Consider the following 72,089-nt stretch of genomic DNA (forward strand, 5'->3'; position numbering starts at 1 on the left):
GTTAAAATTTGATGAATTGAGATTAATTTAAATCAGCACAAATGAGGGGAAAAAAAGGGGAAAGAAGTGCGAAGTTGGGATTTTAACACTTTCTTTGATAGTGAGGGCAACTTAGGATTAATTTTGGCTTAACAAATTATTTAGGGATATTTAGATAAATAATATACATATATACATATATATGCCAAATTGCCATGAATATTTGCCCTGTTGGTTGCTACTAGAAATATCGTACCGGTTCCCCTGTACAAAAATTTTGTACAAGTCCTGAACCTTTCCTAACAAGCTATTGTGTTCTTTAGAAATTAAATTTGGAATCACAAATAGAACTTAACATTATTGATTCCAAATTTAACTTATCTGTTCTTAAAGGTTTAGACTTGGATCGCAAATGATACTTAACATTATAGATCCAAATCCACCCATGTTACAAATTCAATTAAATATTTATTTCAGAGATCGGCTCCCAAGTTATACATGGCGAGACACTTGGCTTTCTTGAGTATGGGAACATCCACCACTGCCTCAACAAAGCCTCTCAACGAAATTCAATATTTAATTTCCTTTTAGTAACCCTAGGTTTAACCAAAAAGAACAATCGAATCACAAGATCGGAAAACAAAAGAAACACAACTTCGAATCACAAATCTGAACATCTAGAATCACTAGCCTCTTGTGTTTGGTATTTCAAAATCCATACAAAGAAAACTAGTATGATGCGGAATAGAATTACTAGTTATACCTTTCTTTGTAAGCAACAACCTCTTGATCTTTTATCATATTCCTCTTCTTCTCTCGGATGTTATGTGTGTTGGGACCAAATATGTAGCTAGAGGGGGGGGGTCAATATCTCGGCGCGCTCCTCATGCTCTTCGTTGCTTGTTTCTTTAAAGATATGCAGCGGAAAACAAACAAGAAACAAAATACAACGCTAACAAGAGGATTTACTTGGTATCTACCTCTACAAGAGGTGACTAATCCAAGGATCCACACACTCACGCACCCTCCACTATGAAAAACACTCCTTTTCGGTAACTACCAAAGGCGGAGAAGCCCTATAAGCTCTCAGTACAAGAAGAAAGGGAAGGGAAACAAAAATACAATGATATCTTACAAGTTTTCACAAGAAACCCTAACCCTAGCTTCTTCCTCGCCTCTTGACTTGGACGTGCACCAGCACAAGCCTCCAAGAACCTTCAAGATCTGGCGTGAGAGCTGTGGAGAAGTTGTTGTGTCACTGTGGAGAAAGAATCGAAGCCGTGGAAGAAGTTCTGCCGAGAGAAACGCTCGCCAACAGCTATATCCTGTGCCAACGGTCAAATCCCAATCGATCGGATTGCTCCCAATCGATTGGGGAGGCTTTGGATCGATCGATCCAGAGCGCCTCTGTGCTCTCGGGAATAGCCTGGATCGATCGGCCGATCGATCCAGAGCTTATCGTGTAAAATCGCAGTTCCCAATCGATCAGTCGATCGATTGGAGGCTCACAATCGATCGGTCGATCGATTAGGAGGCTTTCTGTGCGATCGGTGATTTTCTCCAATTGATCCACTGATCGATCGAGAGAAGGCTTGTCGCAGGGACTCGCCCAATCGATCAGCCGATCGATTGGGCATGAGCCAATCGATTGTCTGATCGATCCAGCTCTTGTTTTTGCCCAAAAACAAGTCCAAAGTCTCCTAGACCAACATCCGGTCAACCATGACCTGTTGATACATCATGCCTAGCATCTGGTCACCCTTGACTTGCTAGAATTCCCTCACCAAGTGTCCAGTCAATCCCTTTGACCCACTTGGATTTTTCTCCTCGTGCCAAGTGTCCGGTCATCCTTGACCCACTTGGACTTATCTCCACCAGGTGTTTGATCAACCTTGATCCACATGGATTTCCCGTGCCAAGTATCCGGTCAATCCCTTTGACCTACTTGGACTTTCCAACATCAGATGTCTGATCAAACTTGATCCATTTGGATTTCCTGTGCCTGGCTTCACTCACCAGGACTTTCACCTAGCTTCACTCACTAGGATTTTCTTCTACCTAGCTTCACTCACTAGGTCTTTCACATGACTTCACTCACCAGGATTTTCCAGCTGCCCGACTTCACTCACCGGGACTTTCACCTAGCTTCACTCACTAGGATTTTCTTCTGCCTAGCTTCACTCACTAGGTCTTTCACCTGGCTTCACTCACCAGGATTTTCCAGCTGCCCGACTTCACTCACCGGGATTTTCACCTACCTTCACTCACTAGGACTTTCACCTGGCTTCACTCACCAAGATTTTCCAGCTGCCCGGCTTCACTCACCTGGACTTTCACCTAGCTTCGCTCACTAGGATTTCCCATCTGCCTGGCTTCACTCACCAGGACTTTCCAGTCAAGTATCCAGTCAACCTTGACCTACTTAACTCTCCTTCACAATCTCCCCACATGAACAATCGCACCTGCAATCTCCATGTGTTGTTTACATGTATTGTCAAACATCGAAACCCAAACATCAAGACTCGAGCTTGACCTAATTCAAGCTCAGTCAACCAAGTCAACCTTGACCCAGGGAATATTGCACCAATAGTCTCTCCCTTTTTGATGTTTGACAATACCTCCTTTAAGTTAGGCTAATCCATAGCCTCAACTCTCCTTCATGCCAATGTAAGAATGATGGTTTCCTTCATTCTTCTCCTTTTCTAGAGGGCAAACTCCCTCTTAGGTAATGAAGGCCTAACTTAATCACACATTCTCCCCCTATTGGCACACATCAACAACTCTCCCCCTGAAGAGTTACCAAACGTTGTTTACAACTTCACTCGTTGTTCACAACATAATAACGAAGGTCCTATACTCTTCATTATTCTTAACGCTCATCCTTGAGTATATACCACTTGGTATATTCACACACGATTCAAATGAAGATCCTATACCCTTCATTGTCATCAAATGCTCATCCATGAGCATACACCACTTGAATAATGAAGATATCCACTCTCCATTAAATTCAAATGCTCAACCTTGAGCATATTCACTAAAGAAGGTTAACCACCTTCCAAGGTGTATGAAACATAAATTTTCATGTCTTCAAAAAGTAGCTCCCCCTAAAGACATGCACGGAACTTCTGTCATTGCACCAACAATGACTTGGAATCCCTAAACCTTTAGGAAACCCAAATTTTGAAGTTTTGAGGTTTAAAAAATTTAATATTGAAACAAAACCTCAACCTAAACCTCTACTTAGTCTTCCTTGACCAATCCATCATTGTTTTCATCATGAAAACTCCCCCTAAATGTATACAAATGTATTTTGAGGGGTTAGGAATGGTTACCTAGACTAAAAGTGGTTCAAAATGCTAAAAATTAGCTTTCTCAGCTAAAATCAACATCCCCAATCGATTGGAGTTGGATCCCAATCGATTGAACCTGCTTGAATCGATCCACTGATCGATTCAGCTAGTGTGGATCGATCGGCTGATTGATCCAGCGAGCTTCTGCTCACGGGAAATGCCTTCTCAATCGATCGCCCGATTGATTGAGGCACTCCAATCGATCGGGTGATCGATTGAAGCTCTGAAATTGCTGAAATTTCATTTCAGTCAACTTCAGAAACTCCCCAAAAATTCTACAAAATTCTAAAAATCATGAAAATTCATGTAGACACTACTTAGGGGATATACTATCAAGGAAAAATAGTTTTCTATGAGAATACTTTCTATTTTCCAAGATTGACATAAACTTGAAAACTTATAAAAACTTTAGTGTTTTCTTCTAGTTTGTGTCTAACATTTCAATGATGATTACTATCAAAAGATACTCTTCATCAAGGTTTTCTAAAAGCATTTTAAAATAATTTTCAAAACCAATATCCAACCATGTTCTTTGGGCTCAATGCACATGACTTGTATATTAGTTTTCCCAATAATTGGAAAACACATAACTATGTGTTTTGATGAATTTAAAACTCAAAAGAATGCACTAAATCAACATCTTGAGTTTTGTTCATCATCCTAACATCTCACTTGTATTTAATGTGTATAAAACCACATACAAGTCACTTTATAGTTCTTAGTGAGATGTAAACTTGGTTTTGCCCTAATCTAGGAATCATGCATACCTATCTAGGCATTTTGAAATATAAACATCCACCAAGGATGTTACTTATTAGTAAATGTCATTTGGTCCTTAATTGGAAGGAATTAAAATAATGCATGATGCGTTATGACATACATCCAAGATAAATAATTTTCAAAAGAAAATTTCCTATGACTACATGATGTATGTATGACATGACATGGTATTTTTGTGTTTCTCATAATAAAGCATGAATGCATAAGCATGATGTCATGACATATGATGGGCAAACAAAGCATGGCAAATTAGCATAAATAAAATTCCTAAAGTAACTATTTAAGTATCCTTAATCCTTAGCTAAATAAAAAAAAAAATTAAAACCTAGATTGCCCACTATTTTCCAAAAAAAAAAATGCCAAAACCCAATTTTGACATTTCCTTTGCTTTTCTTACATTGTGCCAATTTAAATTAAGCATAATCCTCAAATCTTGACACATATTACTTGTTTAAAGAGTAGCAAATTAAAATAAGGCTTAGATTTGCCTTTAACTTCCCAATGAAATGTCAAAATCCCAACTTGGCATTTCTTTAGACATGATTTCTTGTGCCAATTATAATTATATCCAAATACTCAAATTATAGCACCTCTTACTCTTTCCAAGAGTAACTCATTAATTCTTATCATTTTCAAGGGTTAACAATAACCTTGAAAATGCTCTCAGAGTGTCAACTTCATTATGATTGGGTTAACTACCCTTTCAATTAGAGTTGACACTCTCTAACTCATCTAAGGGGTAGAGAAAATGCTCCTAGGAACCCAAAACCTATTGGTGCTCCTTGGATGCTCTAAGTATTCACTAGGGATAACTTCCCTAGATACCTTCCTAGTGACCTTGTTAGGCTTCTTAGAAGCCTTGGTCACACTTTCTAGGTCAACCCTAGGGATTTCTTCCCTTGTGACATTCTTAGAGACTTTCTTAGACTTCTTAGAAGTCTTAGTCACTTTTGTTGCAAAAATACTCTTAGGAATAACCTTCCTAGTATTTTTGAGTTGACTATTTGACCTAGGGTTAGTTCCATAGCTATATGGAACCCTATGGTAAGAAATTGCATCCTTCTTAGCCTTAGGTGTGTATCCCAAACCTTTACGACCATAGGATGACCCTTGTTTCTCTAAACCTAGGTTTTGACCCTTAAATCCTTGTGTATCATTTGTGATCTTTCTAAGGGTCCTTTCCATTTTGTCAAGTCTTGACCTCAAGACTTGATTTTCCTTCCATAATTCCTCAACCTTAGATTTTTCACTAAAATCTTGATTTTTCTTTTTCTTAGGTAAATACCTAAAATCCTTAGGATTACTTCCTAGTTGGTTATCTACCTTCTTAGCCCTAGATTTAGTGGTTTTAGCATGAAGAGTCATATGTTTTTCGTTAATGTCATCATGCTCCCTATTTTTATGGTAAATAGCATTAAAATGATAAAAATTAGAATTAGCATGCTTTTTACCATTATTTAAGGGGATAGGCTCAATAAATGATACCTTTCGTTTTACCTTGAAGGCTCCCCCTTGATCCATGCTTCCTCCTTTAGCTTTGACCGCTTTCTTCCCCTTAGGACATTGGCTCCGGTAATGTCCCTTTTGATTGCAAGAGAAGCACACAATATACTCCTTACTCTTCTTTGTTGTGGAGACGATCTCCTTGGGCTTCTCCTTGCCCTTTAGTGCCACTTGGCTCTTCTTCTTGGCCAATTTTGGACACTTGCTTTTGTAGTGCCCATGTTCCCTACACTCAAAACATATAATGTGATTTTTATTTTTAATTAAAATATTTATACCTTCATGTGTAGGGATGGCACATGATCCTCCATTTGATGTTTCTTGATTTTTGGAGGATACATCATCTTCTTCTCCACTTGACCCGGACATAGAGGCCTCTTCTTGCTCCGGTGTCAATGACCTACACTCCCCCTCAATCCTAGAGGTGGAGGGTTGATCTTCTTCTTCATCCTCTTGTACAAGAAACAAGGAATATGCTCCTTCCTTGCTCTTTCGGTTGCAATCCTTTGAGGATGAAGCTTCTTGGACCTCTTCTTCCGATGTTGAGCATCTCTACCTCGGAATTCTCCTCCTCTTGGACTTGATCCACCGAGTCGCCCTCTTTGGATTCTTCATTATTTTGTACAGTGGAGGGAACTTCATTAAGTAATGCTAATTTGCTCCATAGCTCTTTGGCATCCTCAAACTCTCCAATTTTCTCCAAGATGTTGCTCGGCAATAGATTGACCAAAAGCTTGGTCACTTTGTCATTAGCCTCACACCTTTGGATTTGTTCTTGGCTCCACTTGCTCCTCTTGAGGATCTTGCCCTTTGAATTTCTTGGAGCCTTGAAACCTTCCATTAGAGCAAACCATTGCTCTAACTCCATCATCAAGAAATTTTTGATTCTTGATCTCCAAAAATCGAAGCTTGTCATTGTGAATGATGGAGGCACCCTTGTATCGAATCCAAGTCCATCTTGGAATTCCATCTTGAAGTTGAGCCTTTTTGAATTCTTTGACTTTGATGAATTTGCTTCAACTTCTTCACCCTCTAGCTTTGTTGCCCCTTCCGGCGATGATTCAGATGAAGAGCGACCTCGCTCTGATACCACTTGTTGGGACCAAATATGTAGCTAGAGGGGGGGGTGAATATCTCGGCGCGCTCCTCGTGCTCTTCGTTGCTTGTTTCTTCAAAGATATGCAGCGGAAAACAAACAAGAAACAAAATACAACGCTAACAAGAGGATTTACTTGGTATCCACCTCTACAAGAGGTGACTAATCAAAGGATCCGCACACTCACGCACCCTCCACTATGAAAAACACTCCTTTTCGGTAACTACCGAAGGTGGAGAAGCCCTACAAGCTCTCAGTATAAGAAGAAAGGGAAGGGAAACAAAAATACAATGATATCTTACAAGTTTCACAAGAAACCCTAACCCTAGCTTCTTCCTCGCCTCTTGACTTGGACATGCACCAACACAAGCCTCCAAGAACCTTCAAGATCTGGCGTGAGAGCTGTGGAGAAGTTGTTGTGTCGCTGTGGAGAAAGAATTGAAGCCGTGGAAGAAGTTCTGCCGAGAGAAACGCTCGCCGACAACTATATCCTGCGCCAACGGTCAAATCCCAATCGATCGGATTGCTCCCAATCGATTGGGGAGGCTTTGGATCGATCGGCTGATCGATCCAGAGTGCCTCTGTGCTCTCGGGAATAGCTTGGATTGATCGGCCGATCGATCTAGAGCTTATCGTGCAAAATCGCAGCTCCCAATCGATCGGTCGATCGATTGGAGGCTCCCAATCGATCGGCCGATCGATTGGGAGGCTTTCTGTGCTATCGGTGATTTTCCCCAATCGATTCACTGATTGATTGGGAGAAGGCTTGTCGCAGGGACTCACCCAATCGATCAGCCGATCGATTGGGCATGAGCCAATCGATTGGTTGATTAATCCAGCTCTTATTTTTGCCCAAAAATAAGTTCAAAGCCCCCTAGACTAACATCCGGTCAACCATGACCTGTTGGTACATCATGCCTAGCATCTGGTCACCCTTGACGTGCTAGAACTCCCTCACCAAGTGTCCGATCAATCCCTTTGACCCACTTTGACTTTTCTTCTCGTGCCAAGTGTCCGGTCATCCTTGACCCACTTGGACTTATCTCCACCAGGTGTTTGATCAACCTTGATCCACCTAGATTTCCCGTGCCAAGTATCTGGTCAATCCCTTTGACCTACTTGGGCTTTCCAACATCAGATGTCTGATCAAACTTGATCCATCTGGATATCTTGTATCTGGCTTCACTTACTAGGACTTTCACCTAGCTTCACTCACTAAGTCTTTCACCTGGCTTCACTCACCAGGATTTTTCAGCTGCCCGACTTCACTCACCGGGACTTTCACCTAGCTTCACTCACTAGGATTTTCTTCTGCCTAGCTTCACTCACTAGGTCTTTCACCTGGCTTCACTCACCAAGATTTTCCAGCTGCCCAACTTCACTCACCGGAACTTTCACTTACCTTCACTCACTAGGACTTTCACCTGCCTTCACTCACAAGGATTTTTCAACTGCGCAGCTTCACTCACCGGGACTTTTACCTAGCTTCACTCACTAGGATTTTCCATCTGCCTGGCTTCACTCACCAGGACTTTCCAGTCAAGTATTCAGTCAACCTTGACCTACTTGACTCTCCTTCACAATCTTCCCACATGAACAATCGCACCTGCAATCTCCATGTGTTGTTTACATGTATTGTCAAATATCGAAACCCAAACATCAAGACTCGAGCTTGACCCATTTCAAGCTCAGTCAACCAGGTCAACCTTGACCCAGGGAATATTACACCAACAGTGTGGGCAACGATCTACTGAGATGAGAACCACCAAGACACCTTCCTTCTTGCAGCACCTTCTCGTCCCTCGAAAATGCCGCGAGCTTCCATCTCATCCGCCACCGTACTCTTTCTCAGCACCTCGTCCCTCGGACGCACCGAGCCCATCGAGTCACTCCCGTGCTATCTTTCTCGCTAACTGCATCTTTCGCTCGACCTCTTGTGCTCCTAAGTTCCTGCACACTTAGACACAAGGACATCAAAACATAACAGGACCTAACTTGACTTGGTTGACCACATCAAAACTATCATGGGGTACATCCAATCTCTCCCTTTTTTATGTAAGCAAATCCAAGTTAAATTAGGATAAACCAAAAATAAATAATATAAAACTATCAAGTACATATTTTGTATTTAAGAAAAAAAAATATACAAAAATCAAGTTGTACACCCCCCCCCCCCTTTTTGATCACATTAGAAGTAGGGGTTAGTTTAAATTGACTTGGAAATAAATATAAAACTAAGTCTAAGGGATAAAAAGTTAGTGACTATCATCTAGAAAAATTATCAAGTTTGATTTTTAAAAATCTAAATTTTTATAATTTATAGAAAATTTTCATAAAAAATAATATTAGAATTATGTTTAATTGTTCAAAAATTTTAAAATTTCTTAATAGTGAAGTGGAGGTATCAAAAGCTATAAGAAAAAAAAATCATGAAATTATGAAATTGAATTAATTAGTAATAAATCATTTTCTTAAAAAAAAATAAATTTTTGAAAAAAAATGTTTAAAAATACTTTCAGGCTCAAAAAATTGGGAAAAATTTTCTAAAGATGTAATAGAGAAAGTATTTTTGCAAAAAAAATTATTTTTCAAAAATTAAACGAAAATAGAATTTTTAATATTTAAAATACAATTTTTGTAAGAAAAATCATAGAAAAATAATGCAATGGTAAAAAAAAATTTGAAATTTCTTTTATAGATGAGTAATGAAATTTTATTTCTTGGAAAAATTTAATTTTAATTAATTTCTAACAAAAATTATGCAGAACAATTTATTTGATAATTCTAAGTAAGAATATGAAATCAAATTTAAAAAAAATGTGCATAATGATTTTTCAATTTAAGCATGATTTTGGAACCCAATATAGATTCCTTCCAACTGGATTAATCAAAAAATTTTTAGGAACATATTTTCTTGATAAATTTTCTAATTTTCCCCTTATGGTATCTAAAATACAATTAAGCATTCATGATATTTAAATTTTTTTTGGGGTCATGTGAAAGATTTGAGCATGAATTATTTTTTTCTAGCATTTCAATTTTATCTTTCAATTTTGTATTTTTATCTATTAGTTTATCAATTTCTTCTTTTAAGCATGCATATTATTTCTTTGATTTTACTTAGATCTGGTTTTGCACAAAGATCTACTTATCATTTTAATGCATTCAGACAATTGATTTGGAGGAAGTTTACATACCTGACTTACTATATCATTTTCGTCGGTAAATGCTCCCCCTTCATGGCTGCTTTCTTTTGAAGATTCTCCCCCTTCATCGATGCTCATCTCGGATGAGCTTTCATTATCTTTAGGTAGGTATTCAGCTATAAGAGTTGTTCTGGCAATTTCCTCGGTCTAGGATTCTTTTGACGACGATTCAGTGTCCATCGAGGAGTTGGATTCGACTTCTTTTGGTTCTTCATAGAGCTTTAAGAACTTTTCCCAAAGTTCTTTTGCACTTTTGTATTTGTCGATTCTGTCGAGATCCTGGGTAGGCAGAACACTCAAAAGGTGGAACTCAGCCTTACCATTTGCTATGAAATCGTTGCATTGCTTCTCAATCCATTGATGCTCCTCAAGTTCTTTTCCTTCTCTACTTTTGGGCATATCAAAACCGTACTTAATCATTAGTAAAATATTGAAATCGATTTTAAAATCTACCTCCATTCGACATCTCCAAAATGTAGACCCCCCCCCCTCGAATACTGGTGAGCAGATGCTAGCTCCGGCCATTTCTTGTGCTTCGGTCAACAGTTAATCCTCTTGAAGCGTCTTGGCTCTGATACCACTTGTAGGTCCCGTTCGACCAGCTAGAGGAGGGTGAATAGCCTGCACAATAAATTCAAACAAAACCTTTCTTGACTTTACAGCTTGATTAACACTTACATAAAAAGTAATAAGTAGTAAACTAAAGACAGAGACACTAAAGGAGTTACCTGGTTTGCAATCAGATGATTGCTATGTTAGTATTAGCCCTAGTACCAATTATGAGATGATTATAAAGGGCTTATTTTTATATCATATTTTATTATTAATAAAAAGACAAAGTTGGTTATTATATTTATTTCAGATCAGTGTCGATTGAATAAGTATAATAATGTCTTTGGGTAGTAGATTCATATCTACAACATATCAATTAGTTAAATTGATAGTGAGATATTGTAGATATACATAGAACACTACTCTTAACTATTCCTAGTCAAGCATTAATATACAAGGACAATATTAATACGTTGACACTAGCATGTAGGTCAACGGATAACTTAATCTCAGAAGTCATGGATATGAGATATCATGTTGACACATGGGTATATATTAGAGAATCTATACTGAATGGCCCGCCATGAGAATGTTTCATGCATCATTATATGAGTATCATCAACATTCTCATGTGACTATTGGTATGAATAATCCTTAGACCTGAAGTCACTACGGTTCCCTACATAAGGAATTGTGTACTTTGGTATCGACAAACGTCACCTGTAACAAGTTGGACAATAAAGTTGATCACTGGATATACAATGAATTATGCGGAGGGATGTGAGTGATGTAGATGAGATCTATCCCTTCCATATGATGGAAGCAATATCTATGGGCCCCTTGATTAGTAGGACACAAGAAAGCATGATCATGCTCAAATAAGTCAATATGAGATATTGAGCTTATTTGATTGAGTGTGTCTATTTAGAGATCAAGAAACACAAAGGTTGATAAGAGGATGACATAATCTATGCCTCATTGATTAATCTATATATCAAGGATAGAGGGACCAAGTTATACAAGATAATAGCCACAGACAGGTTAGGTTAGATCTTGACTTTCTCGTCACTTGGGTAGGAATGATGCCTTACTAGATGTCACTCATTGCTTATGTATCTTAATGTTGATTTGGGTACATTGCCAACATTATGAGAACCTATTGGGTCACACACAAAGAATAAGTAGATTTGGAGATGGATTCATATGATGAATCATTGGATTAAGTCTAATCTAAATTGGACTTATTGAGTTAGACTCAATTGGATCTAATTATTGGATTAAGTCCAATTTAAACTAGACTCAAGGAGTCAATTCAAATTAATGAAATATGATTCATTGAATTTGAAATTGCATGAGATTAATTGAGTAAGACTTGAGTTAGACTCAAGTGAATTAGACTTGAGTTAGACTCAAGTGAGGATTAATGGAGATATTCATTGAATTTCGAAATTCAATGAATCATTTCATTCAATTTTTGAAATTGAATTTAAAATGAGGAGTTTCAAGTGTGGTCTTTAATGAAGTGTAAATGCTCATTAAGGCTCATTAATTGAATTAATATTCATTAAGTATTTTCATTGGATGAAAATATTAAGCATTTTTCTCTTCATTTTTGGGCAATATCTTCATTCTCTCCTTCCTCTCCTCTCCTCTTGGCCGAACCCCCTTCTCTAGGTTGTTTGGGCAATATCTTCATTCTCTCCTTCCTCTCCTCTCCTCTTGGATGAACCCCCTTCTCTAGGTTGCTAGCACAACCTTAGGTGGTTTCCTTCTCCTACTTGTGAGTTTATGAGACAAACGAAGGCAAGGCTTGTTCGTGTGGATACCATAGAGGCGCGAACGTGTGATCGTGCTGTGATCCAAGCTATCTGGAGTCCGTGTGCACACACCAAAGGTATAACCTTTTTCATGCTCTTTTAGAAAACTTAGTATATTTTTCTTTTCCCTTCGCATGGATCTTCTGGAGGAACTAGATGGTTTCCACTGTACATAAGCGTGTTTAGCGCTCTAGTTCCTTACATGCTAATCCAAGACATTAAAACTCTCACTAAAGTCTCCTTCAGGAGGAGAAACCTCTTACAACAGTCAAAGCTCACAACTATAAAGTTAAACTTAATTAGGATCGATTACAAGTGTTGTTTTTAGTTTCAGGGATCAGGGTTGTATTTATAGCCCTGATCGGGGTGCTTGAAAGGGTTCCAGGCGCCTAGAGGGGGATAAAATATTATTCCCATAGCAACGAATCACGACAGCTAGCATTTCGATAAAGTTTCTGGTCCAGGCGCCCGAATCGAGTTGTTCCAGCTCGACCAAGGTGCGCCCCTGGGGCACCCAGAGTTGGGGAATCAGGAGTACAATCACCCTCCGGTTGACTTTTCCTCCGGGTCTTCCACTCCGGCTCCGCTCACTTGGGTGATTTCGGCCATCCGGAATAGGGCTCACCCAAAATCATTTTCCTTCCTTCTCGAGCAACCTTCCACTCCAACTTCTCATCCCTCGGAAATGTCATGTGCTTCCTTCTCGTCTGTCAGCGTACTCTTCTGCAACACCTCATCCCTCAGACGCACCTAGCCCATCGACTCACTCTCGTGTCGTCCTTCTCGCTAGCAATGTTTTTCGCTTGACCTCTTCTGCTCCTAAGTTCCTGCACACTTAGACACAAGGACATCAAAATATAATAGGACTTAACTTGACTTGGTTGATCACATGGGGTACTTACACACACAAGCGCATATCAAATACAACAATAACTTAACTTAAATTTTTGCCCAAACACCAAAACCTAGGGTCACACCGATTATTCTAACAACAAAGACTATAAAGAACATTTAATTCATACGTCAAGGAAAATGGTTTGTGCGACAGCAAGCACAGTGAGCAATTACAGCTTAAAAAAGTTGTTACATTTAACATAGTTGCTCTGTAGAACAAATACGAGACATCAATAACTTGTCTTTACTTCAGATTAAATCTTTTACATTATTATGAACATATCTAATCTTTCATAATAACTATAATGTTGAGAGCATGTTCAACATCTCCAATTAAAATAATTATTCATAATTACATTTTATATACTTAATAAAAAAATATAATTGGTACTAGTGAATAAATGACAAAGATGTAAATCAATCTTAATATTCTTTTTTAGTTGAAATCTATTTATTTTAATCAATCACTTTCCTAATTTTGCTCCATAGACCAAATCATCCATAGCCAATAGGAAACATGCTAAAGTAGCAGATACTGATTATAACTTCAAGTAGATAACTAAATAGTCACTTAGAATAAGATTGAGATTAATTTATAATCTCAAGTGTCTCATATAGTAAAGAAGCAAGGATCCATTGTCTTACTACTCTTATTATCTCCATAGCACATGTGATATGAATCACATGCTACGATATCTTCTCTTTACCAAAAAGGGTGCATGCTTTTTTATTTAAAATTTAACATCGTACAGATTTTGATCTAGATATACCTAATGTTTAATCCTGAATTCAACATATAGATTCCAATATGACCTTAAGCAGATTTAATAAATAGTGGGTTTATTTACTCTGATCATTATATAAATAATCTCATCTTGACATAATTATTAAGGCAACCTTAATTTATGAGTATTTCTCTATTCATAGTTACATAAGTTATCCCATAAGTAACAGTCTTACCTCTATTTGTACTTAACAAATAGAGATAATTGTCTATATGAGTGGACCAATCTCAATCTACTAATATGCTTATCGAAACTTTATTCAAATGTAACAAAGACATATACATTGAATAGATCATGACATTTTCATATATCTAATTATCTTTACAATATGTTATATTTTTTGAAGTCCTAAAGACTTCACATGTCCTTGATATTGTTGGTGCAATTGACCTCTAGGGTTTCGATATTTGACAATATGACCAAGGGTTGAACCAAACAGGACTTGATGTTTGGGAGAGAGAAGTCTAGTCAGGACTAGATGACTAGCAAAGGTAAGTCCTAACTAAAGGTTAGGCAAAGTGGAAGTCCCGGTGAGTGAAGTCGGACCCTAGTGAGTGAAGCTAAGTGGTGGAAGTCCCGGTGAGTGAAGCTGGGCCCTAGTGAGTGAAGCTAGGTGGTGGAAGTCCCGGTGAGTGAAGTCGGGCCCTAATGAGTGAAGCTAGGTGAAGAAAGTCCTGGTGAGTGAAGCCAGACCCTAGTGAGTGAAGCTAAGTGGAGGAAGTCCTGGTGAGTGAAGCCAGGCAATGGAAGTCCTAGTGAGTGAAGCTAGGCAACCCTAGGAGGTAACCCTAGGTTATACTTGAATTCTGTTAATACTGTGCTAACTCAGTGTTACAGGGAAGCTCAGCTAGGTCGACGGGCTGACCAGGTAGCTGACATGAAGTCCAGACGGGTCGAAGAGCTGACCGGACGTCTGGCAAGTAAGTGAAGGTAAGTCATTGGAGGAGAGTGACTGTGAGGATGCGTTCTCGGAAAGGAAACATTAGGCGTCGATCCAACTTAGATCCATTTCGGATATCTAAGTCGAGATCGTGACTAGATTCTGGTCTCGAGGAGACGGAATCTAATTAATATTCTGCTTAATTTTAAACTGTGCTAATACTCTGGTTTGCAGGATATATCTTATATTTACCTCTGGACTAACGTTTTCTTGCAAGAAGGAATCTGCTAGAAAATGAGGGTACGGGCGCCCGGGATGGTTCCGGGTGCTCGGAGGTCCGAGCGCCCGGAGGTGAACTTTTATCCACAACGTCATCTCACCACACGGAGCGCCCTGGTTGGCTCCGCTATGTCATATTCAAGGTGCCCTGGAGGTTCCAGGTGCCCCGAACCTCCTATATAAGGAGGGTCAAGGCTGAAGCTCCAACAACAACTCATGATCTGCTCTTCTATGCTCCTGCGACGCTGCGAAGGCTCTCTGACAAATTGTTAATTTGTTTGTATTCTTTCTTATTGTCGGTTGTTTTATTTTCTAATAATTCATATACTTCTTTTGTAATCCATATTTTGAATTATTAGTGATTACCCATCGAAAACACCCTTGTGTACGGGCCTTGGAGTAGGAGTTGATACAGGCTCCGAACCAAGTAAAAAATTACTTGTGTCATTCTTTTTTCTTTACTCTTTCCGCTGCGTATTTACTCACTTGAATATTTTTAATCGATATTCACCCTCCCCCCCCCCTCTATCGAATGCTTCGATCCAACAGATATGACTCTTTAGTCAATGACTTAGTAAAAGGATCTGCAAGCATAACACGTGTAGGGATATACTCAAGAATTATCTTTTTCTTGTCTACAATATCCCTTACAAAATTATACTTAATATTTATGTGCTTACCTTTGTTGTGATATTTGGAATCCTTAGAAAAGGCTATAGAAGCTTGACTGTTATAGTACACTGTAACAGAACTCCCACTGTCCTCAGTAATTTTCAGATGCTTTAGAAAACTTCTCAGCTAAACAACTTCTTGCATAGCTGTTGCGAAAACTACATACTTAGCTTCCATTATTGACAGTGCTACACAAGCATGTTTCTTGCTATTCTATGAGATGATGCCACCATTTAGCAAGAAGGTATAACCAAATATAGATTTTTCTATCATCAAGGTCTCCCACCCAATCTGCATCTGTGTAGACTCTCAGGCTCATGTTTAATCCTTAGAAATAGAGATGATAATCTGCTATTGATTTAAGATATATAAATATCATCTTCACTGCTTTTCAGTGTCTTGATCTTGGATTTGACTAGAAACGACTAACTAAGCCAACAACATAGTTTATTTCAGGATGAATACACAATATAGTATACATTTTACTACTAATGACACTGGCATATGAATTTTTTCTTCATGTTAGCTATTTCTTCAGGAGTTTTGGGATACATATTTTTGCTCAAAATAGTACCTTTCACTATGGATATTTGTTCAATGTTACAATTTGACATATTAAAGTGTTATAGCATCTTAGTGATATAAGCCTCTTGAGACAAATCCAAAAGTATTTTTGATCGATTTCTAATGATCTTCACTCCTAAGATATACTTAGCTTCTCTCATATCTATTATTTCAAATTGTAATGAAACTCACGATTTGACTTCTATCACACACTTTATGTCACTTTCAGTTATTAGCATATCATCAACATATAATGATAAAATGATAAACTTTCCTTTTTTTTCCTTTCTTAGATAAATACAATAATACTCATCAATCATTTCGAACCTATAAGATAAAGTGACTTCATTGGCATTTAGCAATATAACCTTCTAGCTGTGCCATATAGATTTTCTCGTCAAGATTACTATTAAGGAAAGTCATTTTTACATCCATCTGATGCAATTCCATGTCAAAATGTGTTATTATAGTTAGGATGACACGTATTGATATAAACTTCACAAGTAGGGAGAATGTCTCTTTAAAATCAATATCCTCCATTTAGGTATAACCTTTTGCAACTAAACGAGATTTGTATCAATTAATCGATCTATATGCTTTCCTCTTAATTTTAAGAATCCACTTATTCCCAATAGCCCTTCATCCCGGAGGAAGATCGGCTAAATCGCAAACTTGATTCTTTCTTATAAACTCTATTTCCCCATCAATTATAATTTCTATTCTTCTCTAACTGAACATCTCAAAGCTTCCTCAACCGTTCAAGGTGTTGGACCCCGTGGTTGTTTTGATGTGATCAACTAAGTTAGGTTGGGTCCTATTTTATTTTAATCCCTGTGTCTAAGTGTGCAGGAGCTTAGGAGCACAAGAAGTCGAGCGAAAGATGCAGCTAGCGAGAAGGATGGCACGGTGATGTGCGTAGATTATATACTCTTTTATGCATGTTTTTATGCACATTTACATACTTTGAGCATGCTTGATCTATGCACTTTTATACTTCCAGCTTTCCTTTTAGCATATTTACTCTTTTGGTTCGGAGATCTGCTTTTTGTGCATTTTCTGTACACAGGAGTCGAAATTGGTGAAGATTATGCGTCCTCGGGCAAGCTTGGAAGGAATTGAAGGGAGAGAGCATCAGGTCGTGTACTACACACGGCCGTGTAGTTTTAACAGGAAGGGAAGAGGACATGGCCGTGTGAATCTCACACGGTCGTGTCTTGATTTGAAGAAATTAGAGCAGATGCCTTACATGGCCGTGTAGATCTACACGGCCGTGTGAGGTTTCCAGAGGCCAAGCAGGTGGTGGTCGTGTGCACCACACTGCCGTGCAGCAGAGAGCAGAAGGGTCCCGGCCGTGTGGAGTCACACGACTGTGCAGCTTTGGCAGAGATGGGCCGTGTGAATCTCACACTGCCGTGTCAGGGCCGTGTGGCGCCCGATTTCCTCCTCTATTTAAACTCTCCTTCATGAATTGAAAGATCTCTCCCTTTGGGAGAAGGCAAGATTTGGTGGTTTCCTCCCATTCTTGGGAGGATTTCGGCGATTCAAGGGAGTTCTTGACGATTTCGACTCCGGAGCGAGGATTGGATCCGAAGACGAGGCTTCTTCGTAGATAAGTTTTCTCTTTCCCCTTTTCTTGGTTTCTTGGATTGGGGATTTAAGAAATGCTTGTAATCTTTATTTCTTCGGGTATTCTTCCTCGATTCATGGAGTAGATCTTGTATTCTAGGATTAAGGGAGTATTTGTATGATGGATTGATGTAATCTCTTATGGATTTGCCAATTTCTTGTTTCAATGACATTGTCTTGCTTGTATCAATTAGATCTTGAATGATTAATGGTGATTTGTGCTTAATTCTCATTCTTGATTGATTGTTTGGATTTCTTGTGGACTTTGTAAAGATAAACTCTCACTCGATCATCCGAGGGATCCACGTGACAGGTGCAAGCCCGTGTAAGGACGTTTGAGAGATAATCTTGAAGAGGAAATAGGAATATTCAAGAGAGTAGGATGGATCTTGTGATTAGTTTCTTGTATCTTGATAGATTAATAAGTTGTGGGCTTCTATGTTGATATCCGAGGAAGGCATAGTAATAGGTGCGCTTCTGTGTAAGGACAACGTAGGTTCACGTCTAATTGATCATATTTAGATACATTTCTCAGTCCTTAGCCGGTTATCTATTGCAAGAGAAAACCGGCAACTTTCTACAAGTGTTTGGCAATTGAGGGATAAGAATTGGTGAACCATTTACATTCAAGAAATCTTACAAAGAAACCGAAACTCCTAGAATCTCCCTTTATCATAACCCAAAACACTAAACTCTTGTTTGTTGATCTTTAATATTAGATTTGTTTACCTTCACTTTGCATTTGAAACAATTGGATAGTTGTTTAGCTAATTCGCATTGAGACATTTCTAGTGCTTATTCCAGTCCCTGTGGATACGATAATCTTTTATATTACTTGCGACATTTCCGTACACTTGCGGAGCGTAACACACGGGAAGGGAGTCGACGGGCTCGGTGCATCCAAGGGATGAAAGGGTTGCAGAAGAGTACACCGGTGGACATGAAGAACATATGCAGCGTTCGAGGGACAAGAAGCCGGAGTGGAAACTTGGTCGAGGAGAAGGCCAAAAATTAGGTTCGGGTGAGCCCTATTCCAGTGGTTGAAATCACCCAGGAGATCGCAGCAGCAAAGGAGCGAAATGGAGCTGCAAGTGCTACTAGAGGTGCCTTCAAAGGCTATTGAAGGCACCTCCGCAGCTTCTGTGGAAGGCACCTTCAATGAACAGTGCGAAGGCACCTTCTAAGACTATAAATGGCGCCTTCAGCCACTCAAACTAGTCATTTGCAAATGGATAAAGCTTTATCCACTTGCCACGCTGGAGGCGCCTTCCAAGCCCTTTAGAGGCGCCTTCAAGTTTTAGATAAGATTTCTCAAGGGCTATAAAAAGACCCCTGGACCTAGGAACTTAACTACAACTTGAGAACAACTACTATAATCATTTCCTAGAGATTTTCTTAGCTTTTCAAAGAGTGTAAGAGGCTTCTCCGCCTACACGAAGGAGATATTTCTAGTAAAGCTTTGCAACCGTCTTGAATTAACAGCTACCTAGGTTGTAACCAAGTCAAATTTGTTTGCCTCTTTTATTTCTAAGTAGTTGTTCATTTCAGTTTATTATAATTGTGATATTGCTACTAATCTTAGTTGGAAAAACAGAGAAAGATTTTTATTTTTTGTCTACAGACGCTGCGCCCTCTTACCGGCCCCGCTGCGCCAACAAGTGGTATCAGAGTCCAACCGTCTCAGAAGGACTAACCGCCGACTGAAGCATCAAGATCAAGATGATGGCCGGTACAAGCATTCACCCATCAAAGTTTGAGGGAGACTTCGCATAATGGAAACGCCGGATGAAGATATTCTTCAAAACATATTTTGAAATTCTTTTAATAATAAAATATGATTTTACAGTTCCAAAAGACAGAAGAATATAAGTGGACGAAAAAAGAACAAGCCGACTTCGTGGCGAATGGTAAAGCAGAATTCCATCTGCTCAACGTTCTTCCACCCCATGAAGTAAATCGAATCGGAGATTACAAATCAACAAAGGAACTTTGAGAGAAGTTCCTAGAACTGCATGAAGGAACTTCTAAAACAAAGCTTGCGAGATGGGACGTGCTTCGGAATCAACTGACGAACCTCCGGATGGAAGAATGAGAGTCAGTAGCACAACTACATGGAAGAATCAAGGAGTTGATCACCGGACTAACAAACCTTGGAGAAACGGTAACGAAACGGGATACACAAAGGTATACTTTAAATGTGTTCCCAAGAACACCCAAATGGACAACTATAGTAGACTCCTACTATATATCCAAGGATCTCGAGGTAAGTACTTTAGAAAGTTCTTTCTCTACTTTCAAATTACACGAATCTCAGTGCACAGGACAAAGAAAAGGACCGAATGTTGCCCTGAAGGCAATAACCAACGATTCAAGCTCCGAAGAATCAATTGATGAAAATGAAGCAGCGCTAATGGTAAGGAAGTTCAATAAATTTATTAAATCTAATAAATTTAAATCACAGATGAAAAAGCAGTATCGAAACTAAAGGACCGTCCGATGCTACAATTGTAACAAAGAAGGGCACATCAAAGATGACTACCCGAAACTGAAGAACAAAGGAAAGGAAAAGAATAAGAAGCCAGCTCTGCCCAAACATAATCTCAAAGCCACGTGGGATGAGTCGTCATCCTCAGAATCTGAGATCGAAGCATACACTGGACTAGCCCTAACATAAATCCATCAAGAAGAAGATGAGACTAGCTCAGAGATGAGCATAGAAAAAGGGGGAGGATCATCAGAAGAAAGCAACGATGAAGGGGGAGCATCAAAAATTGAGGTAAGTAAGGTGTGTGCTCTATCTCCTAAAAAGGAAAGCCGGACGATTCACCCTGATTGGAGACCAGCTTTATAAGAGATTTTTTTCAAGGTCGTTGCTCAAATGTGTGGGCTCGGAAGACATGAAGTATATATTCCAAGAAGTATATCATGGCTCCTGTGGAAGCCATCCGGGTGACTGTTCGCTGGTCCAAAAGATTCTCCTGGTCAGATATTTTTGGCCCACGCTCCAAGAGGATGTCGCTCAGATAGTAGCCAATTTTCTGTCCTGCTAAAGGTATCACAACATCCCACACCGATCGACTGAGCAGATGAAGGCGTCTACGATATCTTACCCATTCGACCAATGGGGCATGGACATCGTTGGACCGTTTCCTATGGCGACCGGTCAATGGAGGTTCCTGCTCGTTGCGGTGGACTACTTCTCAAAGTGGGTGGAGGTCGAACCACTGACAAAGATAAGTGAGCATATGGTCATCAAATTCCTATGGTAGAAAATTTTGTGTCGATTTGGCATCCCCCATAGACTCGTCTCGGATAACGGAAGGTAATTCACCGATCGAAGGCTCAAAGAGTGGTGTGAAGGCTACGGCATCCAACAAGCTTTCACCTCAGTGGTCTACGAACTCGGCTCGACCACATAGGAAGAAGTTGGGACAACGAGCTCCCAAGTGTCCTGTGGGCACTTCGAACGATTCCGAAAGAGGCGACCGACATAACACCATTCCAGCTAGTGTATGGAGGCGAAGGAGTAGTCCCCATTGAAGTTGGAGTGGAGTCCGACCAGGTACAGTTCTACGATGGGGGAACGTCGAGCCGAGGCTAATAGAGCTCAACTTGGTTGACGAGGCACGGGATAAGGTTGTCGTTCGGCTAACGTCATACCGGCAGAGGATGAGTTAAAACTACAACTAAATGGTGATCCCGAGGTCCTTTCAAGTTGGTGATCTGGTTTGGAAAAAAATAAAACTGGTCGGAGATGTCACCAAGTTTGAAACTCCCTGGAGAGGTCCCTTTAAAGTAGTGCAAAAGCTCCGCTCGGGATCATACTACTTGCAGGACGAAAATGACAGACAACTCAAGCGTCCTTGGAGCGCGAACCACCTTCAACCTTATAGAGTCGGGTGAGAGGTGTGTGAATGAGTCCCAATGTAAATGCATTAGTGTGACTTGTGAATACAGGAAAACTACGAATTTCATTAGAGTATTCAAGACACTTATGCCGATCAGACTGGTATTCATCAACGGTCGAGAGGATTCCTTAAACCCATGTCTACATCATTCAACAGTCGAGCAGCAACCTTAAATCCATGTCTACACCATTCAACGATTGAGCAACGACCTTAAACTCTTATCTTCATCAACGATCGAATGGCGACCTTAAACCCATGTCTACGCTATTCAACGGTCGAGCAACGACCTTAAACACATGTCTATGTCATTCAACGGTCGAGCGGCGACCTAAAACTCTTGTCTTTATCTACGGTCGAGCGGCGACCTTAAACTCTTGTCTTTATCAAAGGTCGAGCAGCGACATTAAACTCTTGTCTTCATCAATGGTCGAGCGACTACCTTAAACTCTTGTCTTCATCAATGGTTGAGCGACTACCTTAAACTCTTGTCTTCATCAATGGTCGAGCGACAACCTTAAACCCGAGTCTCAATCAACAGCTGAGCGATGGCTATAAACCAGAGATTGGCGAAAAACGGCTTGTCCAAGCAAGTAATACGACGTTGATCGGTGGGTCACGGAGCCGCACTATAAAGTTTTTTCGTTTTAGGGTAAGCGGTTCGTAGTCCTGCTTGACCTTGAGCGGCAGCGTAGTGGAACAAATCGTAAAATATGAAAAGGAAAAGCTGAACGACACAGAACGAAGGATTGACATTAAATAAAAAGGTCCGTTGAACGGACGACCATTCATTAATACTTGCATAATTTTTTACAAGGCCAAGAAGGTAGTACAAAAAGGAGACGGGATATGCGGGAGTAGGCTCACTCCAAGTAATCCAAAGCATCGTCGGGCAGTGACTCGGTCAGCTTGTCCCGGTTGATGACTTTGTTTGTTAGCGTGGTTGGGATGTAGTCACCGTCCTTCAATTGGTCGAGCATCCCGTCGATGGCAAGATTAAAAAGACGGAGTGCCCGATCGGCAACCTTGTCATTAAAGACCTCCTAGCGAATGTAAGTCCGCTTCATGAGCTCGATTCTACTAGACTCGGCCCCCTGATACATCTCTAGGGCCGCTTGGGAGGATTCCAGCTCCACCTTCAACTTGGCCAGCTCTACATCTTTGGAGTCAAGCTGGGCCTTCGCGTCGGAGCGCTCATCCAACCAACTCTCTTGCTCGGCGTTAAGAGTGTTGGTTGCTACTCGGAAAACCTAGAGGCTCCACTGTACAAAAATTTTGTACAAAGGTCTGAACCTTTTCCTAGCTACCATGTGTTCTTTTAAATTAAACCTAGATCTCCTGCGGAACTTAACACGTTTGATCCATAGTTTAATTTATTTGTTCCTTTTGGTTTTGACTTGGATCTCCTGCGGAACTTAACACGTTCGACCCAAATCACCTTAAGTTATTAATTCCATTAAATATTAATTTCCATAATTGGTTCCCAGTACTGACGTGGCGAGGCACATGGCCTTCTTGGATATGGGAGCAACCACCACCGACTAGACGAAACGTTTTATGGAAAGCTAATATTTAATTTCCTAAAATAACTTTAGGTTAACCGAAAGAAACAATCAAATCACAAGGAAAAGAAATAAACATAAGAACACTACATCGAAAATAAATTTGAAATACTAGAATCGTAAGCCTCTTGTATTTGGTATTATTTCCAAAAATAATTAGTATGATGCGGAAAGGAAAAATACTAGTTATACATTTTAGAAAGACCTCTTGATCTTCTACCGTATTCCTCTTCTAACCTCGGATGTTGTGTGGGCAACGATCTTCCGAGATGAGAAACCACCAACACACCTTCTTCTCCTCCTTGCTAGGTTTGGCCAAATCAAGAGCTTCACCAAGGATGAAGAGAAAACACCAACCAACACTCCAAGGGATGCAAGCTTTCTCTCCTTCTTTTTCTTCTTCTCCAAGTAGTATCCGGCCACCACAAAAGCTCCAAGCAATGGAAGAGTTTCGGCCACCACAAAGAGGAAGAGAGGGAGAGAGGTTGGCCGGCCACAACACCAAGGAAAAGAGGGAGAGAATAATAGAGGTTGTACCCCATGAAGGCACCCCCACCCCTTCTTTTATATTCCTTGGCTTTAGCAAATAAGGAAATTTATTTATAATAAAATTTCCTTAACTTTCCTTGACAACAATTAATTAAGAAAAATTAAATAAAATTTCTTAATCTATTAATCATGGTCGGCCACCTCAAATAGACAAATTAGGAGAGTTTCAATCAACAAAATAAAACTTCCTAATTTGTTTCCGAAAATTTTAAAAATAAAATTTCTCTTCAAAAATCCCTTCATGGTTGATAAAAAGAAATTTCTATAATTTTATTTTTCAACATGTGAATAATTTTACAAAGAGAAAAAATAAAATATCTTTCCAATCTACAAATAAGGAAAGAGATCTAATCTCTTTCTTTAATCTTTTGTAGATCCTTTTAAGAGAGATATTTTAATTTTAATTCTCTCCAATAAATTATATCTTCCACATAAGAAAAATTAAAATTAAAATTCTTTTTAATTTCATTAGGGCTGGCCCCCTTTAGCTTGGGTTCAAGCTAGGGTCGGCCACTCATAAACCATGCTTAGGCCGCCCCTAGCTTGATTCCCAAGCTAGCTTGGCCGGCTCCCTTTAGGTGGGTATAAAAGGTGGGTATAGGTGGGTATAGGTGGGTATAGTACTCTATAAATAAGAGGCTACGATAGGGACCGAGAGGAGTAATTGGTTTTGGTCTCCCGATAAAATTAAGCATCCCGTATTCGCCCCGAACACACAACTTAATTTTATCAATAATAATTCATTCCACTAGAGAACTATTATTGAACTACCGCACCAATCCCAAATTACATTTTTTGGCTCCTTATTATGAGTGTGTTAGTCTCCCTGTGTTTAAGATAACAAATGTCCACTAATTAAGTAAGTTACTGACAACTCACTTAATTAATATCTAGCTCCAAGAGTAGTACCACTCAACTTCATCGTCATGTCGGACTAAATCCACCTGCAGGGTTTAACATGACAATCCTTATGAGCTCCTCTTGGGGGCATTCTCAACCTAGATTACTAGGACACAGTTTCCTTCTATAATCAACAACACACACTATAAGTGATATCATTTCCCAACTTATCGGGCTTATTGATTTATCGAACTAAATCTCACCCATTGATAAATTAAAGAAATAAATATCAAATATATGTGCTTGTTATTATATTAGGATTAAGAGCACACACTTCCATAATAACTGAGGTCTTTGTTCCTTTATAGAGTCAGTATAAAAGAAACGACCTCTAATGGTCCTACTCAATACACTCTAAGTGTACTAGTGTAATTATATAGTTAAGATAAACTAATACCTAATTACACTACGACCTTCCAATGGTTTGTTCCTTTCCATCATGGTCGTGAGCTACTGTTTATAATTTATAAGGTACTGATAACATGATCCTCTGTGTGTGACACCACACACCATATTATCTACAATATAAATTAATTGAACAACTACATTTATCATAAATGTAGTCATTTGACCAATGTGATTCTTATTTCTAGATAAATATTTATACCAAAAGCTAGGCTTTTAGTATACATCCTAACAAAGAGACGCCTCTGCATCCTTGAGTTTCTAAGCCAACACTCGGAATTCCTTGTTTTTTATCTCCAAGTCTTCGATGGCTCGGAGCTTCCTAGTGTTGGCCGAGTTAATCTTGGACTCGAAGGAGCTGGCTTGTTTATTCAGTCATGCCAACTGTGTAGCCTGCTCGACAGTCTTGCCCTTCTCTATCTCCAGCTGTTCGGAGCTTTTATTCAGATCGACCCTCAATTGGGTCATCTCAACGCCCATATGATCCATCCGCTCCTGCGAAGCCGCTTCTTGGTCGCTCGGGGCACGTAGCTCTTCTTGTTCCAAAAATACGAGTCTTTAGCACATGACCAAGTTTTCTACCCAATACTGTATGGAACCAGGAAATTATTAGGGTCGGGTGGAAATAGACAGGAACATACAAGTAAAATACTTACCCTAGTGGGCATCTGGGTATGATTATCGACGAGCGCCCCTGGAGGCATGACCGTCGCGCGGACCCGGGTGTCAACCCATATCTGTGCAAGCGGCCCTTGGATAATTATTTGGTGCTCAGGGGCTTGGGATTCGGCGCCATCGGAGCCGCGCCACTCATCCATAGGAAAATGAATGACTATCGTTATGTGGCGCTGGCCGCTATAGCCAAACGGGGTGGAAGCCGCTAGGCCGGCCGACCGAGACGCATTTGCTGGTCGGATGCGTGATCCCTGGGTCGTTGGCAAAGGAGGCAGTATGAAAGCGACCGGCGGCACGCAGATGGTTCCTTGGGGCAGTCCGGACAAGGATGGCATCCGATCGGATGAAATTGAAGTATGGAGGGCAGTTGCCGCTTGTTTGGGAGGAGCGGGGGTAGAGGTCTCACCCCGCTCAGATCGAGGGCGTGAGCTGGATCGAGTTGGGGTCTGCATAGCGGAGGTAGCAGATCGGGATGCAGTTTTCACGTGGCGCCTCTTTCGACTTATCAATGGTTCCCTAGAAGAGGCTGATTCTGAGGTTGCGTCGACAGGAAGTGCCAGAGATTACCCTAGCGAGAGATCTGCTGTACCCGCTGCCCCACTACTAGCCTTCCGGCTACCTCCTCCTTCGGTCACCTACAACGGTGCTCCCTCATTTCCGCCTAGCGGGTCCTCTTGGTAGTCGACTGGCTGTAAGCCTCAGCTCTCTAGCTCAGCCGTGGCTACAGCATTGATCTCTGCATCCGCCAATTTGCTCTTGCCATCCAGACGCACCCTTAGCATGATGTGAGCTACAAAAAAGGAGAAAAAATCAGTTAGATTCAAGTAAGAAGAGGAAGTGGAGCATACCTAGGCTGGATGGGAGATCCGTGCGGATCAGGCTCAAGCCGAACACGTAGAAGACTCCCTCATGCAACAACTTGTGGATGTGGTACTTCTGACCGGCCAAGTGTGAAGTTGCATCGAGGTAGTCTAGTCGGCTCTTGTACTTTTTGAGCACCGGGGGGTTCGCCACTTCAAGCTGCCAGTCAGTCGAAAATTCTGGCCGCTTGGGAAAGCGAATGAAAAAATAGTAGTCCTTCCAATACTTATTGGAGGACGACATCTTATCGAAGAAGACCAAGCACACTCGGGCTTGGAATAGGAAGGTCCCCGACTCGGATAATTTAAGATAATAGAAATAGTGAAAGAGCCGAGGGGTCAAAGGAATGTTGTGCAGGCGGAAAAGGACAACGACCTCGCACAGCGGCCTAAAGGAGTATATGACTAATTGGTGGAGAGAAATATGAAAATATTTACAAACAGCAGAAAAGAAGGAGTGGACAAGAAACCGCAGACCGATGGTCAATTGATCCCTAAAGAAGCATACAAAACTAGGAGGCGGTTCATTTGTACGGTCGAAAGCAGAAGGGAGAGGGATTTGATAGTCTGAAGGAATTTCGTAAGCGGCTCTCAAACTCTTAACGTCACATCCGTCAAACCTGGACTCGATGGACGTGTACCAGAGCCTAGGGACGGGGACGAGAGACTTTGAGGAGCTTGTCATCGAAAACAAAGAGGTCGACTAAGAACGACGAAAAGATTCGATCGAGAAGGTGAGGAAGCTTACAGAAAGGGTCGTCGGAGAGGAAGAGGAAGCAAAGCGTCGTCGAGAAGCTCGAAGATGAAGGCACACAAAGTAAAGAAGACGACGACACACACGAACCTTATAAACCTTACGGCCGATTGACCTCAACCGTCCGATCCAGAGTTACCAAAACCTAGAAGACGATCCAACCGTTTAATTTGAAAAGCCGTCTGTTACGTCATCATAAGATATCCGCCTGTCACGTCAAAACGTGCGGCAACAGAAAGGGGACACTTGGCGCCCATTCACCGGATGACATTAATGAGGCTTAATTAAAAGGCATGGCCGCGTGCTTGGCCATAATGAGCAGATATTTGCACGGTCTTCAAGAAATTTAGATGACATCAGGATGTTCGGTCGAGAAGCGCGAGGAGCAAAGAGAAGAAAATTACCGCCAAGTATAATCGCCTGTCGTCCCAATCGGGTACGGATAAGTTATCATCTTACATCCGAACGACCAAGGCACATTTTGCTTCCGGGGCTGGGGCCGAGCGACAAAGGAGGTCCAGTAAAATAAGGTTGAATGGCACAGACATGTGCGCTAATCAGCACCTTGAGCATATGGTCAATTGGGGCTTAGAGTTGATGAAGACACATCTTGTCCAGTCAGTCGAACTTGTATCCTTCTTCGACTAGATTTAAAGGGGAGCCTTGTGATGCGACGATAAGAGGAGGTCCACCAAGCACGGGTCAACCGCCAGGGTGGAGGTCAAAGTCAAGACGGTCAATGCCCAAGTGTCAAAGGGCCGAACGGAGGATAAATGCAACGGCCAGTCGGGACAGGTAGGACTCGATCGACGGGAGACATGTCCAAGCGAACAATCCTTCCGACTCGGAGAATGCCATAGGCAAGCGCTCAAGTCGTATTATCTAGACGCTGAGAGAGATCGGACATTTTGTCCGACCGAAGGAAGGCAGGTTACTACACAGACACCACGCGGAAGGACAACTGAAGTTGACAGAGCGAAGGACTTCCGGTTGAGCGGTTACCCACTCGGCCAAGCAGTGGGACCTGACCGTAGACATAGCGCAGTCCTCACCGAGCGATTGATCTGCTCGACCAAGCAACATGGTGGTGGTCCTCGTGACATCCTTTCATAGGATAGTGGAGGACGTGGTCTCGAACATGTTGGAGAACAAGGTCACGGACGTGGTGGAGAACGTGACCATGAATATATTGGAGAATGTGCCCACGCCTCGAAAAGTATGTACACTAAGGCTCTATATAAAGGGGAGTCCATCATCGACGGAGGTACGCGTAATTTATTTTCGAAACATAATTTTACTATTATTCCACTTTTTCTCCGTATTTCGATGACTGACTTGAGCGTCGGAGAGCCAACGCCGATGACCCCTTCCTTGATTCGACACTAATATCATTTATTTTGCAGAGTGAAGTGAAATCTATATCCGGTCAGTGAAACTGTCACTTTTTTACCTTTCCACTCGTCCGCTTTTAATCTCCTAACATTTAACTAGGGGTGAGCAGTTAACCCGCCAAACCGACCAACCCGCTTATACCGATCCGAACCGAACCAAAAAAAAATCCGTCGGATATAGTGTCGAATGTAGGGTCCTGATATTACATTATCCGATCGAGTAGGGTTGGATAGTTTTTTATCCTAATAACCGAACCAACCCGATCCGCGATCACCCCTACTTGTAGCAACTACTGTCGATAAGTTGTTACACGTTATAGTAGCTACTGCGGATAAGCTGCTACACGTTGTAGTAGCTACTACCGATAAGTTGGTACATGTTGTAGCAGCTATTGGCGATTAGCTACTGCAACGTGTAATGAGTAATGTCTATTATCATTTTAAAATATTTTATTTTTTATTGTTTTATATTTATATTTTATATTTGGATATAGGGTTGGATATCCAAATAACTCACAATCCGTCGGATATCTGATATATAATAATCGCCGGATATAGAACCGGATGTAGGTTCTGATATTGTATTATCTGATCTAGTAGGACCGGATAATTTTTTATCCTAATAATCGAATCAAATCGATTCACAATTACCCCTACATCCAACACCCAAACTTGGCCCCAATCTGGTTGCCGCACTGGCCACCCTAGATGTGGAGGATCTCTCGCATCTTGATCTCGCTAGGGCTCCGGCGAAGAGTTCGAGAAAGGGAAGCTACAATTGGAGAAGGGTCGAGACTCGAGAAGGGGGTTTTATAACAGGGAGCACGGCAGAGTTTGACGGACGTTTGGAGCGGAGCGGAGCGAGAGTCACCTGCTAAGAGCGTTCGAGTAACACGTCTTATATATAGCCTTTGGTTTTTGTGCGGGAATTTTGAATTTTGAAAAATCGTTAAGGTTGGAATTAAACGTGATATTTTTAACGGCTATTTTTTCTGGGTATTGGGAGCTGCAAGTGACGAGCGCGTGAGTGGTGCCCCTCAAGAAAAGCATTGAGTTTTCTTTCTTGCATTTCTCTTTACGCAATAGAAAGTTGCAACTGGATCATAAATGGTGCGAAGAAACATGATGACAATTGATAGAGTTTAAGCTGTATTTTCTCGGAAAGAAATAAAACATCAATTACAAGTGTTTTTGCATAATTTGTTCTACCATCTTCAATGTCCTCTGATCTTTCTCATTGCCAAAAGTAGTAATTTATCATCTACCATCGACCTAATGGATCTGATAAAAGCTGCTTTGCTCATCTTTCTTTCCTGCAGTAATTCAAATAAAATCATCCATTTCAATCGATGATTTGATATAAAAAAAATGGTTTTTTTCTCTCTTTTTGTTGATTTACCTGGAATTGTTTGTAGGTATTCTGCAGAGTCCGCAAGGCTGAGGAAGGAATCGACCTGCTCAACTCTGCAAGTAGTCGAGTGAGCAGCAGTTCCTGAGGAAGGGTTGCTGATCTCGGTGCAAATTGAAGGCGCTGCTGCTTGGGGATCTTGTAGCTGACGATGGCGTCGGCGAAGACGTGCGTGTTCATGAGAGTGCTCCACACTACATACCGCCTCGGATTTGCGACATTGTCAACGCCGATGTCGAACTCGTCGCTGCTTCGGTGGTACTGCTCCGATCCTGCCTCCACCTTCTCCGGCCTCCCCACTATGATCTTGCACAGAACCATGTGTTTTTCTTCGCAATCGCCGGAGTTGGCTTCTTCCGCCGGGAGATCACTGTGAGTAAGAAGAAATTAAAGCACTCGCTTATAATCATCTCTCGGTAGAACAGAACATTAGGGTTTGGATACCTCAAGTAAGGATACGGCGCGGCTGACAGATGAAGGCCGAATCCGCCGACCTCCGCATCCGGGCGAGCATTTTGGGGCTTTCCGAAGCCGTGGGAGACGATGGCGGCTACGTCCATCGCCGAGGCTCCGTACCAGCCGAGCTTCACGTTGGCGTCGCCACCGCGGGCGGCCTTCGTCATCTGCATCTGAAGCTGGAACGTCTTCAGCCGGGAAGCACCCCGGAAGCCGGAGCGCGAGCAGCGATGGATCGCGGTGACGACCACCCCCGGCACGTACCTCCGGTAGCCCGTCAGAAACCACTTCTCTATGAGCTTAAAGTCCCGATCGCCCTCGCCGATCGTCTCTGCCCCAACCCACCTCGGCCGCCCCAAACTCGCCATCGTGGAGACCACCTCCACCTCCTCCGCCTCCTCCTCCTCGATCTCGCCGCTCGCATCGGAGAAATCTCTCTCCGGAGACGATGAGCCTGTTCTCGTTAGCGGAGTGATCCTCTGCCCATCCTCGATTGGGAAGAAGCACCGCCCGAGGGCATCGATCCAGGCGATGGGATTCGCCGCGCCGGTCCGGACGTCGATCTGCGACATCTGCAGGAAGTCGAATAGGTACGAGGAGCCGGTGATAAGAATCTCCACCGAGGTCCTACCTCCGACGAACTCCCGGCGTAGGGCGTCGTTTACCTCCGGCGCGAAGTCGGACCACTCGTCGCCGTGGGTGAACAAGAATCGCGACGGAACGGCACTTCCCTTGAATTTGTAGAACTGCCGGATCAATCCAGCAGTAGATCTGTCTTCGATCGACGACGACATCGCCGGCAAGAAAGGTTCCTCGTTTGCCATTATGAGTCGGTCGGTCGGTCGATGAAGGGTGGCATCGGCGAAGCATTTATCGGAGTCAGATGCCAGCCATGGCGGTTCGATTAAATTACGATCGTGCCATTGGTTTTTTCTTTGCGATCAAGGCACGAGATTCAGAGTCCTTTGACAAATGTTTTTGGTCAACTTAAATAACAATAATAATTGATTTAGTGGGTTAAACGAATGGAGATTTATTTAGTTTATTTAAGAAAATCAAATTGAAATACATATTTTTATTAATATTCACCCAAAAAAAATATAAAATTAAGATGATAAATTAGTTTTTAATATTTGGCCAGTTTGACGCTTTGGTGTTTGGCTAGGCTGCCACGCACGTGACGGGTTTCCTTTGGGACCAAGTAAAGTGTGAGTTGGAACGAGATACGATTTACAAAGTATGAATGGTCGGTTCAATTTGGGTCGTGAATCTGATGAAAAAGTCAAACTTAGGAGACTGGTTGACGTCTTATGCTTCGTCGTCGCAAAATGTATGCCGTGTTGGGTAGTATAAGAAGTTAGGAAAAGTCATCAACTCCTTTTGTCTGCAAGGTAGTTGTGATCAAAATTTAACAATTATATATTTATATTTTTAATATTAGATTAATGAGATAAAATTTATGAAATTTATTATTATTATTTTAAAATAAGTATAGAATAAGAACAATATAAAGAGATTAGAGTCGAGTTATTTTGATAACGGAGAGTACTTTATTTGATGGTAGTAAAAAGTGATTTTGTTTATAGTATGTCTTTTAAAATTCATTTCTAAATTATATATAAAAAGAGGTAAATTATGAGAGCAATTAATAATGGACCCTCAAATAACTTAGTCGTGAAAGAAATAAAAAATTGTTCTTAAGAATATATGTCTATTAAAATTTAATCTTGTTTTGTTCAAGAACTATGAACAGGACTTTGGACGTAGTATAATTTGGGCATTTTGTCAACTCTGAACAGAAGCAATGATAAAATATTTAGCCCTCTAAATTTATACGTGTTCATATTGTATTCCTGTTTTAACATAAAAAAAGTATTATGAGTATTACAGATAAATAAATCCTGAAAGAATAACATAAATGATAAGTGAATTATAATAATTTTGTGATCCCTTTAATAATCATATTGGTCTGATTTATAATCTTGTTGATATCTTTACCCACCACTTGAATCTTCGATAAACTTTCTGGATTACACTCGAGTCATCTCGTTGGACCTTAAGCTCTTGCCGATATTTCCAGTTGCATTTGAACTCTTGTCGCTCCCATGATCACTCCTCAGCCATCATCACTATCTTGGTTTGTCGCTTGAGCTCTCGGGCTTGACTGATGATAGAATTATATTATCAAATCAAATAAGAATCAATTCGTGACAAAATTAAGTGAAACATCTTAATGGCATGCTCAATTTTCTAATTTATCTTTCTACAAATGATTATAAAATCAACCATGTTCTTTTTGTCAAATGTCAAATCACTATCTTAGCTTGTCACTTGAATCCTTGTCAATCTCTTACCCTTTCGGCCAACCTCTTACTCTTTCGGCCACGTCTAAATTATTATTGATGTCATTACACATGATAAACTCAGTTAGTCTCATTGACTAATTCTAAGATGATCGACCTAATCCCATGAAATTTTTTCACCAACCATCAAAATCAATCAAGAAACGCGTGTAGCAAACAATCTAAAAATCCAATATGAAAAAAAATTCTTACAAATATATCATAACTAGAAATCGAACCATGAATACCTGGATGACAACCTAAATATACTACCACGATACCATAACCCCAGGACATAACCCCGGGACATATTTGACTTGGGATCTCAAATTTCATATTTTTCACTTGTCTTCTCTCTTCCATCAAGATATAAGAATATTTATACAAGAACGTCAAAATCATTGCTAAATTAGAAAAAGCTTAAATATGGTTGACCATGCGATATTAAACAAGAACGTCAAAATCATTGCTATTTAAAGGCTTCACATCCCTATTATAATCTCAAGTTAAAGATCAACTCAAATCCCACATAATTAATCTGTAAAAGTCAAATGGCATCTCCTATATCACACCATAATAAATCCTTCCAATCATATGGCAATGACATATTGTCAACTGGGTTGGGAATTATTCTTCGTCACAAGAATGACAACAAACTTAACTAGTTGATCATACGTAATGCATGAGATCCATTGTGTGTGTGTGTTTGTTGTTCTCATGAGATTCAAGTCAACGCAATCCTGAGACAGTGTCTATTACTCTCCTAATGTAGGAACCACACACACAGGATGGCCGACGCAAGGACATGCAAAGATAACAAAAAAAAAAAAAGAGTACAGATGTTGCCTTCTGGCTGATGAGTAGCAGCCAGACGCCAGATCACTTTTCGTACATGATTTTTCTGTAAATTATAAAAATGAGCAACATGACCTGCTACAATCTTATATTGTCATGATTTACAGCTAATGCTCAACTATTACATCATAAAATACAAGTTGGCTATAAATACAGGAGCTGCTCCAGAATTCATGCCTGTCCGGCTGTCCCTTATCGGGGAACCTGATGCGGGAGTGACCTCTGAAACATATACTCAGCCTAGTCATTCAAATATTAATGTTGATGACACTAAATCATGTACGAAAGGAATCAAGTGGAAAGAAGCTGCGCCATGATAGTTTGATGTCATAGTTTTGCATGCTTATGCGGTACACCTTGTTGAAGGGATGGCCAAGCTATTTCATCATCAATGTACCCACGAATAAGGAAATCTGAGCAATTCTTATGGCATCCGTGATTATAGGGGTTGCGGAAATGCCCATCCGCTCCCTGAAGGTAGGGATAACGAGCAGCATTTGCCAACTCATTGGTTGTGACATTCCGAGCTATCTGCACACAGACAGATCAGAACAGCCCGAGGTTTTTGTCAAGTTTTATCTGAATTGAGAAACCCACAAGAAGTAGAACAAAAGTACAATGGAACCACCAATTTTCATGATTTGTATAGCAAAAGTCACCAACTGCCGCCATCTGGCAAAACTTAAATATAAATAAACATAGCAAAGAAAGGAAAAGCATTCAATTTTCAGCCCCTACATTTCAGATTAATATCCCCAGTAATTACTTTCCATGAAATATTCAAGTGTTTCATATTTATACTTTGATATTGTAAATTTGGTTCCTTATCTATAAATGTAAGTTTTAAACTTTACTATTTTGTTTGTGAAAATTACGCACACTTTAAGAATAAACATCCAAACCCTCCACTCCCTCTCCCATGGTCATGCACCCCGTCAAACATGGATCCAATTTAAGAAACAAATGCAAACAATTGTCACCTGAGAGCCCTGTGCCACTGCCAAAGTCAGAGTTCCAGCAAGTGTAATAAGATCCATCAACATGAACAGAACGGCACCAGGATGTTCCAACATCACAAGATGCGTCCATGTCTTTGATGAGAGAGTCGCTGGTGACCATGCCCACACCCCTATAATACATTAAGTTAAAGCATTGTTTAGTCATACCAAGTTCATAGCTATAGATGTTTATAAAACACTTACTGTGAATGGCAATGACAGCACCAATGGACAATGTAAATGCTCCCATACAGACAAAAATAAAGAAGTCCCATCTGTTATTCTGAAAAAGTAAACAAAAAAGGGCAACAGTAATGAAGCCAAGCATAAAAAGGTCTTGAAGCTCAAATTATAAAAGTCATAGTTTAAGAACTCTGGCAAAATCTATCAGTTAATTCTTGTGTACATTTTTGTCTATCTTACTACTAACCTTACCAACACAATTGGATATCCAAGGGCAGTGATGGTCAAATTGCTCCACGCAGTGGTTACATTGAGGACAGTGCTTTGACCGAACAGGTCGGATTATCTGACAAAAGATGAGAGAGAGATCTGTTACAAGTCAAAGATGGGTCATTTAAAGTCAAAAGACAACCATCAAAGGAATGAATAATAGCCATGAAAACACCCAATATGCACTGCTTGTGAATTTGGAGTATAAGTTGCACACAGTTAGAGTAACTACCTTACATGTAGGACATAGTTGAGACCAACTTCCCGTCCAAGTAGAATTGTTGAGGGCAATGTCCAACAGAGGATCCTATCAGATTATTCAATTGTGAAACTAAAGCTATAATGAATGAACTCAACTAGCTCAAAAACATAATTTTTAAATATGAATTCTGTAACAAGAAAAAAAATTACAAAACATCATCATCATCTACTGAAGTACTAATACTAACAATTCATGTGCATTTAAAATTACATTGCTATTCTTTTCATCGTGAACTTATGGCAAAGGAATAATAAAACAAGAAGTATTGGCTACAGGAAAAAAACAAAAAGAACAGTAAAATCAATATAGAAACTACCCATAAGAAAGCCAGTTAACTTTGTAGCCAATACTTCTTGCACCCTTAAATGTTAACCATCATAATTGCAATATTTTTGGTTATGCATTTATTCCACTTTTTTTTCAGATTTAAGATTAACAAAACAAGAGAGAGACACATTTCTCACTGGCTTTAATTATTCTTTTATTAACTGATTTTTTGCTCCAGAACCTTTAGAAGTATTTTAAAAAAAACGACTGGCATTGAATTTGTATCAAAGTATGGTATATTGCCACTTACATTTTCAAGAGTTTCAGATTTTCCTGAATTACATTTGATATAACCTGGATCCTTGCTGCATGAAATTAACTAAATCAATACAATTTGAAGATGAGAATAAGGTTAGACAATAAAGTATTGCATCATTTCATCACCATATTATATGGAAAGTAAATAAACAAGGTGTATCTGCACTATAATAAGATAACAAAATAATGATTCTGAGGTTCCAATGGATGTGGATCATATGAATGTTCCAAGTGACTGATAAAAACTGATATAAAGGAAATAAATAGATCCATGTGAAGGATTTTTATTTTAAAGTGGGGAAAACAATATGTTTTCAGTATGACATTGCTGGAAGGGAAGGTAATGGCAAACAACACTGACAAAGTAACCAACTAGTCACTGAGTCAGATGTGATAGCTGTAGGACATTGTATTTAGACACGTGAATAATCAGAAGAATTGTCTTTCCTATATGCTAGGATATTACATTACTTATGTCCATTAATCTGAAGTCTTTTTCTACTTTCTGTTTGTGAGAACAACTATATAATCAATCATGTAAAAGATCTCCAATTTCTTCAACACCTAGTTTACAATGTTGTCAAAAACTGGAATCCATCTATTATCCATGTGCTACCCACCACATGAAAACAAAATGAATTAGCAACTGAATTTAAGCATATCATACATTCAATCCAGAGAGAAAAAAAATTGCAGATGTATTGCAAATAGGAGAAAAAAACATGCATTCACTAGCTTGGGGAAGTGTTGGAATATTTTTAATTTCTCTTTTTAATTGACAGAATGAACATTATAAAATAACAATATATTTTTTACTATTTATTTCTTACCTTTTGTTTCCATTTAGTTAGGAAGAGATACTTTTCTGTTTTTGGCATTCATGTAATATATTGCTGAAAATTCATATTAATTCTGAATTAAAAGCATTCAAATTTGAACAGATATGAATAGAAGAGAAACACTTTTCTCAAAATAAAATAAAATAAAATAATCACCTGCTACATCTATAGAACATTATCAGAGAACTAACCACCAAAGATACACCAATCCATCCCCAAAACCAAACAATTGTAGTAGCCTTTGGAAAATTGGATCCTAGAAACAAAGAAATCCAATTGGAAATTTTGATTTGCAAAAATGAGTCCACTGACTGTCAATCATTAGCTCTAGGAAAAAAATCATACCAACCTAGCATAATGGAATTTATAAAGAGAACGAATAAAATGATTATCACAAACAGAAGGATAGGAGCATATCCAGTTGTTCCAGAATACATCCTGCCTTTACACAATCTGCCTCTCGTTTTTCCTGCATTATTCTATAAAAACAGAGCACTATGCATAAGGGTCATTAAAAATATTCACAAAATTAAAAAGTATAATGAACAGAAAAAGTGCATTTTACAAACAAGCACGCTGGCAAGTAAGAACAAATACTACAGGAAAATATAAATCTCTCTCACATGAAATATTTTTAAATGCCATGTTATATCTAACTTATCATCATCTATGCTCATCCACATGTTACTTATGTTGGTTGTAATATTGGATCTCAACATCAACATATCTCTTCCAAATTTTAGTAAATACAACTAAGTGTATTATGCATAAAGTAATGTGGAATCAAAACAAATACTATAGTTAAAAAGTTCATACACGATAAAGAACAGTCTCATTTACCCTTAAAGTTACTTTATTTCTCATTTAAATTTAAATCAATCCCAGTTATCAAATCAAAGCTAACTGAATATTCTGAAACAAAACAAAATTACTTTGGACTTTGGAGAACTTTTTGAATTGATAAACATTTCAACAAATCTAGTTTCAACCAGGTGTGAATGCAAATGCCATCTATGACCATCAGAAGATTTATTGTACAAATGGACATATGATGTATGCCAGCAACAAAGTCTGAGCCATCTTAAGACTTCATAAATCAACTCCGAATAAAGTGTTGGCTCCTAATAAATTAATCTTTTGATTGAAAAAAAAAAGTAAATAAATAAAACATTAACCTCTGGAAACTACATACAAGAATGTATGCAACATGCCGATGACCTCTGTTGGTGGCAAGGTTGGCAGGAGTAAAGCCATTTTTGTCCTTGATAACTAGTTCTCTCTTATTGCCTGTATGCACAAGCACAGTACATGCCTCCAGATTGCCGCCCAATGCAGCCCAATGCAAAGGTGTGCAACCTGCAGTACCAGACATATGTGGTCAGTTTAATTACAAAGTTAGATGAAATTTTAATTCCAGTATAGATGAACTAGAGATTTACAAATCAAGAATGATAAACCAATAAACACTAAAGTATAACAACTAAGAGGTACCAGTATTTCAATCTAATTTTGAAGCCCAAATGAAGAATTACATCATGAAGCCAAAGAATTCATTAGAGAAACTAGAAGTCCAAGAAGACAACAAAGAATGGCATCAATAAGTAATTAACACATTAAAATCATGGAAACATGATTAAGTAACACTTTCTGATGTTGCAACTGGGGCATTCAAAGTTTACATACCAAAATATTAGAAGGCTTTACTTCTCTAGTAGACATGTGAACAAGGAACCTAGTACCTTACTGTAGGAAAAATAAACAGACAGTTTGTTCACAGCCTTTTGCTACGAACTTCATCACTTTTGTTAGTCAAGAAGAGAATGGAAGAAGGAATGACATCTTTCTTTATACAAAAAATCAATGAGACAGTAAAAACAATTAAAACCTTGTTGCAACATAAAGAGATCATGGCACTTTCAGACATCAATTGCTAGGAATTTAGCCTCCTGAAATATCTATAAGTAATAAAATATATCTTAAGATAGGACCACTAAATATCACTCCATCTCAGAACATCTTTGATTACAACCTCTAGAATTTATTTGTCTCCATCTATTTAGGGGTGTAAACGAGTCAAGCCACTCGTGAGCTATTCAGGTCTCGGTTCGAAAAAAAAGTTCGTTCAAGTTCATTTGATTAAGTTAATAAGCCGAGCTCGAGCTTGATTTCGAGCTCAAAAACATTGTCGAGCTAAGCTCGAGCTTAATAGTATTTAGTTCGTGAGCTCGCAAACATGTTCGTTAAGAGGCTCGTGAACCTGTTCGTTAAGAGGCTCGCAAATCTATTCATTAAAAGACTCGTTTATCTTTTATATATATATATATATATATAATTAAATATTACATAAATAATAAATAAAATAATATATTATTAATTATTATTGCTAATTATCTTAAACGAGCTCGAACTAAGTAAACGAGCTTTTTTCGAGTCGAGCTCGAGTTATTTAATTTTATTACGAGCTGAGCTCAAGAACTAAAGCTCGAATCGAACTCGAGCCGAGCTTGAGCTTAGGGATAATGAACCGAGCTCGAGCTTGAGCCTTTTATTGTTCGGCTCGATTTGATTACACCCCTACCTCTATTGGAAAGACCACCTTGTCTTGTGGCAGATGCAACTTATCAAACTCTAAAATTCATTAACCAAAAGCTATCAGTATCCAGCCCGATGGAAAAAAAAAAAAAGAAAGAAAAGAGTTTCATTATGACTAGATAACCAATGTAAAAGTGTCCGTCCAAACATTGACCATAGATCAAGAAGACAAAATGTGACATCATAAATATCATAAGCAATAGTAGTGACTACATCATTTTCTAATATGAATAATAACATGAAAAATTATTTAAAATATTTACAATAAAATAATGAAGTATGCTAAAATTTTATATTAAAATAAAAAATAATGTAAATAATACAAACAGAAATAAAATGGTATTTAGTATTCAAGATTGTATGCTAATATAACAAATTAAAAATATATATATAATGGACACTGCATTATGGGAAAATTATAATGTTGTTCTCTGGATGGCAACAATGCCACTAGTTGAGCTGTTCTCAATTAGGGCAGTGACACTTTCCCTTTCACAGCCAAACTCTCGTGCTCAAACTCTTCATCAACCCTTTATATCTTGCCTTATGACCAACAACCACATTCCAAGCTAGATAATGAAGCCTCCATCTGCCATGTATTGGAACCTTTGGAACAATCTGAGGTACCACACCAGGCAACTGTTTGATACCAATTTGACATTTCAAGATTTGATACATCCATTAGCCATGGATTTGAACCTGAAGTATTAGACACTTGGTTCCATACCTGTGTAAGATACCCTAGTCCAAATTCAAGTACCATAGCAACCAAGGATCTGCTACATGCTGAATGAACCATTTTACGATTGACATAAATTATGGCCATGAGTACATCCAGAAATCAGCATAATTCAATTTACTGGATTACTACAAAAAATTAAGATTTACTGGTTTACTATAAAAATTTAAAGTACAATCAAAATGAAATAGATAGAAATTTTCAAACTGAACAAAATTGAGACTGAAATCAATAAGCTCCAAACCAAACTAAACCTATCTATTTGGTTTGGTTTAAACCCCAAAAAACAAAATCTTTGGATTTTTTATATAAAAAATCCATCAACATATACATTCTATTAGCTATTAGCTATATGAATCTTATCCTGCAAGTGAGCATTTTGCAAAATTACATTACTTTATTAGTATATTTGTTTTGAGAAAAAGGATAATGATGGCATGAGAGTATCCTGTCAAATTATTAGTTGTATATGTACAGGAAGAAGGATCGTCAGATATTAACCATTGCTTTTGTTCTACTCTAGGAATTTGAATACAGAAAAGAAAAGAAGTTACAAAGAGAACTAAATTAAAAGGCCCTAAGAAGTACCATTTCCATCTTGCCTCCCTTGGTATGCATCTCTGAAAAGAAGTAGCCTGATAACATCTGTATATCCCTTATAAGAAGCCCTGAGAAGTGTAATAACTTCGATTTGTAAAAAGAAACCATCACGCAACAATATAGGCTTGCTACAAATTAACAGTCTTTCAATGAAAAGAAATATAATTATGCAACTGGGATGATGTTCTGATTTTATCAGCAAACTGTAAAAGTTTCATTGTTGCAATTAAGATAAGACACAAATTCAACAACTTCTCCATTCTTGTGTGGCCCCGGTCCATGGACAAATTGTGGTCCTTGTTAATGCAGTGTTAACAAAAGTGTATTTCATGTGCCACTAGCTTTGCTGTTTTGTTTCCTCCCCATGTCTGCTTTTTTGCTATATTTAGAATTTCTTGGTGGTGACATAGTGACATAGGGGCCTTGCTAGAATAAATATGCAACTATGGTCTAGGTGGCAAGTTCTTCAAGGATTACATATAGGCATAAGCACATTAACAATTCATTCATATAATACAAGTAGCCTTGCATAGCCGAATATACAAATAGATACACAGGTAATTGAATTATAAGCCACATATATATCTGTTGAATAACTGTGTTATATACTAACTGAAGGGGTGACTCATAAAAGAAGCACAATCATGAACAGTAAATTAGGAAACTAGTGAAATCTTGATTCTCATACATATCAATTAACTAATGATAAAGCAAGGAAGAGCAGTAGGTATCCAGTGGTGGCAAGATTTGAGGAAATGCAAAAGAAATCAAACTCGTCATATGAACGACAATAACATGTTTGATGTTAAAAGACTAAAGTGAAGAGAGAATGAAAAGAAGAATATAGAAAGCAGTAATGAGAGAAAAAATAACAATCAGATAGGGTATAGGATTTTCTTAAACTATATACAATGATCTGCTAAAGATGGATTTCACATTTGAGTTTGTTGTGTGTTATAAACAAAATGACAGATTGGATAAAATACGAAAGCAAGGCATGAGTCTGATTTAGTGCACCATTTAAATGCAAACTTGTATAAGCAGCATAATCAAACCAGCTAGCCTAAATTCACAGCCATAGCATACTGATCTACACAAGAGACTTTGTTTCCAATTCAACAAAATCAATTTTACAATATAACAATAAGATAACTATGTCAAAATCGCCACATACCAATGGAGTGGACTCCTCCCATCATTATCTGGGGGATCATGATCAGCACCATACTTGGCAATAATGTGGTTTAAGAATGATGTTTGTCCATACTGTGCCGCAACATGAACTGCCTGATCACAAACATAACCAAAATACTTATGTGATCAACATAATGCATAGCACAAGTGAATGTCTAGTTATATGGTGTGGCTTAGTTTTAACGGGAAGCTCCTGCCAATGTGGGGTCCCAGTGAAGGGTCTATTGTACGCAGTTTTACCCTTCTTTGCAAGAGGCGGTTTCTAAGACTCGAACCCTAACTTCTAGATCACACGACGGCAACTTTACCGTTGCGCCAAGACTCCCCTTCTTAGTTTTAACAAAACAAAGAGCTAATTATAACAAGTAATCCAATTCAATTCAAAGAAGGTCAGTTCCAAACAAGCAGTTATTGCTGCAAAAAGACAGAAAAAAAAACTATAGTTATTGCAATAACAATAGGAGATGCATATGTAAAATGAGAAGAAAATTAAAAAAAGTAGCTGAAAAGTTTACAGACATCAAGTGAGCTTAAAGGAAGTCCAAAGATGGGACACAAACAAGTATAAACACATGTATTTCTGTCTACACTACATATGGCTGTGTGATATAAAATATGAGCAATGATACGCACAAAGAAAATTTTCAATGAAATTCTCAAGGATAGACACATAAATTAATGGTCCATCATTTCACTTTTTGTGGACCTCATCATTTTATGTATCTATCCTTGAGAATTTCATTAAAATTCTTTCCTTGAGCATATCATTTCTCATAAAATATATAATAACTATAAGCATGGGCATGACATGTTCATAGAAGTGTCCTTGGCCATGGGGTAAAGACTTATCCCTGGAATACCTACAAACATAACCTATCCTAACCATATGAGATAAAAGAAAAAAATGATAATGAAGAGAATAACCACGACCCAAACATCAACTCATGTCATCCAAAACTATTCGGTGGCGCAGAAATCACATACTCCGTTGCATGTTATAGCACTCGCTATTCACTGGCGAGGAACAGTCACGCCGATATCTCTGTTTCCTAGAAATAGGAACATGAACAAAACATATGTCATCTGCGTCTAGAGGATCTTACCCGGTAACCGCTAATGTCAGCAGCCTCAACCCGAGCACCATTCTGCAACAACACATCCGCCACTGGAATAGCCCCATGTACTGCGGCCCAATGCAAAGCAGTCTGATTCCTGTGGTCAGTGGCATTTACGTCTCCACCATGCTTCGAATCAAAGAAACCATGCCGGATTTCTCAGTCCAAACCGAAACGAGGGTAACAAACAGAGGTTGGCCATGGAAACAAAAATTACCTCGATTATATACAACGCTATGTTGGGAAAGTTATTCAGAGCAGCCCACTGGAGGGCGTAGAAACCATTTCCATCGGGGAGCGAAACGGACTGGCCGTCTCTTTCCACGAAGCCCCGGAGTTTCTCGAGGTCGCCGTAGATGGAGGCGGAGCAGACGTCGACGACGAGTTCGGAGATGGAAGCCCCGGGCCCAGGGTTGGAGCTAGGGTTGAGGCCGTTCTGCTGGTATTTGGAGTCGACGACCACATCGATCTCCGCCATCTATCGACGGCGACGGGAACAGATCGGGGATTGCTTGAGGGAGAAGTAAGGATATTGAGAGATCTCGAATTGCAAATAGAAGAGCGATTCAAATGGTGGCTTCTAGAAAAGAAGACCGACGGCTGCAGCGGTGGAGTAGTTGGATCAGCTACCGCTTCCGGGGAAGTTAGGATCGATAAGTAAAAACAAGTCCGCGAAGGGGGAGGAAGGTTTAAATAATAAATAAATGCATTAATTGCAATTTGCAATAGTCGCATCCGAGCTTTAGAAGCGACGATCGAGAAAGTAAATTAAGTAAATAGAATACTAAGAGGAAAAATAACATCAATCCATTGTCGTCTAGTCCGGTTAGGATACCTGGCTTTCACCCAGGCGACCCGGGTTCAAATCCCGGCAATGGAACTTTTTTGTTCTGAATATTTCATTTGTCCACTTAGAAATTAACTCGCAATAAATGCATAGATTTATTTTAAATGCAACAAAATTTTAAATCAAATGCCTAAATAAATATCACACTGTTTCTACTAGAACTTACTAAAGCACCCTTTTATGTTTACCAAAATGTAATCACCTCCTCCTCACTATATTTCAATGTAGTGGAACAAACATTATACTGATAGCCCAATTAAAAAAATCACAGTTCAAGAAAGATATCCACACACAAATTAAAGTCAATTAAAATGATTAATCAATAAGTAATCAGGTTCGATTCGGTTCAGCTTAAATAAATAAATAATTGAATCTCTTTGTGTGCTGGTTTCTTGTTCAAAGATTAGGACGATTTGCCTTCCTTCGACTCGAATTTACTTCTCCCGAGCTATTGCTCGATTCGGAGGGATTGAGCCCGTACTCGCTGGTGCCGCCGCTGTATTCGTTGCTGTACTCATTGCTCTCCAGTGCAACCCGCCTGAATTCCCTCATTTTGGATGAGTATGCGTCGGTCGCGTCCAAGTCCGAGCTCGAGCTGTGTAACCCTGGCTTCGCCCCCTCATTCAGATCGTCAAGCGAAACATCACCTTCCAAAGCTCGAACGATCTGCATCATTTCAGTTTGAGACACAGTACTAATGGACGAGTGAAGTGAAGAAGAGCGTGCCTACTTGGCTCATCTTAGGACGCTTCCTCGCAGAATGTCGAACGCAAGCTCCAGCGCTCGCTATCATTCGCGTCATTTCTTCGACGTTGTACTTGTTCTCGAGGCGCTGATCCACGAGTTCATCGAAGTTTTTGTCAGCCAGTGCCTGAGTTAGAACAGGCTTGGACTGTCCCAATAGAGCAGCAGGTTTTTAGAAGCAAAATACTAATTAAGAAATACGAGCATGATTTCACGCTAAGTGCTGACCCAATCGACCAAGCTATCCTCCATGTACCCCGTCGGATCGACAGGCCTCCTTCCTGTTATCAGCTCCAAAAGCATCACGCCGAATGAGAAAACATCTGATTTTTCAGTTAGCTTGCCGGTCGATGCATATTCAGGAGCCAAGTACCTAGGTACAATTGACAATTCAAGAATGACGACACTGATGCTTCAGTTTTGTGAGTTCATCCTGCATGTTTTCTTACCCGAAGGTTCCCATGATTCTCGTGGAGACATGTGTGTTCGTATCGGAATTGAACTTGGCCAATCCAAAATCCGCGACCTGGATTTCGTAACAAAGTAGACACTCAAACACACTTGCGTCAAGGCGAAGATCGAGATCAGATCACACATAGTACTTAATTACCATGGCTTCGAAATTGTTATCCAAGAGAATGTTTGCAGTTTTGATGTCGCGGTGTATAATTCTTGGGTGGCCTACGCAAATTAAGATCAAAGGTATTGTTAAAATGGTGGACATGAATGGGGAGGAGAAAGACATTGAGCTCACAATCCTCGTGCAAGTAAGCGAGTCCTTTTGCTGATCCGATTGCGATCTTGAGTCTGGTAGGCCAATCCATCGCCGGACCGTCCTTTACTGCAGCGAAAACTCGATCGATAATCTTGTAGCTAGTAGATCGACATACTTACAGGTTAATTTGAAGCAGCTGATGATTACTAACCGTGCAGATGGTGCTCGAGAGTGTTGTTGGTTACGAACTCGTACACGAGCAGCCTCTGTGAGCCGGCAATGCAGTAGCCAACGAGGGAGACCAAGTGGCGATGGTGGACTCTGCTGATGATCTCCACCTCCGCTTGGAACTCCCTCTCCCCCTGCCCGCTGCCGGGCTTGAGCTGCTTCACGGCGATCACCACGCCGTTGGGGAGCACGCCTTTGTAGACGAAGCCGAAGCCGCCTTGGCCGAGGATGTTCTCGCGATTAAACCCGTCGGTGGCGGCCGAGAGAGCCTCGTAGGTGAAGCTACTCTTGCTGAAGCCCAGGGACGGGGAAAGGGCCTGCATTGCTGCAGCCCCGCCGCCGCTGCCGTGGGGCCCGGAGTTTGTCGAGCTCTCGCCGCTGTACATTTGGGGAGGAGGGAGAGAATTTTGCCACGGGGAGAAGCCGGGGGCGCCGGGAGGCGGAGGCAGGTTTCCGGGGTAGTCCGTTCTTTGCTCTGCGTTTGGCCACTTGGAGAGGGATCCGCCACCGTAAAATCCTCCTGCGCCTGTTAAATTGAACAGAATTAGAAATTCAACGACGACGGCGATGGCGACAGAGAAGAATACCGTTGGGACCGAGGGAGCCGTAGTAGTCCATGGGCTTCTTCTTCTTCTTCTTTTTCTCGCTGCAGCAGAGCACCGATGCAACAATCATCATGACTAGTAATATTCCGATGCCGGTTGTGACGCCGATGATGACCTGAAGACTCACGTCGGATTGGCCGGATTTGCCGGAATGGCTGTTCTCCGACGACGTATCTGCGTTGTTGGACGAAGACGGAGTCTTATGCGATGGCAGCGAGTGCGAAGGGTTTCTGGGCGGAGGCGTTGGCGGCGAGAATGATTTAAACGGCGGCGGGGGATGCGAGGAAGAGGCATCGCCGGACTTAGGCGGCGGAGGCGAAGCAGGGGAGGAGAAGGAGGGTGGGGAATTCGGCGGTGGGGGCGAAGGTGGAGGTTGGGTAGAGACGGGTGACAGTGGAGGAGGCGGGGAGGAGGCAGGCGGCGGCGGCGATGGCGAAGGTGGCGGAGACTGCGGCAAAGGCGACGGCTGAGGGGGAGGAGGGGTTCCGGTGGCAGAAGAATTGGTCGGCGGCGGGGAGGAAGCAGAGGAGTTGACAGGCAGCGGTGCGGCCGTGGGAGTGGAAGCCATGCGGAGAGGATGGAGCGCAAGGTGCAGACGACTCCACCCTCTCTGTGCCGGTGTTTTCTAAGCCAATCTGTAGAATAAAAAATGCAAAATCCACCATGAGAAACGCCTCTCAAAAGATCGAAACCTGAATGGAATGAAGAAATCAACGCCGTGACTGCCTTCTCGAAGCTACCCGAACAATTGGAGTTCTTCTTCCCACGATCTAGTTTGGCTGTTTTGCTCGTAGGAAAGGGAAAGAGTCAAAGAGATGAAATGGTGGGGCAGAAGGGGAGGGGGAGCATGGACGGACAACCACCAGTGGGGAGCTCTATTTGTGTTCATCCGCGTTTTCCGGCGACGCAAATATGGCGGGAACGGAAGCGTCGACGGATAAAAATTAAATAATAATAATAAATAATCCCGGATAATTGCTAAAAATATCAATTAATTATGTCATGCGGCAAAAAAGAAACAACACTGTGGTAATTCTGCGCCGCCCCTTTCTGTCTGAGGGGCCGTAATTGCCGCGTTCATCGCCGGTCCGGAATCGCAGGCGCCTCCCCACCCGTCGCCGCCTGTAGTTCCGCGGGCCTCCTCTCCTCCAGTCCGGCTGGTTACCTCCAACTCGATCCTTCCTCACCGCCGGATCTCCGAGTTGGTTTGGCATTTCATCGCTCTGATTAGTTGAGTCGGAACCAATTGATAGACTTACATTGATCGATGGAAAGGGTTTGAGTCGCGGCTGTGACAAATAACGCTCAGAACCTGATTTGGGGCCGACAATGAACGCTTGAGCGTTTTGCATCAATCGGTTTGGCATTTTATCGAACAAATAGTTCGCTCCTACGTTGGAAGGACAACAACAACACCACCTACAAAAGAGTTCCTTTTTAATTACAGTTCGTTTCAGGGCAGAGCGACCCTGATCTCCAACCCCACTTATTACTTGAGTTTCCCAACTCCAAACAATGACAAATCTGTTATTCTTTGAGTTTCCCGGATAGTAACGGGAAAATTTTTGACTCGAGAATTCGAACGTAAACTCTGACAGCAGACGTGCTTTTGTGATTCAAAGATCTATATATATATTACGGGGAATTCGTAGCCATTAAATGTTAATCTGAATTTTTTTACTATTTTAATAATTTTATTTTTATAATATTTAGGATAATTTTATTATTTTGATATATATGAGTCAAAGTTTATATATATCAACTTCTTATTTTATTAATTTTAATTTCTATTAAAAATTATTTTTTAAAAATATCTTTTTTCTTTAGAAATTAATATCTATTAAGATTTCTTTCATGGTTTAGTATAGAGTTTACGTAAACACATGTTTAGCTCCTCTAATGACAATTTTTTTTTATTTTTTAAAAATTCCTCTTCTTATCTTTTTCCTTATTTGGTATGAGAAATAGAATATTTATGTTCGTTTTGTGTCGGAGGGAGGGAAGATTCATGTATTACATTGTGCGGAAGAAATAACGAGGGAAATAAAGATTAAAAATACCAAAAAACAAAAACACTGACATCTTAAATTAAATTGAGTTGATATTTTTATAACATTAATATTTATTTTTATAAATACAAATTAGATACTTTTAATTAAAAAATTATTTCTTTTATATTATCATTTAAATTAGTTACTTTTTAATAAAAATAAATTTTTTTATATTACCATTTAATTAATAAATGGTCAATTGATTTATTTATTTGGGGAAAAATTATTACTTTATTCAATTCATAAATTTTATTTTTCCTTATTTTAAATGAATAATTTTACAGCATTCTAAACCACTTTATATTCACTTATGTGTTACTTCAATAATATTCAAAATTCCTACCAATAATAATGTCAGTTATCAAAGCTCTTTCTATCAATTCATCATCTATTAGGCAGAAAAAAATCTATTTGTATGTCAAACCATCTTGTAACTCTATACGAGAGAATTATAATTAGAAAATCATTATTGACTATTCTCATCTTCAATAATATTCACTGAACTTAGATATAAGGCCACACTCTGAATTAGTTCCCATAAAAAATATTGTCAATTCATTTTTCTTTCAATGCCCTTTGCAAATTCTAGATCCCTCACTTAATTTAGCAACTATCAAGAGTGAAATAAAAAAATGCACCATCTTAAAATCAATATCCATTCCGCCATAATAAGAACAAAGCATATCCAATCATCAAGTAATAAGTTTACATTAAATAATAATAGTCTAACAAACATCCCAAATCATTCAAGTACATAACATTCAAATGCATAATAAATATAATCACTCAATTATATATCACATAACAAACAGCAAACTAATCATACGGTGTATTCTCTCTATCCATCATTTGATATAACAAGTTTTTGTGATATTTATAAGGCATCAAAGTAAAGCTCTCAACATCTTCAAGTGTTAAACAAGATACAAATAATAGGTAGAAATTTTATGTTGCTCAACACCTAATTAATTCAACAAACTCCACATTTCATTCTCAAAAATAGAAAGTTCATTTGACTTAACTATTTCAGATGCTGAACTCATAATAACTTGAATTACTTATTTAATTGTATTGCTTATATAGTCATCATCAACTTTATCTTTCTTTGCACTCTTGTTCTTGGATGATGCTCCAATAAAATTAGGGGTGTCAATTCGGGTGGGTCGGATCGGGTTGGGTCGGGTTGAGTTTTTTTTTTTTTAACCCAACCCGAACCCGAGTTCAACCCAAAACACCTCAACCCGAACCCGACCCATATAACCCGAAAATCCTATTCAAAACGATTTTTTTGGACTATTTTCCCTATAATTCTTCACTTTTATCTCAATACTCCATCATTATCATACAAACATGATATTAATATACATAAAAACATCTAAATTTTTAAAATAAAATTTGATTTAACCCCAAAAAATCCACAAAATCCTATATTTAAGTCAACCCGGGTCAACCCGAACCCGACCCTACCCAACCCGAAACTTTTTTACTCTCCAACCCTCCAACCCGAACCCGACCCGAACCCGAAAATGCCCAACCCGAACCTGATTTTTTTCGAGTCGACTCGGGTTGGGTCGTCGGGTCAAGTTCATTTTTGACACCCCTAAATAAAATAGTCAGTGAAATTTTGGCATCCTCATTAACTACATCTAAATTGTCCAAATAAATTTCCTTTGAGATATCATAAATTCAATTTCATCAATGGTTTCAAAATGATTTCCACCAACATTATTCTCCACTTCCATGCTAGCTCTTCTGTTTCATATTTCTGACATAGTTTCATTATGTTGTCTCGTAACCCTATCTTTTCCATATAATTCAACCAACTTCTCATAATTTTGAATAGACTTGTTCTTCCATTCGGCGGCTTTTGGTTTTATCTACAAGTTACAATATAATTGCATCAAACATTCATTCGTAGATAATATCACAGAAGAAAATCAAATATAGTTTTCAAATACATATCATGAAATACACCTCAATTAGTTGTTGGCAAACTTTAGGTTCAACAATGAACATTTATATGGTGGGATCCCATGCAAACCCACTTATACCATTTTTGAAAAGATCATAACATGAAAACTAGCCTCTTTTAATATGTTTCTTGCGATTTTGAATCATATCCTTATTGATAGGTTTGTCAAAAAATTTTACTTTCAATTCATTCACAATATTTTCAAATGAATTTGTGGTAAAGGTTCCACCAATCCTATTGCCTATGTTATGTTAGTTCAAATATACATCACTAAGAGTATCATCCATTACTTTATTCCAAATACATTGATTATTTACCTTGCTTGCACTTGCATTTTCACTCTGCAAATCCTTCATTTTTAGCATCCTTAAATACAAAAACATAGTAAAAATCAAAACACACAATCGTATAAACAATTATATGACATAAATTCAAGTAACATAATAAATTTAAATGTCAACATTCACAATTATTCAATTACAAGAGAATTTGTCTAAAATTATAAGATAAAGAAAATAAACATAAATATCACGTATTATAATATATCCACATAGTCGCAGCTATGGAATCCCTAAGCAATTGATGTTCACTATTATTACTAAGTTCAGCATCAACCTTGACAAGCAATCTCTCATATGGATCAGCATTAATCAAGTAATTGTGTAAAATACAATAACATAGAATATTTTTTTTAGTTTAAACTCCATAATTTGGCTCCATTGAATTTTTTTATAATAGGAAATCTCTTCTTAAGGACTCCAAAAGCTCTTTTAATTGCATTGAGCAAAGAAAAATGTCAAAGATTAAATAACTTGTTGGTGCAACATCCCTCAGGTCAAGGTTGACCTGGTTGATCAAGCTTGAATCTTGGTTTGAGTTTCGATGTTTGACAATGCAAGGCTGATTGAAGAAGAGTCAAGTAGGTCAAGGATGACCGGATACTTGACTGGGAAGTCCTAACTGGGATGTTAGGCAGAAGGAAAGACCTAGTGAGTGAAGCTAGGCAGTGAGGAAAATCCTAGTAAGTGAAGCTAGGTGAAAGTCCTGGTGAGTGAAGCCAGGCAGAAGAAAATCCTGGTGAGTGAAGCCAGGTGAAAATCCTAGTGAGTGAAGCTAGGTGAAAGTCCTGGTGAGTGAAGCCAGGCAGAAGAAAATCCTGGTGAGTGAAGCCAGGTGAAAATCCTAGTGAGTGAAGCTAGGTGAAAATCCTGGTGAGTGAAGCCAGGTGAAAATCCTAGTGAGTGAAGCTAGGTGAAAGGCCTGGTGAGTGAAGCCAGGCAGAAAAGAAGTCCTAGTGAGTGAAGCTAGGCAGATTGGAAGTCCTGGTGAGTGAAGCCAGGCATGGAGAAATCCAGATGGGTCAAGATTGACCAGACATCTGGTGAAAGTCCAAGTAGGTCAAGGGAGTGACCGGATACTTGGCATGATGAAGGAAAGTCCAAGTAGGTCAAAGGATTTGACAGGATACTTGGCAAGAGGAGAAAAGTCCAAGTGGGTCAAAGGGATTGACCGGACACTTGGTGAGGGAGTCCTAGCAGGTCAAGGGAGTGACCAGATGCTAGGCATGATGTACCAACAGGTCAAGGTTGACCGAATGTTGGTTTGAGAGGCTTGGGATTTGGTTTTGGGCAAAAACCAAGAGCTGGATCGATCAATGGATCGATCCAGGAGCTGGATCGAACAGTGGATCGATCAAGGCTTTTCCCCAGCGAACAGAAAGCCTCTGGATCGATCAGTGGATCGATCCAGGCCGTTCCCAGCGAACAGAGAGACTCTGGATCGATCAGTGGATCGATCCAGAGGTCCCAATCGATCAACCGATCAATTAGGACGCTGCTGGTTCGCGCGATAAGCGCTGGTTCGCGCGATAAGCGCTGGATCGATCCGTGGATTGATCCAGGCGTTTTCCCATAGCACAGAGGCGCTCTGGATCGATCCGTGGATCGATCCAAAGCCTCCCCGATCGATTGGGAGCTTTCGAATCGATCGGGATCCGACCGTTGCGTCGTATTTGAGCTGCAGGCGTGCGATGGCTGCAGCAGAGCTTTACGATTTCATCTCAGATAACACCAGCAACTCCACAGAGCTCTCCACGCCAGTTCTTGAAGGATCTTGGAGTTTCTTCCAAGTCAAGAGGCGGCTCTATTGCAAGAAGAAGAAATCTAGGGTTAGGGTTTTTATTGCATTTCTTGTAAGTTTTTGCTTATTCTTTACTACCCTTTCGTTCTTCTTGTATTGAGAGTCTTGTAGGGCTTCTCCGCCTTCGGTAGTTACCGAAAAGGAGTATTTACATAGTGGAGGGTGTGTGAGTGTGTGGATCCTTGGACTAGTCACCTTCTTTGGAGGTGGATACCAAGTAAATCTACCGTGTTAGCGTTGTATGCATTTGTTTCTTGTATTTCTGCTGCACATCTCTGAAGAAACAAGCAACGCCAAGCACAAGAGCACGCGACGAGCTATTTGTTAGGATCGTCGTACTCGGCTAGAGAGGGGGGGTGTGAATAGCCGACCCCAAATTGCTCGTTTCTTCCTACGATTAGGGTTAGCGCAGCGGAAATAACTAAATAGAAACGCAAAAAGGAAAGATCAAACCTCAAACTCGAACTCGACGATGTAACGAGGTTCAGAGATGAAACTCCTACTCCTCGGCGTGTCCGTAAGATGGACGAAGCCTATCAATCCGTCGGTGGATGAGTCCCCGGAAAACCGGCTAATAAGAACTCCTTCTGGGTGGAGAAACCTCGCCACAATAGCTTGCAACAACAGTATGGAAATACAAAGAAGAGCAAGAACAAAATACACAATGAATGTACAAATACTCGCTTGCCTTCTCGTCGACTGAAGTCCCGGATGAAGCACCAACTTCACGGACGAATGCCAACAAGAAACTCAGTCAAAGAAGCTCACCCGAAGCTTCGGAGCTCAGCAAAGCTCAAGAGCACAGTCAGGAAGGAAGCAGCTTCGGTTCAGAGGAGGAAGAAGAAGTGTCGAGAGAGTCTCCCAGAAGCCCTCCCTTTTATAGCCGCATCCACTGCGAAGAAGAAGCGAAGACAAGAAGATGTAAGACCGTTGTGAGCCAACGGATAGTTCTGGACCGATCAGGCTGATCGGTGAGCACCCTGATCGGTCCGGGGACCGATCAGGCCCTGTTCGGTCCCCGGACCGATCCCACCTCTGTAAGAGAGGTGGCTGTGCTGATCGATCGTGGAGACCGATCGGATTCTCTGATCGGTCCCCGACCGATCAGTGCCCACGAAAGTTGGTTATCTGATCGGTCTCGTGACCGATCGATGACTTACAGAACCCTTCGTTTGTTATCCGATCGGTCACCAGACCGACATACTCAGCGTATCACCGGATCGGTCACGGACCGATCCGAGTTTAAACTCGACCCTAAACCCTAAATGGTCCTGAGAACGAGCTACCGAGCCCTCTCTTTATCTAGTCCGGAGAACGAGCTACCGAGCCATCTCCGACTTCGTCCGGTCCAGAGAACGAGCTACCGAGCTCTCTCTGACCACAGTCCGGAGAACAAGCTACCGAGCCATCTCCGACTTTCCGTGCCAAGTCTCCAACTTGGTCTTCTCCGTGCCAAGTCTCCATACTTGGACTTTTCCCATGCCAAGCTCCCTGCTTGGACTTTTCACCAGATGTCTGGTCAACCTTGACCCATCTGGATTTCCCTTGCCTGGCTTCACTCACCAGGACTTCCAAACTGCCTAGCTTCACTCACTAGGTCTTTCCCCTGCCTGGCTTCACTCACCAGGTCTTCCCAACTGCCTAGCTTCACTCACCAGGACTTTCTCCAACTGCCTGGCTTCACTCACCAGGACTTTCACTTTCACCTAGCTTCACTCACTAGGATTTTCACCTGGCTTCACTCACCAGGATTTCCCGACTGCCTGGCTTCACTCACCAGGACTTTCCGAACTGCCTGGCTTCACTCACCAGGACTTTCCGAACTGCCTGGCTTCACTCACCAGGACTTTCCGAACTGTCTGGTTTCACTCACCAGGACTTTTCGAACTGCCTGGCTTCACTCACCAGGACTTTCCGAACTGCCTAACATCCCAGTTAGGACTTCCCAGTCAAGTATCCGGTCAACCTTGACCTACTTGACTCTTCTTCATCCAACCTGATCAGACCCTGATCAGTATCTCTCCGCATGGACAACTGCACCTGCATTGTCCATGTCTACATGTCTTTCTGTATTGTCAAACATCGAAACCATGACCAAGGTTTACGCTTGGTCAACTAGGTCAACCTTGACCTACTGGAAATTGCACCAACACTATTCACCCCCCTCTAGCTACTTTTCGGTCCTAACAAGTGGTATCAGAGCAAGGTCGCTCTTCACCGGAATCATCGCCGGAAGGGGCAAACAAAACAAGCAAAGCTAGAGGGTGAAGAAGTTGGAGCAAATTCATCAAAGTCAAAGAATTCAAGAAGCTCAACTTCAAGATGCAATTCCAAGATGGACTTGGATTTGACACAAGGGTGGCTCCACCGTACACATCCACAAGCTTCGATTCTTGGAAATCAAGAATCAAAAATTTTCTTATGATGGAGATAGAGCAATGGTTTGCTCTAATGGAAGGCTTCAAAGCTCCAACAAACTCCAAGGGCAAGCTTCTCAAGAAAAGAAAATGGAGCTTGAAGCAAATTCAAAGGAGTGAGGCAAATGATAAAGTGACCAAGCTTTTGGTCAACTTATTGCCTAGCCACATTTTGGCTCAAATCGGAGAATTCAACGATGCCAAGGAGCTTTGGAGCAAATTGGCAACAATCCATGAAGAACCCTCCACTGTACTGAATCAAGAGGAATCCAAAGAGGGCGACTCATTGGAGCAAGATCAAGAGGAGGACTCCGAAGTTGAGAGATACTCAACTTCCGAAGAAGAGGAAGTCCAAGAAGCTTCATCCTCAAAGGAGTGCAATCAAAAGAGCAAGGAATGAGCATATTCCTTGTTTCATGTACAAGAGGATGAAGAAGAAGGTGAAGCCTCCAACTCTAGGATTGAGGGGGAGCAATCTTCATTGACACCGGATCAAGAGCAAGAAGAATCATTCACATCCGGGTCAAGAGAAGATGAGGATGAAGAAGCTTCCACCTCCGCAAGTCAAGCAAAATCGAATGGAGGAATATCTTCGGATCAAGAGGAAGCTTCTACCTCCGGATCAAAAGGAGAAGATGTCACCCCTACAAGCAAAGGTATAAACATTTCAATTAATGATAAAAATCATATCATATGCTTTGAATGTAGGGAACATGGGCATTACAAAAGTAAATGTCCTAAATTGGCCAAGAAGAAGGGTCAAGTGGCACAAAAGGGCAAGGTGAAGCCCAAGGAGACCATCCCCAATACAAAGAAGAGCAAGGAGCATATTTTATGCTTCTCTTGCAATCAAAAGGGGCATTACCGAAGTCAATGCCCCAAGGGGAAGAAGACGGTCAAGGCTCAAGGAGGAAGCTCAATTCAAGGGGGAGCCTCTAAGGTAAAAAGAAAGGTAACTTTCATTGAGCCTATTCGCTTGCATAATGGTAAAAAGCATGCTAATTCAAGTTTATATCATTTTAATGCTATTTACCATGAAAATAAGAGGCATGATAAAATTAAAGAAAATCATGTAGCTTATCATGCTAAGACTACCACACATAGGATTAGGAAGATAGATAAAAATCTAGGCAATCACACTAAGGACCATAGTTATAAGTCTAGAAACAAAAATGCTCATGGGTGTAATGAAAAATCAAAATCTAAAGATTTAATGATAGAAAATCAAGTCTTGAGGTCAAGACTTGACAAACTAGAAAAGACCCTAAAAATGATGGAAAATATCCTTAAAGGGTAAAATGAGCAAAATCTAGGTTTAGGACAACAAGGGTCATCCAAGGGCCATAGAGGTTTGGGATACAGACCTAAAATCAAAAAGGATGTATCTACTTACCATAGGGTTCCATATAGCTATGGAACCAACCCTAAGTCTAGAAGTCAAGTCAAGGATACAAGGAAAGTCATCCCTAGAAGTATCTTTGCAACAACAAATGTGACTAAGACTTCTAAGAAGTCTAAGAAAGTCACTAACAAGGTCACAAGGGAGGCTATCCCTAGAGTTGACCTAGAAAAAGTGACCAAGGCTTCTACGAAGCCAAACAAGGTCACTAGGAAGGTATCTAGGGAAGTTATCCCTAGTAAATACCTAGAGCATCCAAGGAGTACCAATAGGTTTTGGGTTCCCAGGAGCATCTTCTCTACCCCATAGAAGGGTTAGAGAGTGTCAATTCTAAGAAGAAGGGTAGTTAACCCAACTTTGAAGAAATTGACACTCAAGGAGCATTTTCAAGGTTATTATTAACCTTTGAAAATAAAATGGATTTATGTTTACTCTTGGGAAGAGTAAAATGTGTCACAATTTGATAAATTGGATGATATTTTAAGTGACACAAATTGGGAGAATCATAGGAACTGCCAAGTTGGGATTTTGGTATGTTCTTAGGAAATTTAAGGTCAATCTAAGCCTTAATTTAAAGTGCTACCCTTGTGGAAAAATGAAATTTGCCAATATTTGAGGAATACACTTAATTTCAATTGGCAAAAATTAATCAAGAGAATTAGAAATGCCAATATATGTTTTGGCATTTTCTTGAAGCACTTTTGAGCAATCTAGGTTTAATTTTTAAGTTAGCTAAGATTAAGGATACTTAGATAGGTAATCTAGGCAATTTTATTTATGCTAAACCTTGCCATGTTATGTTTGCCCATCACATGCCATAACACCATATTTAGGTTTGTATTTTGCATTCATTCTTTTATTATGAAAAATATAAAAATACCATGTCATGTCATACATACATCATGTAATTATAGGAATCTTTCTTTTGAAAGCTATTTCATTTTGATGTATGTCATAACATTATCATGCATTATGTTTAATTCTTTAAAAGCAAGGACAAATGGCATTTATCAACAAGTGTTTTCAACAAGTGTTGTCAACAAGTGGTATTAACAAGTAACATCCTAAGTGGATGTTCAATATCCACAAAATGCCTAGATAGATATGCATGATCCCTAGATTAGGGCAAAACCAAACTTTATATCTCACAAAGACCAATAAGATGACTTGTATGTGTTTTAGTGCACATTAGATACAAGTGAGATGTTAGGATGATGAACAAAACTCAAGATGTTGATTTAGTGCATTCTTTTGAGTTTTAAGTTCATCAAAACACATAGTTATGTGTTTTCCCATCATTGGAAAAGCTAATGTACAAGTAATGTACATTAAGCCCAAGGAATATGGTGGGATATTGGTTTTGAAAATGGTTTTAAAATAATTTTGAAAAACATTGGTGAAGGCTATCTTTTGATAGTAATCACCATTGAATAGTTAGACACAAACTTAAAGAAAACACTAAAGTTTTTGCAAGTTCTCAAGTTTGTGTCAATCTTTGAAAATATGATGTATTTTCATAGAAAACTATTTTTCCATGATAAATTATACCCTAAATAATGTCTACACAAATTTTTACAATTTTTGAAATTTTGTAGAATTTTCTAAGGGTTTCTGAAATTGGCTGAAATTGAATTTCAGCAATTTCAGGCCTTCAATCGATCCGTGGATCGATTGGAGTGCCTCAATCGATCAGCCGATCGATTGAGAAGGCATTTCTCGCGAGCAGAAGTTCGCTGGATCGATCAGCCTATCGATCCAAGAAGACTGAATCGATCAGTGGATCGATTCAGAAGGGTTCAATCGATTGGAACCCAACTCCAATCGATCGAAGATGCTGATTTTGGCTGGGAAGGTCTGATTTCAGCATTTTTGAACCTATTTTAGTCTAGGTAACCATTCCAAACCCCTGAAAATATATTTGTATACATAAAAAGGGTGTTTTCGTGTGGAAAACAAGGATGGATTGGTTAAGGAAGGCTAAGTTGAAGTTTAGGTTGAGGTTTGTTTCAAATTTTGAATATTTGAACCTCAAAACTTCTAAAATTGGGTTTCCTAAAATTTTAGGGATTCCAAGTCATTGTTGGTGCAATGACAGAAGTTACCACCATGTCTTTAGTGGGAGGGACTCTTTAAAGACATGAAAATTATTTTTCATGAACTTTGGAAGGTGGTTAACCTTCCGTTAAGAACATGCTCAAGGTTGAGCGTTTGAACTTTAATGGGGAGTGGATATCCTCATTGTTCAAGTGGCTTCAAGTGGATAATGCTCAAGGATGGGAATTTGCCTACATTGGGGGAGAATGTATGGTTAAGGATAATGAAGGGTATGGGACCTTCATTATCGTGTTGATCACAACGAGTGAAGTTGTGAACAATGATGAGCAACTCTTCAGGGGGAGAGTTTTCAACAAGTGAATTTGTTGATGTGTGCCCAAAAATGGAACATGGTTTGATGTGTGCCAATAGGGGGAGAATGAAAGGGAGTAAGTTAGGATTTCATTACCTAGAGGGAGTTTGCCCTCTCAGGGGGAGAATGAAGGGCTTAACTTATGTATTCATTACCTAGTGGCATGAAGCAGGTTTAGGCTATGGAATTAGCCTAACTTACATGTGGTATTATAAGTGATAGTGTTGGTATTGTCAAACATCAAAAAGGGGGAGATTGTTGGTGCAACATCCCTCAGGTCAAGGTTGACCTGGTTGACCAAGCTTGAGTCTTGGTTTGGGTTTCGATGTTTGACAATGCAAGGTTGATTGAAGAAGAGTCAAGTAGGTCAAGGATGACCGGATACTTGACTGGGAAGTCCTAACTGGGATGTTAGGCAGAAGGAAAGACCTAGTGAGTGAAGCTAGGCAGTGAGGAAAATCCTAGTAAGTGAAGCTAGGTGAAAGTCCTGGTGAGTGAAGCCAGGCAGAAGAAAATCATGGTGAGTGAAGCCAGGTGAAAATCCTAGTGAGTGAAGCTAGGTGAAAGTCCTGGTGAGTGAAGCCAGGCAGAAGAAAATCCTGGTGAGTGAAGCCAGGTGAAAATCCTAGTGAGTGAAGCTAGGTGAAAATCCTGGTGAGTGAAGCCAGGTGATTATCCTGGTGAAAGTCCAAGTAGGTCAAGGGAGTGACCGGATACTTGGCATGATGAAGGAAAGTCCAAGTAGGTCAAAGGATTTGACAGGATACTTAGCAAGAGGAGAAAAGTCCAAGTGGGTCAAAGGGATTGACCGGACACTTGGTGAGGGAGTCCTAGCAGGTCAAGGGAGTGACCAGATGCTAGGCATGATGTACCAACAGGTCAAGGTTGACCGAATGTTGGTTTGAGAGGCTTGGGATTTGGTTTTGGGCAACAACCAAGAGCTGGATCGATCAGTGGATCGATCCAGGCTTTTCCCCAAGGAACAGAAAGCCTCTGGATCGATCAGTGGATCGATCCAGGCCTTTCCCAGCGAACAGAGAGACTCTGGATCGATCAGTGGATCGATCCAGAGGTCCCAATCGATCAACCGATCGATTGGGACGCTGCTGGTTCGCGCGATAAGCGCTGGATCGATCCGTGGATCGATCCAGGCGTTTTCCCAGAGCACAGAGGCGCTCTGGATCGATCCGTGGATCGATCCAAAGCCTCCCCGATCGATTGGGAGCTTTCGAATCGATCGGGATCTGACCGTTGCGTCGTATTTGAGCTGCAGGCGTGTGATGGCTGCAGCAGAGCTTTACGATTTCATCTCAGATAACACCAGCAACTCCACAGAGCTCTCCACGCCAGTTCTTGAAGGATCTTGGAGTTTCTTCCAAGTCAAGAGGCGACTCTATTGCAAAAAGAAGAAATCTGGGGTTAGGGTTTTTACTGCATTTCTGGTAAGCTTTTGCTTATTCTGTACTACCCTTTCGTTCTTCTTGTATTGAGAGTCTTGTAAGGCTTCTCCGCCTTCGGTAGTTACCGAAAAGGAGTGTTTACATAGTGGAGGGTGTGTGAGTGTGTGGATCCTTGGACTAGTCACCTTCTTTGGAGGTGGATAGCAAGTAAATCTACCTTGTTAGCGTTGTATGCATTTGTTTCTTGTATTTCCGCTGCACATCTCTGAAGAAACAAGCAACGCCAAGCACAAGAGCACGCGACGAGCTATTCACCCCCCCCCCTCTAGCTACTTTTCGGTCCTAACATAACTCACAAGCATTCTTTTAAATGATAACGTTTTCCTCAATATGGTGTAATAAGACCGCTTTTCAACATGAATTCAGCATCAACAAGATAGTATTTTTCTTAAAAAAAAGTGTTATTAAACTATAAAAGCAAGGAAAGTCTAATCACAATATATGTCATTTAATTTACCTCCTAGAATTTTAAGACACTCTTGTTTGGTTAATATGTTTTTTTATCATTCTTGAGTCAGATGTTTCTCCTCCTCACCTGATTAAGACATAAGTGAATTTCAAATCAAATATGCATACTGCAAAAATATTTTGTGTTGAAAAAACCTTTCTACAGCGAAACTTTGGGGCATCAAAGGGAGAAACTTTAACACGAATATGGGTTTCATCTATTGCTCTAACACAATTATGATATAATCATGTCTAAATTATTAATAATTATGAGCATATAAACATGAACCTATACTTGTTAAAAGATAAGAATAATATTTTCACCTTAAAAAATGAGTAGAATTGATTGTAATTGAAGATTTCTAAGGGAATTTGTGACACGTCTGTTGATAAGTTTATCCTCCGACTCTATTAAAGCTTTTAAAATATTATAGAAATAACGACTTATTGTTTCTTCTAATCGATAGAAAAAAAAAATCCAAATTCAAAATTTATAGCATGATGGCCTAGCAAATGAAGTGATTTTGCTATTTGTTCTTCCATAGTGATCCTTGTTGTAGGTCATAAACCACCTTATTTGACTAAAATATTATACAATCCTACAAATATTGAACGACACATTCTAATTATACTACGACATTGATCATTAGTTAACTCTTTTGTCATTAATTTATTTTATGCATGTTCCCCTTTTAACCGTATAACATAAGAAATTTGACTATTTTATTTGTGCCTACCAAACAAACAACTTGGGTAAATGCGAGTCGATGCATATAATGCAATTTAATAAAATCATTATGTTTACCATTTTGATCACTCTTCTATAATCAAATAAATGAAAAACATAAATTATGAGTAAAGGCAAATAATTAAACAAGAAACAATTAGGAAAATAATGTTTACTAAAGAAGAAAAATAATTGGACATAAGATGGGCAAATGTGATAAGTAAAGAATGATGACATGATATTTCTCTTATTATTTTTTTCTAAAAGAATGAAATAGAGAGTGGTAGATGTGTATGTCTAATGCCTTCTTCTTGCTCTTTTTGGGTGGTCTGATAGGAAAATGAAACGGAATACTCATTTCATTAGACAATGATAGTAGGACAGTTGTCCTTAAAAAAATAGTACGAAAGGATTGCTTGTTGATGACTCCTAGTTCATCACTTTGGTTTCGTCATCTTAATTTACAACAAGATAGAAAAGTCACATTCATAATTCAACCTGTAGTTCAACATGAATGTGTAAACACACAACATAAACCTTGACTCAATAAATCCAATTGCAGGACACAACCCTAAATTCTAACAAACTCACAGGCTCAAATAAAAAAAAAATAACCTCTAATTAAACTAAAAAGATCAAATGGCATTAATCAAAATAAAGTGAAGCAACAGAAGTCGCAACCAAACAACTGGAACTGAAAACTGTAGAGCCAAAAATTCAAAAGGAATATGGGTGGGAATACACCTTACTTGCATGGCTGCACGAGCTAGCTCCAACTTATGAGAAGATGATGAAGCGGCCACGAGAAGAAGAAGACACAATCGACAGTAGAGCCAAAAATTCAAAAGGAATATGGGTGGGAATACACCTTACTTGCATGGCTGCACGAGCTAGCTCCAACCTATGAGAAGATGATGAAGCGGCCACGAGAAGAAGAAGACACAATCGACAGTAACAAGAAGAGAAGGAACAACTTATGTTGTGAGAAGAAAGGAGAAACACAAAGAGGTGAACATTTCTAGCAGAAAGACATGATAAAAGAGCATAAAATTAGAACAGGGGTAATTTGAAAATTAATATTTTAAAATAGGGATAAGATTGGAATAAAAAAATATTTTATATTCCCTTCCCCTCCTTTAAACCCTAAATTAGGATGTAAGAAAATCAATCTTTTCATGAGTAAGGAAAGCTAAAGTTTATCAATCACTACCTTTCCTTTCATTTCCTTTAACTCACTCCTTTTCAAACATGTTCAAAGTTTCCCTTCCCCTTTCCCTTATTTATCCTTCTTTCACCTCCTCCCAAACCGTGTGTTAATTGCCTTTAAGATAAATTTTAATCAATTACTATTTTTTAAACATCGTTGATCTTGGAAATTGGGATTTTGGAATAAGAATAATTAATGTCTTCGTCACTTTTTTTTTTGCAACAAGAATAATCACACCCTTTCTCTACTCTTTCTCGTTCAAAGCTATAGTTAATGTGTCATCTCATAAAGTCACATCTCGATTCAATTATATATGGACCAAACAACGCCAAGACTTGGTGTTGATCCCACAACTTAAATTGCTAGTTGTAATGAGACAATTTGTATCTAACCGTGAAACAAATATTGCATGGCCCCTAACTTAATTAATCCGACCTAATCACATTGTCGTCGAGTTTGTTCTAATTAGGATTGCCTTTTACTCATCATTTAGTCATCTCAATCATGACTTTATGTACACGCAACTCAAGTCAAAGTTTTCGAACACTTATAATTTTTTTTTAGTATTAACAAGTGCACCAACTCCGAACATAATTCAATAAGCTGAAAATGAATTTATTATTTTAGTTGATACGGAACAAATAATTAGAGGACAAATTAGTTGGATGGTTGGAAATTAATTGTTTACGACATATCAGACATCAATGTATCAATATATTGTTTGGGTCCTAGCACTATACTGTATTTTAATTTGACCAAAATTCATTTTGCCAAATTATTTTATATCAATTTCAAGTTATGATTCTCAGATTTTGTCCGCTTTGTTTAATCTTGTGGGGCACCCAAAGCACTACTACCCCTCATTGCCTCTCTGATTGCTGCTTTTGGTGGAAAAAAAGACGGCTATATAGCACCATTTCTCTCCTTTCATCGCAACGATTTCAAAAGCCACTCGAGAAATGGCAGGGAAGGTCGGCGATTCTTCACTTCCTCTGTTTTTTTTATTTTTTTGTTTGTCCCTTCGGTTAGATTCTGCAGAGGTCTGATTACTGGTTTCTTTAATTTGTAGAACACTACGTTGATCTTGAAAGTTGATCTGGAATGTGGCCAGTGCAACAAGAAGATAAGGAGGATTCTGGGCAAGCTTCAAGGTAATTCGTATATTATCGATCGACCGTTTTTGAATAGTTAAGAATAATTAAGCTTGGTAATTCGCGTTGGTTATATATTTAGATGAAGTGAACATCACGGTGATCTCCTTCGATGAGAAGAGTGGGACGGTGGTGGTCTCCGGCGTGTTCGACGCCGAGAGGGTCTCCAGGAAGCTCAAGTGCCGGGCCGGGAGAGTGATCAAGAACATCGAGGAGAAGAAGGAAGAGAAGAAAGTGGAGAAGAAAGAGGAGAAGAAGGAAGAGAAGAAAGTGGAGAAGAAAGAGGAGAAGAAAGAGGAGAAAAAAGAAGAGAAGAAAGAAGAAAAAAAAAAGGAAGAGAAGAAAGAAGAAAAGAAAGAGGAGAAAAAAGAAGAGAAGAAAGAGGAGAAGAAGGAAGAAAAGAAAGAGGAGAAGAAAGAAGAGAAGAAAGAGGAGAAGAAGAAGGAAGAGCCGGTGGTGATATCGCCGCCGTACCTGGTCTTCTGGCCGCCGGGGCCAGTCTGCTGCCACCAGCCGTACCTGGAGAACTACCATGGCTGGTGCAGGTGCTGCTCCTGCGGCAGGGTGACGGAGGAGAAGCCTCCGGCCGTGTCCTACCCGCAGGCGCCGGCGCCCTACTACTACCCTGTGCCTTACAACACATACCAATTCTACTGTGAAGAGGACCCTTCAACCTCCTCCTGCTCTCTCATGTAATGTAATCGTCAACAACACCATATCACCAACCAATATTTATGATTATTTTCCCCTAGTTTTTTTTTGTATTTTTTAACTCAAACTCTATATTATGTTTGTAAAATAATTATGGAGCATGTGATCGACAAGTCATGTTATGATCTAATTAAATTGGAGGGTGGTCGATATCTTTCAGCATTCTTAGTCTTAATTGACTGCCATGGACAACCTTTCTAGACTTGGAGACAATATTCAAAGGCAATTAATGTATTTTCATAATTAACAGATTAATTAGTTAGAGAGCAAAGTGTGAAAATAAAAATAAAAATAAAAATAAATATGCACAGGTGGTTTGCTAGCGACTTAGCGATGATAACGGACAGATTGGTGTTGACGCCCACTAATTTTTATCTTTTATAAAATGTATAAATTGATTAATAAAATATAAATAAATAAATACTTGGAGAAGTGGAATGGCCGCTTGCTTCAGGCAGCTTCCAACTGTGATAATGTCACTGGCTGTTAATTGCGCTCGTCCAAAACATGCTCTGGTCCGCCTACGAATTATATAAAAGAAGATAAATTGTAATTTATAGTGACCGTGAAATGACTATGGGATGGGGAAAAAAAATTAAAGGACATAAGAGCATATTCCATTTTATTATAATTAATAAATTTATCACTTCTAATTTTTATTTGTTATGTACTGTGGAGATCAAGTTAGATAATTGTACTATTATTATTGGAAAAACATTAAAAAGAATTTTTTAAATCATGGAAGAAACTTGTCATGTTTGATTTTTTATCATAAAAACATACCACACCACTATTTAGCCATGTATGAATATTAAATTATTTTTATATATTATTTAATATTATTTTCTTTATTATCACTCATTTGATTTTCTTGTTTAAATTTTAAATTGATTGGACGTATTATGACAGGTATAAAATTATAGTTATTATATATAAAATTATAGTTGTTATATATAACAATTATGGATTTGTATGTAGTACAACTTAAATGTTAGATGAGTTGATTGAATTTGTATTGTAATAATCATGATTTAATATTTACTAAAACTTATATTCAATTTACCTATATATTCAGCTACAAAACTGTAACTAATATTTAGTATATTTGAATATTTAAGTATGTATTATAGCAGTTATAAAATTATAATGGTTATTGATATAGTGATAAAGGGGGGCACACTAAGTGTTGGTCAAAGGACGAAGACAACAGCCAACATGGAGGTCAAAGTCAAGAAGGTAATAAAGTGACGAAACACCAAACAATAAGTCATCAATAAGCACTTGCACAGTTTGACAAAAAGATGAAATGTCGAACAGCGATACATTCATTTACACTTAGAAAATTTTTCTACATCTAAAGAAAATACACAAGGCGACCCCAGAAGGCAAAAATGAAGATTACTCAAGATAATCAAGCATGTAGTCGGGGAGTAACTCGATCAGCTTCTATCGGTTGATAACCTTGTTGGTCAGCGAGGAAGGGAGATAGCCATCGTCCTTCAACTAGTCAAAAGTCCCATCAATTATGTAATTGAAGAGGCGAAGCACTCAGTTCGTGAACCGATCATTGAAAGTGTCCGAGAAAAAATAATCCCGCTTGAGGACTTCAAATCGACCAAGCTCTGCATCTTGATAAATTTGGATGGTCGGTCGGGATGCCTCCAACTCGACCTTTAACGACTCCAAGTTAGCATCCTTGGCGGCAAACTGAACCTTCATCGCAACTTGTTCTGCCGATCGACTCTCCCGCTCGACATTCAACGCGACCTCAGCCTCCTTCAGATTCTGAGCCAGAGTCCGAGCCTCTTTATTTTTAATATCCAGATCCTCAATTGCTCGGAGCTTCCTAGAGTTGGCCGAATTGATCTTCAACTTGAAAAAGCTGACTTGTTTGTTGAGCCTCGCCAATTGGGTAGCTTGTTCGGCGTTCTTCCTCCTTTGAAAATATTGTGTACCTTGTTGGATCGAGTTGCACGTGAGGGGGGAGGGAGGGTGAATCACGTGGTTTTAAAAATCTTGTTCTTTTCATTTTGAAATTAAGGTACGCAGTGAAAATTAAGTAAGGAAACAGAATACTAGAAAACACGATCAATTTTACTTGGTTCAGAGCCTTCGGCGACTCCTACTCCAAGACCCAGATCCTATGGACTTATCAATGGGTAATCCACTAAAATACTTCTTCCGATACCTCCAAAAGAGGAAATCGAGTACAAAGAATGTAAGACAAGTGTAACAGACTACACTACCCTTTTTCAGTAATTAAATACAAAAATTTAACTTTGTTATCAACACGTTGGGATCGAAGTGAAAGCGCTCGTATGTCGGTGTCGGTCTGCCGATCACGATCAAAAGTCTTCGAAGCAGTCGTCGAGTGTAGCAGTTTCACAGCAAAGTCATAGTAGGAAGTTGGAGCAGTCGGAACCTCGAATTAGCATGTAGTAGCTCGTATATGAGTTGTTGTGAAAAGCTTAGTTGAGACTGGCTTATAAAGGCCATGGAGGACGCCTTCCATAGGCATTGAAGGTATCTCCAATGGGTCAAATCTTATCCCGAATTCTGCTAAAGCTTTATCACTGAATCTATCAACTTTTATACTTTGGAAGACGCCTTTAAGCCATTGAAGACACCTTCAATGAACAATGCAAAGGTGCCTTCCAATGCTTGAAGGCGCCTTCGGGTATTGTTCATCCGAAGGCTTTTTGCTTCTTTTGCCTTGCAAGTTGTGTTAGTCCAAACTAAAACATCTAACCTGGAAAACAAGATTAGCATAGTGATAATAAGTAGTAATTAGCTCATGCCCTCTTAAGACCAAGAACTAGTCAAGGTCTTAGGGATTCAAAATTGACCTAATCTGGACCGACGCCTAATGTCCCTCAACCGGGACACATCCTCACAAAGTCACTTTCCTCCAGTGAGTTACCTTTACTTACCATCTTGCAGTCGGTTGACTAGTCTTCTGACCCACCATGTCTTCATGTCAGTTGTCCGGTCCGTAGACCTAACTGGACTTTTATAGGTTGTCCAGTCCTTCAGACCCAACTGGATTTTCTGCCAGATATCCAATCGGTCTGTTGACCTATCTGGACTTCGCACCAGCTATCCGGTCCCACGAACCTAGCTGGATTTTAGCTTGGTGGCCGATCCTTTGGACTTGTCAATTCCTGCACACTTGGTAACATAATTAGATCATAAAACACCTAACTTAACTTACTTGTCATTCATCAAAACTTGAGTTACACTGTTAGTGCAAATTGCACCAACAGCTCTGCCAATCGACTCTCCCTCTCGACATTCAGCACGGCCTTAGCCTCCTTCAGATTCTGAGGCTGGACCCAAGCCTCTTTATTTTTAATATCCAAGTCCTCAATTGCTCAGAGCTTCCTGGCATTGGCCGAATCGATCTTCGACTCGAAGGACTTTGCCTATTTGTCGAGCCTCGCCAGTTGGGTAGCCTATTCGACATTCTTGCTCCTTTCCTCCTGTAGTAGCTCGGAGCTCTTCTGCAGATCGACCCTTAGCTGATTGGCCTCGGCGGTCAACTGTTCAAGTTGAGCACGGGAGGCTTCGGAGGTGCCGCTCGGAGTGCGAAGCTGCTGGACTTCGTGCTCTAAAAATGCTAGCTTTTGGCACATGACCAAACTCTCGACCCAATACTACAGCGACAATAAGATTGTAAGTGATGAATGAATTAAAGCAAGTAAATGTAAAGGCAATATACGTACCCCAGTGGTCATCTGGGTATGGATGTTCACAAGCTCCCCCGGTGAGATGGTCATCGCACAGGCCCTAGCATCGGCCCATACTTATGCTAGCGGCCCCTAAATCTGAATCTGGTGCTTAGAGGTGCGAGACGCGACATTGTCTAGACAGCGCCATTCATCAGTGGGCAAGTGGATGATAGCCATTATTTGTCGCTGGCCGCTCGGACCGGAAGGCACAAAAGTCATCTTGCCCGTGGATTTGGACATCGAGGATGACCGAATGATGGATACTTGTGTGGCCGATGAGGATTGTGGTGGCATGAATGCGATCGGCAGCATACAGATGGTCCCTGACAGCATCCCAGATAGCGAAGGCGTCCGATCCCAGGATAGTGAAGTATGGAGCGCTGCAGCTCCCTGCTCAGGAAGAGCAAGCGTCGATGTCTCACCCCCACTCAGATGATAGACGAGAACCGGTGCGGGCGAGGGCTTGTAGGGCGGAAGTGGCGGAGCGGGAGGAAGCTTCCCCACGTTGCCTCTTGCATTGTATTAGAGGCTTCCCGTGTTGGTTAGTCCTAGGAAAACGTACCGGCTCCACTGTACAAAATTTTTTGTACAAGTGTCAAACCTTTCCTTAAATAACTTATTGTGTTCTTTAGAAGTTAAATTAGGAATCGCAGACGAAACTTAACATCATTGATTCCAAATTTAACTTATTTATTCTTAATGGTTTAGATTTGAATCGTAAGCGGAACTTAACACTATTGATTCAAATCCACCTATGTTATTAATTCCATTAAATATTAATTTCCAAAATTGGCTTCCAGGACTGTATGGTGAGGCGCATGACCTTCTTGGATATGGGAGCAACCACCACCGCTTAGACATTTCCTTTTAAGCAAAGCTAATATTTAATTTCCTTAAATAAATCTAGGTTAACCAAAAGGAACAATCGAATCACAAATTCGAAAAGGAAGAAAACACAAACTCGAAAAACTAATTCGAAAAAATAGATCTAATGCCTCTTGTGTTTGGAATTCTTACAAAGAAAATAACTAGTATGATGCGGAAGAAAATTACTAGTTATACCTTCTCTTTGCAAGCTAATGACCTCGAGATCTTCTGTCGTATTCCTCACCTTGCCTTGGACGTCGTGTGGGCGACGAACCTCCAAGATAATCACCACCCAAAAGCTTCCTTCCTCTTCTTCAAAAACCGGCCACCACCACCACCAAGGAGAAGAGAGCAAAAGGGAAAAGAGAGGGGAGAGGGAGGGCCGACCATTTGAGGTTCTCCAAGCAAGAGAATAAGAATTTTTACAAAAATTAAAATATTCTTCTAGCTTTTCCTTTTCCCTTTTATTTTTTTTTTCTTTTCTCTTGATTGAATCAATCACCAAATCAATTAGATGATGATTTTGTTTTATAATTGGTCGGCCCCTTGCTTGGGCTCCAAGCAAGGTGGCCAACCACCACATCAAGAATAAGGAAATATATTTTTTAAAATTTTACAAGAAGAAATCCTCTTATAAAATTTACAAGCTCTTTTTCCTAAAGTAGGAGTTAAAAAAGGAAAGTTCTAAAAATTAAAACCATGTTTTAAAATTTAAAACTTCTCTTATAAAATTTCCTTTTTAAATATAGTGATAGAAAATTTAAATTTTAAAACTTATCCTCCTTTTTCTTAAACCATGAGGATGGTTAAAAAAAGAAAGTTTTAAAACTTTTAAAATCTCTATTAAAACATGTGACCTAATTCAAATAAGGAAAGTTTTAAAAATTAAAATCTCTTTTTTAAAACTTATAGTTTTCTACAAAGAAAATATTTTAAAAATTCAAAACAACCCTCCCTTTTTGAATTATTGTGGTCGGCCCCTTCATGCTTGGTCACCAAGCAAAGGGCCGACCCCTATAGAAGAGGATGTGGCCGACCCTTGCTTGGTAACCAAGTATTGGACCGGCCCCCTTCTTGGACACCAAGAAGAGTCTATATTTGGATGGACTTAAGGCTTTAATGTGGCTATGACAGGGACCTAGAGGAGAAATTGATTTTGGCCTTCCGATGAGCTTGAGTATCCCGTGTTCGCCCCGAACACACAACTCAAGTTCATCGATAATAACTCATTCCCCTAGAGAGTTATTATCGCACTACCGCATCAATCCCAAATTACATTATGGGCTCCTTCTTATCATGAGTGTATTAGTCTCCCTGTATTTAAGATAACAAATGTCCACTAATTAAGTAAGTTACTGACAACTCACTTAATTAATATCTAGCTCCAAGAGTAGTACCACTCAACTTCAGTGTCATGTCAGACTAAGTCCACCTGCAGGGTTTAACATGACAATCCTTATGAGCTCCTCTTGGGGGCATTCTCAACCTAGATAACTAGGACACAGATTCCTTCTATAATCAACAACACACACTATAAGTAATATCATTTCCCAACTTATCGGGCATATTGATTTATCGAACTAAACCTCACCCTTTGATAAGTCAAAGAAATAAATATTAAATATATGTGCTTGTTATTATATTAGATTAAGAGCACACACTTCTATAATAACTAAGGTTTAATTCTTTTATTAAGTCAGTACAAAAAGAACTTACCTAAATGGTCCTACTCAATACACTTAGAGTGTACCAGTGTAATTTATTAATCAAGATAAACTAATACCTAATTACACTACGACTATTCCGATGGTTTGTTCCTTTCCATCTTAGTTGTGAGCAACTATTTATAATTTATAAAGAGCCGACAACATGATCTTCTTGTTGGTGCAACCTTAGGTCAAGGTTGACCTGGTTGACCAGACTCGAGTTGACTTGACTCGAGTTGTGTTTTGATGTTTGACGAGTTATGTTTGACAATGTTTGACGTGAACAGAAAAGTTGTATCTTGATGTTTTACAAGGATACAAGCTTGGGAGATTGTGGGTGCAACCCGTGGTCAAGGTTGACCTGGTTGACCTGAGGTGAGTTGACCTGACTCGGAAAAGTCCAAGCAGGGAGCTTGGCACGGGAAAAGTCCAAGCAGGGAGCTTGGTATGGGAAAAGTCCAAGCAGGGAGTTTGGCATGGTGAAAAGTCCAAGCAGGGAGTTTGGCATAATGAAAAGTCCAAGCAGGGAGGTTGGCACGGGAAAAGTCCAAGTATGGAGACTTGGCACGGAGAAGTCCAAGTATGGAAGCTTGGCACATGGGAAGTCGGAGAGGGCTCGGTAGCTCGTTCCCCGAACTGTGGTCAGAGAGGGCTCGGTAGCTCGTTCTCTGGACCGGATGTAGAAAGTCCTGGTGAGTGAAGCCAGGCAGTTTGTGAAAACCCTAGTGAGTGAAGTTAGGTGAAAGTCCTGGTGAGTGAAGCCAGACAGTGGGAAAGTCCTGGTGAGTGAAGCCAGGCAGTTGGAAAGTCCTGGTGAGTGAAGCCGGGCAGATTGGAAATCCTGGTGAGTGAAGCCAGGTGAAAATCCTAGTGAGTGAAGCTAGGTGAAAGTCCTGGTGAGTGAAGCCGGGCAAGGGAAAATCCAGATGGATCAAGGGTGATCGGACATCTGGTGTTGAGAAGGTCAAGTAGGTCAAGGGAGTGACCGGATACTTGACACGAAGAGAAAAGTCCAAGTGGGTCAAAGGGATTGACCGGACACTTGGTGGGGAGTCTTAGCAGGTCAAGGGAGTGACCGGATGCTAAGCATGATGTACCAAGAGGTCAAGGTTGACCGGATATTGGTTTGGACTTGG

The 72,089-nt window shown here is 39.9% G+C and overlaps 4 protein-coding genes and 1 non-coding gene across 6 annotated transcripts; 2 read left to right on the top strand and 3 right to left on the bottom strand.

The window, feature by feature from the left end:
* Positions 1-30,110: 30,110 nt before the first annotated feature.
* On the bottom strand, positions 30,111-31,707 carry LOC122000400 (probable inactive poly [ADP-ribose] polymerase SRO3). Its single transcript, XM_042554813.1, has 3 exons — positions 30,840-31,707; positions 30,387-30,765; positions 30,111-30,300 (listed from the first exon to the last, which is right to left on the bottom strand). The coding sequence occupies exons 1-3, from the start codon at positions 31,673-31,675 to the stop codon at positions 30,202-30,204; spliced, it is 1,314 nt and encodes a 437-aa protein (XP_042410747.1). The 5' UTR covers positions 31,676-31,707; the 3' UTR covers positions 30,111-30,201.
* Positions 31,708-34,089: 2,382 nt separating this feature from the next.
* LOC122002147 (probable protein S-acyltransferase 23) lies at positions 34,090-44,114 on the bottom strand. Of its 2 annotated transcripts, XM_042557227.1 has the most exons (13): positions 43,643-44,113; positions 43,414-43,554; positions 42,291-42,403; positions 41,105-41,184; positions 38,378-38,541; positions 37,535-37,664; positions 37,342-37,441; positions 36,339-36,393; positions 35,732-35,806; positions 35,477-35,575; positions 35,251-35,329; positions 35,029-35,177; positions 34,090-34,579 (listed from the first exon to the last, which is right to left on the bottom strand). In XM_042557227.1, exons 1-13 carry the CDS (start codon positions 43,901-43,903, stop codon positions 34,376-34,378), a joined length of 1,650 nt encoding a protein of 549 aa, XP_042413161.1. In that variant the 5' UTR covers positions 43,904-44,113; the 3' UTR covers positions 34,090-34,375. The 2 variants fall into 2 exon arrangements, with proteins under 2 accessions (XP_042413161.1, XP_042413162.1); XM_042557228.1 differs by lacking the exons at positions 34,090-34,579; positions 35,029-35,177 and having other exon boundaries at positions 35,482-35,575; positions 43,643-44,114.
* Positions 44,115-44,231: 117 nt separating this feature from the next.
* On the top strand, positions 44,232-44,305 carry TRNAE-UUC. Its single transcript has one exon. It is a non-coding gene; the product is annotated as a tRNA-Glu (tRNA).
* Positions 44,306-44,631: 326 nt separating this feature from the next.
* Positions 44,632-47,132, bottom strand: LOC121999638 (proline-rich receptor-like protein kinase PERK7). The gene is made up of 8 exons (XM_042554291.1): positions 46,547-47,132; positions 45,943-46,485; positions 45,771-45,857; positions 45,627-45,697; positions 45,466-45,542; positions 45,245-45,389; positions 45,003-45,164; positions 44,632-44,938 (listed from the first exon to the last, which is right to left on the bottom strand). The coding sequence occupies exons 1-8, from the start codon at positions 47,130-47,132 to the stop codon at positions 44,669-44,671; spliced, it is 1,941 nt and encodes a 646-aa protein (XP_042410225.1). The 3' UTR covers positions 44,632-44,668.
* Positions 47,133-63,609: 16,477 nt separating this feature from the next.
* LOC122000401 (UPF0329 protein ECU05_1680/ECU11_0050-like) lies at positions 63,610-64,814 on the top strand. The gene is made up of 3 exons (XM_042554814.1): positions 63,610-63,761; positions 63,860-63,941; positions 64,024-64,814. The coding sequence occupies exons 1-3, from the start codon at positions 63,750-63,752 to the stop codon at positions 64,635-64,637; spliced, it is 708 nt and encodes a 235-aa protein (XP_042410748.1). The 5' UTR covers positions 63,610-63,749; the 3' UTR covers positions 64,638-64,814.
* Positions 64,815-72,089: the final 7,275 nt, after the last annotated feature.

The sequence above is a fragment of the Zingiber officinale genome, chromosome 7A (assembly GCF_018446385.1).
Source record: "Zingiber officinale cultivar Zhangliang chromosome 7A, Zo_v1.1, whole genome shotgun sequence".
Taxonomy (NCBI): Eukaryota; Viridiplantae; Streptophyta; class Magnoliopsida; order Zingiberales; family Zingiberaceae; genus Zingiber; species Zingiber officinale.

Coding starts and splice junctions, on each gene's coding strand:
- LOC122000400 (XM_042554813.1), bottom strand. CDS start 31,675: ATGGCAAACGAGGAACCTTTCTTGCCGGCGATGTCGTCGTCGATCGAA. Junction 30,766..30,839: donor GCGCCGTATCCTTACTTGAG/GTATCCAAACCC, acceptor TCTTACTCACAG/TGATCTCCCGGCGGAAGAAG. Junction 30,301..30,386: donor ATACCTACAAACAATTCCAG/GTAAATCAACAA, acceptor GAATTACTGCAG/GAAAGAAAGATGAGCAAAGC.
- LOC122002147 (XM_042557227.1), bottom strand. CDS start 43,903: ATGGCGGAGATCGATGTGGTCGTCGACTCCAAATACCAGCAGAACGGC. Junction 37,442..37,534: donor TATAAATTCCATTATGCTAG/GTTGGTATGATT, acceptor CTTTGTTTCTAG/GATCCAATTTTCCAAAGGCT. Junction 35,807..36,338: donor AATCTGAAACTCTTGAAAAT/GTAAGTGGCAAT, acceptor ATAATCTGATAG/GATCCTCTGTTGGACATTGC.
- LOC121999638 (XM_042554291.1), bottom strand. CDS start 47,132: ATGGCTTCCACTCCCACGGCCGCACCGCTGCCTGTCAACTCCTCTGCT. Junction 45,165..45,244: donor AGGATAGCTTGGTCGATTGG/GTCAGCACTTAG, acceptor CTATTGGGACAG/TCCAAGCCTGTTCTAACTCA. Junction 44,939..45,002: donor AGCGTCCTAAGATGAGCCAA/GTAGGCACGCTC, acceptor GAAATGATGCAG/ATCGTTCGAGCTTTGGAAGG.
- LOC122000401 (XM_042554814.1), top strand. Junction 63,942..64,023: donor GATTCTGGGCAAGCTTCAAG/GTAATTCGTATA, acceptor TTATATATTTAG/ATGAAGTGAACATCACGGTG.